At 43.8% G+C, this 72,089-nt stretch overlaps 1 protein-coding gene across 2 annotated transcripts; it reads right to left on the bottom strand.

Annotated features, from left to right (window-relative positions):
* Positions 1–18,514: 18,514 nt before the first annotated feature.
* LOC141476669 (zinc finger protein 131-like) lies at positions 18,515–54,507 on the bottom strand. Of its 2 annotated transcripts, XM_074165470.1 has the most exons (8): positions 54,383–54,507; positions 46,096–46,234; positions 44,444–44,545; positions 40,402–40,546; positions 36,568–36,925; positions 36,243–36,465; positions 26,507–26,637; positions 18,515–20,202 (listed from the first exon to the last, which is right to left on the bottom strand). In XM_074165470.1, the coding sequence occupies exons 2-8, from the start codon at positions 46,217–46,219 to the stop codon at positions 19,534–19,536; spliced, it is 1,752 nt and encodes a 583-aa protein (XP_074021571.1). In that variant the 5' UTR covers positions 46,220–46,234; positions 54,383–54,507; the 3' UTR covers positions 18,515–19,533. The 2 variants fall into 2 exon arrangements, with proteins under 2 accessions (XP_074021571.1, XP_074021570.1); XM_074165469.1 differs by having other exon boundaries at positions 36,243–36,925.
* Positions 54,508–72,089: the final 17,582 nt, after the last annotated feature.

The following is a 72,089-nucleotide window of genomic DNA, read 5'->3' as shown; positions in this document are numbered from 1 at the left end:
CAAGAGGAAATGGCCTCACGCTGCACCAGGGGAGGTTCAGATTGGATATTAGGAAAAATTTTTTCACTGAAAGGGTTACTAAGCATTGGAATGGTCTGCCCAGGGAAGTGGTTGAGGCACCATCCCTGGAGGTATTCAGAAGACGGGTTGACATAGCGCTTAGTGACATGGTTTAGTGATGTGGGTTTTTTTGGGGTTTTTTTGTTTTGGTTTGGTTTGGTTTTTTTTATCAGAGTTAGGTTGATGGTTGGACTAGATGATCTTAAAGGTCCCTTCCAACCTAGACAATTCTATGATTCTATGATTCTGTGAACTCAGGGAAATTAATTTAATTTATTACCAATCAAATCAGAGTAGCGTAATGAGAAATAAGAACAAACGTTAAAACACCTTCCCCCCACCCCTCTCTTCTTCCCGGGCTCAACTTCACTCCCGATTTCTCTACCTCCTCCCCCTGAGTGACGCAGGGGGACAGGGAATGGGGGTTGCGGTCAGTTCATCACACGTTGTCTCTGCCGCTCCTTCTTCCTCACGCTCTTCCCCTGCTCCAGCATGGGGTCTCACCCACAGGAGACAGTTCTCCACAAAATTCTCCAGCATGGGTCCTTTCCACGGGGTACAGTCCTTCAGGAACAGACTTCTCCAGTGTGGGTCCCCCACAGGGTCACAGGTCCTGCCAGGAGCCTGCTCCAGCACAGGCTCTCCACGGGTTCACAGTCTCCTTCACGCACATCCACCTGCTCCAGTGTGGTCCTCCATGGGCTGCAGGGTGGATATTTGCTCCACCATGCATCTTCATGGGCTGCAGGGGGGCAGCCTGCCTCACCACAATCTTCACCATGGGCTGCAGGGGAATCTCTGCTCTGGCACCTGGAGCACCTCCTCCCCCTCCTTCTTCACTGACCTTGGTGTCTGCAGAGTTGTTTCTCTCACATATATCTCACTCCTCTCTTCTGGCTGCTGTTGTGCAGCAGTTTTTTCCCCCTTCTTAAATATGTTATCACAGAGATGCTACCACTGTCGCTGACTGGCTCAGCTTTGGCCAGCGGCAGGTCTGTCTTGGAGCTGGCTGGAACTGGCTGTGTCCAACACGGGGGCAGCTTCTGGCATCTTCTCATAGAAGCCACCCCTGTAGCCCCCCTGCTACCAAAACCTTGCCACGCAAACCCAATACAGTGGTCGTCTCATCATGTAGAGCACCTGCTCCTCACACCTCTGACCCTGTATTCAGATACCATGTACTGAGAAATCTCTGCACTGGGCAGTGCCCTGCTACCAGGTCTGCCATCTGTATGTCCTCCCCAGCCTCTGCAGGCACAGAGCCATGCAGGGGAATAATCACAGGCTCACTGGAATCATTGAAGCTTCAACTAACCTCTGGAAACTGCTTAATGCATAGTAAGTCTTCAAGACTTGGCAAGAAGCTTAGCAGGACGCGATCTGATCTTATTTGACATCCTACAGGTCGTAAATTACTAATCTCTGAATATCAAAGAAATGTTGCCCATTAAAGACTCCCCTTGCACTGTAGTCAAAACAGAAGTGAAATTAGGATGGGTATTTTTGAAACTGGGATCTAGAGAAACAGTCTAATTGCAGAGAGCAACATTCAAGACAGCCTACTGCAAATTGAACTGTTCTCTCAGCTTCATCTGCTGTGGCGCACATCGAGGATCCTAAGAGAGGGATATTAACCCAAACAAGATGGAACACAACTCCAGATTTTATTTTTCTTTCACAACTTTGGTTTCAGTATTGCAGCTAAAAGCTTTGACATGCATCTTACTAAAATAAGTGCTTTTTTTTTTTTTTTCCCCTCCCCCTCTTAAGCTTGTCTTGTTTTGGAGCCCTGAAAAGTTCATAATATTGTCTCTCAACCCAAATATCCAAATACAGCAGCATGTGCTGAGGAGCCTGTACCCCAACATGTCTAGGCAACTGCCCTGTCCTGCTGCAAGGATCAGCGGGGAAGTCAGGGTTTGAGGGCAGGCACAGACCAATACCCCTCTGGCCGGGAAAGTGCAGAAGAGGAACACCTCAGAGGCCCAAGCAATACATAGCTCACCACTGATTCACTGAAAGTCAGGGTCATGCTAAAAAGTTGCTACATCCCAAATCCCTAAAACTATCCTGCTTGTCATATCATGTTTAAGCAGCAAAAGCTTTCCTGATTTGAATGAGACAATATTAATGTTAATAAATTGTGCTAATATTTAATTTAATTAGCTAATCTTATTGAGATTAGTTGAATATCTGCCTTGGAACACAGATGATTTTTTTTTTTTGTCAAACTGAAGACTTACATAAACTGAGTTCCATAAGAAAGAGTAGCACAAATCTGAGTAACCAGCAGCATTAGGAAACCAGTCAGTATTCTTTCAATTTAATTTTTCTAATAAAATCCACTAGAAAAGGAACTGTTGTTCCAAAGATTTTTTGAACTGCTAAATATATATCATGTGGCATTTGAACCGCCATACAAAAGATCATAAAATTTACCACACAGAAGACTATAAAACATCTCAAAAGCTAAGACAGATGATACTAATTAACCTTTTAACAAAATAACACATTCAATGTTCAAGTTTGAGGACCAGATTTTGACAAGCTTGCAAAAATGGAAATTAAGAATAAATTCCACTCTACGGTATTACACAGATACGAATTACATTCCACGGTTTCAGGAAGCATAGGTTCACTGATGAAGCAAAGTCAAGATATGCAAAAGTAGAGCATAAAACCATTTTAGAATATCTTTAAACCATACTCTTCCCTGCAAACATCCATTTCCCCTGACGCAGACGCTTATGTGGCGTCTATACTTTCAGAACCACTGTTTACATAACACAATCCAAAATCTCAAATTTATGCAAAAGTCTATAGGTAAGATACTCAAATTCATTACCTTCCCTCAATTTCTTCCCCGAAGAAATCCACAGGAAAATTGCAGGTTAGAATCCAGAAATGCATCTGAGAATAGAGGCACAACCACATACACACAGAAGAGTTTATAAGCTATTCCTATTTGACAAAAGTTCCGAAATAGCAATCTATTTTTAAATAGATGACAATATAATGATTCTAGAATTTCATTCACTGACTAATCTATCAGAGATCTGCTTAATGCTCTACCCCTTACTAGCAGCCTTCTATCAACACAAGAAAAGGCAGCTGCCCGAGTGCAGCAGAACTCAATGGAAGGGAAAAGCCCTCTAGTTTCATTTTACCTTGTAAAGCAGGAGAAAACCAACAGCAGGAAAACAAACAGTGGAACTAGCTTGTAATTAGTGTTAAAAAAACAGAAAGAAAGAAAAGAGAAAGAAAATGTACAAAATATTATAAGTCTGTACTACTTTAATGGTGATAATTGCTTGAGCATAACAGATTTTTTTCCATTTATCATTATAATTAAAGTAGAAAATACATGAAAGCTATTGGGTGGGATTTTTGTCAAGAGACATAAATGAAACTGCTGTTTAAGTGGTATGCACGTGAAATTATATGCTTGCAGGAAAACATAGAAAAAACAAAGAAAAGCTGACTTGAAATCCATAATGATACTTTTCTGTAATACTAAAGGCAACACTCATCACAGTGTCACTTGCAGTTCAAATGATTGCACATTAAAAAATATAAAGTTATAAGATCTGCTAAGGTTTCTAGGATAGCTTTTATAAATAGAGGAAAATGGAAACGAGATACAAAAGAGCTGCCTGTTTAGATTTCTGAAACTGAACAGTCTAACACCACAAGGACAGAAAGACGAAATGAGATGAGAAATGCTTAACATTGCCCTGAAGTCTTAGCTATATTTACAGCTAAGAGGGGACTTTGACTTGTTTGATCTCCTGTACCCCTCAATCTAGAAACCATGTTCCATTAAGAGTCTGAAACCCCTCAGGAAGCAGAAACTTTAAAAGATGGATCAACTCCTGAAGAGGTGTATTGGAAGCAATTCTCCAGCAAGCAGCTCAGAGTAGACATGACACCATCTTTAATTTTGCCTGATGATGTACCACATGTGAACAGTCAACACTGCCTTGAGCTAGAACTGCCTGCTCTGCTGGCACTAAGCTTTTCAGCCTCTAATGTAAAGATTAATAGATTCTTCTGGTTCCTCCAAAGCTTGGTCTCTGACTGAACCTCAAGAAGGGTTTCAGATGCAGTCTTTCACAGCATGGGAGAATGCTGTCACTCCTCAGCTATCCTACAGACATGCCTTGGAAACCATAAGCACCATTAAAGCAAGTTTCTAGAGGGGTGTGGGGTAGATGACACACAGTTCACTGACTGCGATGTAGTCCCATATAGTAATTCCTTGATATAATTTATGTACCAGACTATTGCCCTCTCGTGAAGAAATGTTAAAAGAAAGTTTCTCAGCATCAGGGTCATGGGAATAGCTCTATGCAAGATACCCAGATGAGACAACGTGATGCTTAGTAAGAATTAAGCCTCAGTTAAAATGTGTTTCTTTTGCTGAGCATAGAAGTTTTGGCAACTCCAATTTATATTCCCATGTATATTCAATATATTTTGCTTGATGATTATATTTTCATGTGAAGTATAAGGCTAGTTTCTGGGTATCTCTTAACTTCAGAGCTTTCGTTTTTCTGCCAAACGCATCCTTGGGAGGTAATAAAATCCTGGTCACCAAAGACCAAGAGCACCAAAGAGGATGATATCTGCATCTGGGAAAAAGGCCAAACTCAGCTCTTACTGATGCTCCAGCTCCTTGATTCTGAAGGGAAATTTGCATCTTTTTTTTCCACTTAGCAAGATATCAGCTGTTTCAAATGGCATCAAGCAGCAAAAAGGGATCTGGGACAGAAAAGAGCATGAGGGATTAAAAGAAAAAATGAGAGGAAGGCTAAGCAAGAAGGCCTAAAAATAAAATAATTTGAAAAATCTTCATTACTGATGCAAGAAGTTATCAGTGTTAATTACAACTAAACTGCTGTCAAGAGAAATCCCCTCCACAAAATGGAGCTGATTACACTTCAAATTAAGATAAAAATCAGTCATCGATATGCTGCAGAAGAGCCAACACTTTGCATTAGCACTACTTCTGAAATGCTTTCCTTTGCTGTTTTTTTAACATTTTTTCCTGATAGAATCTGAGCATTTTTCAAGATGTCATGAATGTCCCCAGCTCCGGGGAGCTCTCCATGTGAACCTCTGTTCTGGGTTGAGCAACACAGGACTAACTTCTCTTCTAATGCTGGGGAAAACTGCACTTTTAGAAGACTCTGGTGTCTGAATTCATGAAAATATTTACTTTATAGCCAGCCAGGCTATGTGGGATTCAAGGTCTCGGTGTTTTCGAGCCTTGCCAGGTGCAGGGATGAGAAAAAGCGAGGCCTGGGCACTTGTCCCGAGCTGGACAACAGGATTATTTCATACCATGAACATCACATTCAATATAAATTAGAAAGCTTGCTGCGTAGTTGTCATGGTTTGGCCTCAGACGGCAACAAAGAACCACGTGGCAGCCGCTCGCTCAGACCGGAGCCCCCACCGCCACCACGGCCATGAGGGGAGAATCGGAAGAAAAAGGCGAAACTCGTGGGTTGAGACAAAGGCAATTTAACAGAACAGCAAAGGGAACAAGAAACAACAACAACAATAACACTGAGAGAGGAATATACAATCACGATTACGATACCACCACTTGCCAACCGGACCCGGGACACCCCCCAGCCCCCTCCACTCCCCCCGTGGTGACTTCCTGTCCCTCCCCTTCCCCTTCCCCTTCCCCGGCTAGCTCAGGCTACCCCCTGGGCATGGCTCACATGGGATGGAATACCTGTGTCCCTGCTAGATCCTGGGGAGAATTAACCCTATCCCTGCCAGACCCAGGACAGTAGATCTCTCTCCCTTGATGGCGGCAGTCCAGAGAACTTCTCGCCCTGGTGACGAATCTCTGAGGCCTTCCTTTTCTCCTGAAGCCATTGCACTTGCAGTGTCCAACATTTGCTGTCCACTGCTGGGAGCGCACAGCTTCCTAATGATATAATTGGCTGAGTATAATTCTTGTATATTTTATATTAGGATTGGGATTAATATTAGTTCTTTAGTGTTATTGTTAATTATTTAGTCTTATCCTATTAAATCTATTTATATTTCAACCCTTGTGTTTCCTTGCTTTCCCTGATTCCCCTTTCCGGGTGTGGAGGGGTCATTGGGTGATAGAATAATTGTCTAAATGACAATAAACTGTTATGGGTTTTCTCAAACCATAACAACCTCCATCCTCCACACACATGCAGAAATGCAGTTTCAGTGATAAATATGATTACAAGTCTTTAAGGACGAGAGTGTACCTGCCCTCTCCCCTCGCTGCAGCAGCACAGATAAAGGAAGCCTGTGCTGAATTTGGTTCCTTCCAAGCAGAAGGATACAATAAATGCAGCCGCAAAGGTTTGCAATGTCCGTATTTAGTGTGGTGGTGTAGCTGTGCAATGCAGCCACGCATAAACAAGCTATGGATTACAAGACAAAGGGCAAGATGTCGGTAAATCCTGTACAGCTCTACCACCAATCCAGGCAACTCTTCACAAGAGTGAAAGGCATGACACTCAGAGTCGCTGATCATTCCCGGAAAACTCAAATCCCTGTGCCCCTGTGGCATGCTCTTTGATAGCTCAATCAACCTTGTGCACTGTTGACAGTAAGTACTAATGCTCAAGAGATTTACTGCCTGGCTCATCCTAAGGCTGTGCTTTTCAAGAGGGGATAGAGTTGTACAGTAGAGGCCTAAACAAGAAGCAAGCACGGCAGATTCCATTCGCTCTGAAGCTTTAGCTCTTTATCGAACAACCTGTGCACACTATTAGGGCCTTCAATATTGTACTTTACTGTCTTTATGAAGGTAACACCATCAAGAAGCTACTAAAATTGAAAATATGAAACAGCAGCTGACATTGTGTTCACAAATCAACATTTATACCTTCCAGGCAATTAGAACCTTTTAAATGCTATTTTCACTTTTGCTCCAAAACTACTCTCTAGTAAGATACATTAGAAATTCATGTCAGAGCTACAGGTAGGAGATTAAAACAATTGTTTGAGAAGTGTTTTCTCCTTCCACCCCATTCTTAGAAAGAAAAGCCTAAGATACTGTAAATCTAGAAACCAGAATTTAAGAAAAACCACTACACAGTCTCATTGCTTCCCACCCTCCGCTTCCCTATGCAATATAAGCTGGGGTAGAGGCAATCACTTACACATTGGACATGCCTCAGGATATTTCCAAATGTCATATACCAATTATAAAGAAGAAAAACATGTATGCAAATACAAGTACATAAAGAATACCAACACTTTCAAAATATAAAAATTAACTAAAAAATCATCAATAAATATTGTGCTCCAAAAGAAGCATCACTTTAACTGGGTGATAAATAGTTGCCTAAAGAATAGATATTTTCAAATACGTTACAATAAAGCAAACCTGTAATTATAAATTCAGGTCTCCTGGCTGTGACATTTAGTAGCCTACCAGCATCCAAAAGGAAACAACACTGACACAGAAGCAATAACTTTACATTTTGTGACTTACAAAATAGTAAAATGATGAAACTATAGAGCTAAATCCTATCCTGGACTTGAATACCAGTGCTGGGAGAGCAAACACAGGCCTGGCTGCTGTACACGGCAGCCTCATGTACCATACAGTATTGGCATTATGAAGGTATAAACTATAAGGACAATAAAATCAACAAAACCAAGTTATAGATGAAAACCTGACACTAATGGATGATAGCAGAACGTTTTTTTCCACTCTACAGGTCTAAATGAAATACTTCATCAAGAACATTTTCTATGGTCAACAAAACCTTAATAAAATTAACATGGGTATGAGATCAGTGACATCCATATGCTTTGTGGATGAAGCAAACACAGAGTGGGCAAACACAGTGGAAAGAACTGCCTACAGAGGCAGTCGAGGGAGCCTCGGGGAGATCAGCCCAAGGTCACCAGTACATGCTGCAGCATGACACTCCAGGGAAGGGGGTAGGGGGGAAGAGAGAGGACTTTTAGGGCTCATCATCAGGCTGGAGCAGCAAGCATATAAATGGTTTCCTTATGTTTACTCCTGCTCCTTTGTTTCACTGCATTAGGAAAAGCAAGACTTCCCTATTAAATGCTAATGAAAATGAGCCACTAGGATTTAAACACTAACTACCCATTTTAAATGTTACATTTATTGATGATGGTAAGTGAACAACTCTCCTTTGGTGCAATTATACTGTGCTTGGCCAAAGAGGAACTTTATTTAAAAGTAGAGCCCCAGGCTCAATTCTACAGTGTAATTTTTATACCTTCTGAATACTGGACCAGACTTGGGCTTGATCTGACGGAGACTCTTCAACTTGACTTCTGCAAAACCAAGTTTCTAAATCAGGATTCTGTGGAATCTGTAACCAGTAAGAAAAAAAATTTACACAAGTCCATCATGTATAAAAATGAAACCAAAAATGAGGAGCACTGGTGGATCCTCCCTCTGTAACTAGTAGCGCAGTTTCATGCTGTCCCTCTCTCAGCTCAGAATTGACCCAATTCACAGTGGCCTAGCAGGTCAGAGAAGACAACTGGCAGCACAATCACTTCCTGCAGGACTCGGAAAAGCTCGTTCTTTCATCTGTGCTATATAAAAACCCAACATTATATATGGGACTATTGTGGGGAAGAAGGCTGTAATTTTACACAAATACAGTATCTCAAAGAGACCACCTTGCACACATTAACTGGGCCTGGTTACCTTGACTTCATGAAAACTTTCACAAACACTGAAGTTCATGAGTACATATCAGTAAACGATAGGAAAAACTATGGAAGTAATAACATATCAATTTCAACTTAATAAGAGAGGCATACATAACTGAGGATCAATTCAAACCAGGAGTAGTTCTCCTTAAGTGTTCAGTGCCAAACAGGTCATCAAGCACAATCTAATTGCCTTGCAGGGAATATTCACATTTTCTAACTTCCTTCCAGATTAAATACTTTCTCATTTTGCAACAAAAGCTTTAAAAGCTGAACACCTGCCTGGTGATGGGAAGTGGTGAATGAATTCCTGGTTTTGCTTTGCTTGCGTGCGTGGCTTTTGTTTTACCTATTAAACTGTCTTTATCTCAAACCACGAGTTTTCTCTTTTACTCTTCTGATTCTCTCCCCCATCACACCAGGGGGGAGGAGTGAGGAAGTGGCTGCGTGGTGCTTGGTTGCTGGCAGGAGTTAAACCATGACAATAGGAACAGTCAGAAGCTGAGCTAATTAATATTTGCCAAGTGTCCTAAAAGAGTGCTAGCTACTCACAAAGGACTAGTTTTATCCAAATGCACAGAAGACCTATGCTGGAGATTTTCTCATTGTTAGAGAAGAGTTTCAAAGGATGGTGGTTTTTCCCTATCTCACAGTAAAAATCAGGAAGAAAAGCAAGCACTTCTGACTTATGGGGCTCTGGAATAATGCCAGAGGCCAAGACTGCCTATGCAAAAGTTGTGCGATGTTTCCAGCTGTAAGGAGCTAATCCCATCGCTTGTCAGCATGGTTCAAATTTGTGTGCTCTCATTTGTTATATTCCCCACTCCAATGTAGCTTTGCCTCCAAAAAAAAGCAAAAAACCCAAGTCCCCCCACAAAGAGCACATTTTGAACACAGAATCATAGAATGGTTTGGGTTGGAAGGGACCTTAAAGATTATCTTGTTCCAACCCCCCTGCCATGGCCAGGGACACCTCCCACTAGACCAGGCTGCTCGAAGCCCCATCCAGCCTGGTCTTGAACACTTCCAGGGATGCGGCAGACACAACTTCCCTGGGCAACCTGTTCCAGTGTCTCACCACCCTCACAGTAAAGAATTTCTTCCTAATATCTAATTTAAATCTCCCCTCTTTCAGTTTAAAACCGCTATCCCTCGTCCTATCACTACACTCCCTGATAAAGAGTCCCTCTGCATCTCTCCTGTAGGCCCCCTTTAGGTACTGGAAGGCTGCTATAAGGTCTCCCAGGAGCCTTCTCTCCTCTAGGCTGAACAGCCCCAACTCTCACAACCTGTCTTCATAGGAGAGGTGCTCCAGCCCTCTGATCATCTTCATGGCCATCCTATGGACCTGTTGGAGCGAGTCCAGGTCCTTCTTCTGTTGGGGGTTCAAGAGCTAGACGCTGTATTCCAGGTGGGGTCTCACGAGAGCAGAGTAGAGGGGCAGAATCACCTCCCGCGACCTGCTGGCCACACTTCTCTTGATGCAGCCCAGGATGCAGTTGGCTTTCTGGGCTGCCAGCGCACGTTGCTGACTCATGTTGAGCTTCTCGTCCATGAACACACCCAAGTCCTTCTCCTCAGGGCTACTCTCCAGCCATTCTCCGCCCAGCCTGTATTTGTCCTTGGGATTGCCCTGACCCATGTGCAGGACCCTGCACTTGGCTTAGTTGAACTTCATGAGGTTTGCACGGGCCCACCTCTCGAGCCTGTCCAGGTCCCTCTGGATGGCATCCCTTCCCTCCAGCATGTCAACCATGCCACACAGCTTGGTGTCATCTGCAAACTTGCTGAGGGTGCACTCAATCCCCTGCCCATGTCACAGACAAAGATGTTAAACAGCACTGGTCCCAGTACTGACCCCTGAGGACCACCACTTGTTGCTGGCTTCCACTTGGACATTGAGCTGTTGACTGCAACCCTTTGAGTGCGGCCATCCAGCCAGTTCCTTATTCACCGAGTGGTCCATCCATCAAATCCATGTCTCTCCAGTTTAGAGACCAGGATGTCATGCAAGACAGTGTCAAATGCTTTGCATAAGTCCAGGTAAACGACGTCTGTTGCTCTTCCCTTATCTACCAATGCTGTAACACCATCATAGAAGGCCATCAAATTTGTCAGGCATGACTTGCCCTTGTTGAAGCCGTGTTGGCTGTCACCAGTCACCTCCTTATTTTCCATGTGCCTTAGCAGAGATTCCAGAAGGATCTGCTCCATGATCTTGCCAGGCAGAGAGGTGAGACTGACCAGCCTGTAGGTCCCCGGGTCTTACGTTTTTCCCCTATTGAAAAAGGGTGTTATATATATATATATATATGTGTGTGTGTGTATATATATATATATATCTTACAACCACTTCTGTCATTTGTGCTTCCCCCCAGTCAAATCACTACAATTGCCATGATGTCATATCTGCTTGGGTCAGTGCTCTGTATCTCGTGGAGTGAGATCTTCAAGAAGTGTCTCATTTCCCCAGTGGTGAAGTCCAGAAAATCCTCCCATAAATTTCAACCTACAGGACCCAAAGAAAAACCCTTTTAAGCAAAGGGCTAATTGATCAGTTTATTGTAATTTTGCTACAATATGAGCAACCAATTCTTTTCCAGTGCAACTTGCCTTCAAAACAGAATTACTAGATCAGAATAATAAATAATAAATTATTATAATAAATTATTTATATTTGCAATAGTGCAGGCCCTGTGTTAGTTTACAAAATAATTTTGAGTATTTTCATAGGACAAAGCTAAGGGCTCCTCAACCAGACAACATTTTAAAAAACACCCTAGAAGCTGCAATTTTTAAAACAACAATCTCAAAAGATCCCAAATAAGCAACTGTAAGAATAGTAAAACCAGCATATTCAGGTACCTTTAGTTCCTGATTTCCAAACAGGCAAACTGTCTAGAACTAAGTAAAATTCTTAAGTCCTCACATCTATTTGTGGGATAAGATACTATTTAGAAAAGAAGTATCAGTTGAATTAAAGGCACTAGAAGATGGATAATAATATTTAAGTGGTCAGGAAAAATAAACTCGACCAAATTATTCCCTGTCGTTTAGAGCAATGGGTTTCTCAGCCCCTGGAACTGTTTTAGATCTGAGAAAATATTTAAAAAGAAATTACCTAGTGCAAGAAAAAAATAGTTTAAAAAAGTGGCAAGAAGAAAAAAAATCTTCTTTCTCTCTGGTAATGTTAGTAACAGATGCAATAGGGAATAAAGACAGGGCTATATATATAGTTTAGGGCCCTTTTTGATAGAATGATACTTTTTAAATTCTATTTTTTTACACACGTGCACAAACACCCTTCTCTCCCTGAAAACGAGTACCAGTTTTTAGTTTACTGTATTTTCCTCCTTAACGGTGGAGAGGGACAATCTAAACACACTCTAACATATATGCACCCGTGACTTAAATCTATTTGTTGTGAATCAACTGAAACATCAGTCTACATCCTTAAAGGAGAAAGCCCTGAAACTAGAAATTTCTTGTGACACATGCTGTTCTGTTTATTAATAACTGTGCCAGCCACTCTAAAGCTATGTGAACAGATTACATGATATAAGGAATAATACCCCAATCCAGAAAACACTGAAGCATGTCCTGGTTTCTTCCATAGAATTATTCATATGCTTCTTATGTTAAACACAGTATGGGATTGCTTAGACTGAAAATATTTTGGCTTTAGGCTCCAATTAGCCCTAGCATAAGAAGAGAGTGTCAGATAAAATACACGTATCTTTCAAATAATCTGCATTTAAATAACAATTAAAAACCACCCACATTGGCACTGCCTCTTGTTTACTCAATTTTAACATCAAAAACCCCTCTTCTCCCCTCACCTCAGTGTAATTCATCTGTGAGCCCCCCAGGTGAGTCCACCCACGAAGCACCACTCTTGCAGCATGGCCCCTGAAAGCAGGTGGGTTTCTCTATTCCTTTTTCAGAGCATATAATATAACAGCATTTTCATGAATCAGATTACAGCCCCAGTAAAGGATATCATACACAAGAGTTACACCTCCAGCTGGAGGGAGCAATTGGAAATGCTTTATTTTCTTTAGAATATTTCAAAGAAAAGTCACCATTAGAAAAATGTGGGATCTTATACCAGCAACTTTATCAAGAAAAAGAATTCCTTTTAGCCAGTATACTTTCTCCTGGCAAATTAACATAAAAATTAAAACAGCAGTGACAAAACATTATTGAAATTATTAAAACTCCTCCAGTGGCATAAGCACAGGCTCGAGGCAAAGCTTGTTCACATCAGTGGGAGTCTTCCTACAGCCCTGCCACCAGAGGAATGCAAGATTAGGCTCCTTGTGTATTGGGTTTGCGTGACAAGGTTTTGGTAGCAGGGGGGCTACAGGGGTGGCTTCTATGAGAAGATGCCAGAAGCTGCCCCCGTGTTGGACACAGCCAGTTCCAGCCAGCTCCAAGACAGACCTGCCGCTGGCCAAAGCTGAGCCAGTCAGCGACAGTGGTAGCATCTCTGTGATAACATATTTAAGAAGGGGGAAAAAACTGCTGCACAACAGCAGCCAGAAGAGAGGAGTGAGATATATGTGAGAGAAACAACTCTGCAGACACCAAGGTCAGTGAAGAAGGAGGGGGAGGAGGTGCTCCAGGTGCCAGAGCAGAGATTCCCCTGCAGCCCATGGAGGTGCATGGTGGAGCAGATATCCACCTGCAGCCTGTAGAGAACCCCACACCAGAGCAGGTGGATGCACCTAAAGGAGGCTGTGACCCTGTGGAGAGCCTGTGCTGGAGCAGGCTCCTGGCAGGACCTGTGGCAAGAGGACCCCCATGCTGGAGCAGGTTTGCTGGCAGGACTTGTTACCCCGTGGGGGACCCATGGTGGAGCAGTCTCTTCCTGAATGACTGCGTGGAAAGGACCCACACTGGAGCAGGGGAAGAGTGTGAGTCCTCCCCTTGAGGAGGAAGAAGCAGCAGAGACAATGTGTGATGAACTGACCACAACCCCCATTCCCTATTCCACTGCACTGCTCAGGAGGAGGAGGTAAAGAAATCAGTGGTGAAGTTGAGCCCGGGAAGATGGGAGGGGTGGGGGAAGGTGTTCTAAGATTTAGTTTTTATTTCTCATTACCCTACTCTGATTTGATTAGTAATAAATTATATTCATTTTCCCCAAGTCGAGTCTCTTTTGCCCATGACGGTAACTGGTGAATGATCTCTCACTGTCCTTATCTCGGCCCATGAGCCTTTCGTTATATTTTCTCTCCCCTGTCCAGTTGAGGAGGGGGAGTGATAGAGTGGCTTGGTGAGCACCTGGCATCCAGCCAGGGTCAACCCATTACACCTTGGCAAAGGCTAAAAGACCCAGTTGCGTTGGAAGAGTACCAGAACTATAAAACTCAGCACCCGCGGGTGCGGGGACCCGCTGGCGACACGCAGCGGCTCAGCTTCCGTTTCCTGCAGCGATCGGCCGGCGGAGTCCGGCGAGGACCACCCTGGGGCGCTCGGCTGAGACAGTGGCACCTCCGGGGGCCAGATGTCCGCCCGGTCAGAGAGACACAGCCAGCCACCACTGGAGCCGCGCTCCCACCGTCGTACATGAAAACTGGGGCCCTCCCGCCGCCTCCAGCCCCAGCTCCGCCGGGCGTCGCCGCCCCTTCCTGCGGACCAATCCAGGGCAGAGGCGGCCCGCCCCGGATCTTGGGCCTCAGCGCCGCCGCAGCCCCTGCTAACCGCCCGCCATTTGCCCGCCTCACTCTTCCCCTCACGCAGTAGGGACGGGCCTCCCTGCCTCACCCGGCTCCCGACGTCCCGGCTGAGGGGGCTGGCAGCCCGAGCTGAGGGTCCGCCTCCGCCGCGAATCCTTGAACAGCTCTGTCGGCGACGGGCTGCGATCCCGCGACTGGCTGCCACCTGCCAGGCGCAGCTCCCCGCACCCCACTTACACCCTCCAGGTCCTCATGCCCCCACATTCGAGACCCGCCCCCTAGGAGCTACAGGCTGCACCCCCCTTCCTAGCACTGACGTTTATAGATGTCAAGGCTCCAATTAAGGAAAAAAAAAACAGCAGGCAGACAGTATCAGGGAGCTGTGCGAGCATTTCTCACGCAATGTTGCAATTTCATTTGCAACGATGCAAATAGAGTGAAATTCAGTGAAATAGAGGCACACTCCTAGAGTTGGGTCTAGCCATGGTTGAAGCTGGACTAGATCTGAGTTGGTGAGTCAGGAAAGGGTTCTAGCTTCTGTTGTACCTGCCTGAGTGGCTAAGTGTTTGACAAGCTACAAATTATTTGTATTTTCATTATGAACAGGTTGCTTTAATTTTTAAATTATTTGCTATCAGCAAACACTAAAGTTTAAGAATAAAGTTGTTAGATTTTTTTTTTTATTTCTAACTGCATGTTACATTTTCACAATAGTCCCTATAGAAGAGATACTTCAGTCCTTAACAATAAGCAACCAAATTAAACATCTATTTAAATGTTTTCTCATTCTAAATAATAAGTTACAGAATTTGTGTAAGAGAGTACCCTATTCTGCACCATTAGCTAATTAAAAGTTCCACTGCAGGTGTGAAACAAAGCAGAGGCTGCATGATCCTCCTCTAGTGACCGTTTCACACAGGACTGACATCCGATTTCATCCTCATAAGCCTGCAGATGAAACGTGCTTTGGCAACTGTTTTCGAAAAAAGCAGCTAATCCTTTCTTATATTGTCTGAATAATTCAGCAGCTCTCAAACTATTGATCAGCTGCCTTTCCTCTCCCTGCCCTTCTTTCAGAAATAGCTTGTGGCCTCTCATAAATATTATATATAAATCTACAAGTTTACCCCTAACCTCAGTCTCAATTTAATGCTCACTTTTTATTTGTATCCAGACACACCTCAGGTTTTTGTTCATTTCCACTTTTCAATTTCTCACTGCATAGACCCCACTGCTTTAGCCAATTAATTTGGCATAAATTCAAGCACTCGCCCCACATGTCATGGCCTGCCCCAGGCAAAAAGTGCAGCTGCATGCTGCCCCATTGCAAGCTACAGACCAGTACATGCATAACACAGGGCACTCTGGGGACCAGCAGTATATACTTATTTAGAGGGAAGAACTCCTCCAATGGTGCATAGGTAATATAAAGTTTGGAGAGGTCTGTGTGTCTATACAGACATTTGGGGCAGAAAGAGGATGGCAAGGTGGCTGTTACAGAGAGCAACCTGAACTTCTGACTCTCCAAATCAATCGTCCCTCTCCCAGTATCAGCTGTTGCAGTAAGGAGGCATGGGGGACTCCACTGGTGGAAGTAATTTGAGCTTTAGGCATTTGGGAAGGAAATTCGGGGGAAGAGGGGGTTGCGAGGGGAAACACTTTCCAGTGAAGTTATTACATAAGGAGAGCCTTTCACCTTGTCCCTCAGGGTGAGAAGGGGATTGCTCATGTCCCCACCACACTCCCACCCAGGCTCAGCAGAAGTCTGGATAGGGCAGCACTGGGTGCAACAACAGAGCATCATTTCTCTCCTACCAAATTCACAAACTGTTGTTGAAAAGGGGAGATCAAACAACAATAAAACCAGCCCAACTGTGCTTACCAAACCACAGCCCTGTTACCAATACCATGTACCTTCTCAATTTACACTGGACCTTAAATTACCTAAAAGTTAGTTTCAGTGGTTAGACATGCAGCCAGATTGTTCCTTTAATTCCACAGATACAGACCCTGTGTCTATATGCACAAATACCTAAAAAATTAGGGTTATACAGCTAAGAAAACAGGCCTGTCCCCTGTGTGTTATCAAAAGATGGGCTTCTTATCAGAAGCCAGGTATAAATACAATAGCCAACTTTTACTTTCATGATTAACATTGGGCCACATTCTTCCCTCTGCACAGAATCTCATCACATATTACTTGCATCTCAGAAAACACAAAACATCATAAAAAAAGAATGCAAGTTATGTTAATCAAACTGTTTGAAATTTTAATTGAGATCCATGTTTGTTTTGCAACAATTTCACAGAATCACAGAATCTTCATGGTTGGAAGGGACCTTTGAGATCATCGAGTCCAACCACAAAAAAAAAAAAAAACAAAAAAAAACCCACAAAAAAACCCCACAAAACAAAAAAAAAAAACCCACCACACACCACACCCACCCACAAACAGACACAAACCAACAATCTCGGGCACTAGAGCATGCCCTGAAGTGCCATGTCTACACGTTTCTTAAATACCTCCAGGGATGGCAACTCCACCACCTCCCTGGGCAGGCTGTTCCAGTGCCTGACCACTCTCTCAGTAAAGTAATTCTTCCTAATATCTAATCTAAACCTCCCCTGCCGCAACTTTAGACCATTTCCTCTGGTCCTGTCATTACTCACTGGGGAGAAGAGGCCAACACCCACCTCTCTACAACCTCCTTTCAGGTAGTTGTAGAGGGCAATGAGGTCTCCCCTCAGCCTCCTCTTCTCCAAACTAAACATGCCCAGTTCCCTCAGCCTCTCCTCATATGACTTGTTCTCCAGACCCCTCACCAGCTTGGTGGCTCTCCTCTGGACACACTCCAGCAGCTCAATGTCCTTCCTGTAGTGAGGGGCCCAGAACTGAACACAGCACTCGAGGTGAGGCCTCACCAGGGCCGAGTACAGAGGCACGATCACTTCCCTGGTCCTGCTGGCCACGCTATTCCTGATACAGGCCAGGATGCCCTTGGCCTTCTTGGCCACCTGGGCACACTGCTGGCTCATGTTCAGCCGGCTGTCCACCAACACCCCCAGGTCCTTTTCTGCTGGGCAGCTTTCCAGCCACTCTTCCCCAAGCCTGTAGCATTGCGCCTGGGGTTGTTGTGACCAAAATGCAGGACCCGGCACTTGGCCTTATTAAACCTCATGCCATTGGCCTTGGCCCATTGATCCAACCTGTCCAGGTCCCTCTGTAGAGCCTGCCGACCCTCAAGCAGATCAACACTCCCACCTAGTCTGGTGTCATCTGCAAACTTACTGAGGGTGCACTAAATCCCCTTATCTAGATCATCAATAAAGATATTAAGCAAGACTGGCCCCAAAACTGAGCCCTGAGGGACACCACTGGTGACCGGCCGCCAACTGGATTTCACCCCATTAATTACAACTCTCTGGGCACAGCCATCCAGCCAGTTTTTTACCCAGTGAAGAGTACACTTGTCTATGCCATGATTCGCCAGCTTCTCCAGGAGAATGCTGTGGGGGACGGTGTCAAAGGCCTTACCAAAGTCCAGGTAGACAACGTCCACAGCCTTCCCCGCATTGAGAAGGCGGGTCACATGGTCATAGAAAGAGATCAAGTTGGTTAAGCATTTCTCAAAGGCTATGCTACGATGAAACACAAGAATCATTTTGAATGAGACTAAATAAAAGCACAAGTCTCAGGAAATAATTCTGCATTTGGAGAAGACCAAATAGAAAAGCCTGATTTTAATTAAGGCCTACAGGATTACCAAGTGCATTAGGGAACGGCCTTGTAAAAATTCCTCCCTTTAACTAAAGCTTTGAAAATAAAGTTTTCCAGAAGTATGGAGGTGCCTCTGATCTCAAGGCAATAATTGAGAACTAGAAGTTCTTAGCATTCTTAAACATAGAGCTAGACAAGTATTTTCTAAACAAACTTAACTTTACAGTAATGAGTTATCTTATTAAAATGAAATTGATTCTTGCCACTGGGATCTGGCACTGTAATTGTCAGTCACTCAGTTGTTCCTAATTTATTGGAATAAGCAAATAATGCAATATTTCATGGCTGGTATTGTTTTATTGTCTAATATTGATTAAAATATTTACAGTCCTACTTTTCAATCCACATTTTAGCACTCATACCTATGGCTTTTACTTTTAGCACATAATCTTTGTGTCAAGTGTTAGAATTTCATTTAAAAGACCCAGGACCCTGATACCATATAAACAAGTGTTCTCTATATTTATGTTTAAAAATATTCATTTTCAAAAATGATGATTTATAAGTCTGCTGTAGCTTTCTTTCAGCTCATGTTTACCACAGATTCTACCAAGCTTTTCCTAATTTAAAGCATCCCTTTTAGAGTGCCCTGCTGCTTCCACATGGAATCTGTTTCCTCTCTCACCTTGCCCCTAAATTTAATAAAAAAAATAAAAATCAGTAACTGACAATTTTAAGCAAAAATATAAAGCACTATAACATTAACTATGTTGCCTTTTACTGAACTAGGTTCTTGAACACTCTAGGAGCTTTGTGGAAATTTAACCATTCAGTGTTGAAATGGCACAAAATTTTTGCGCTCTGAGACCTCCAGCAACAATGTTTTTTCCCCAGCCTGAAAGTTAGGGACCACTGTTAGGAAACAGCAAACAGTCTGCCCAGAAAATTCACAGGTACCTGATTGGCCACTTACATAGAACCCACCAGATTTTACTGATTCTTCTGCCGCAGACACCCTGCAAATCTATAACGAGAGTTTTCTTCTATGGCAAGAGGAAAAGAGGTAAAGTTACTCTTACATATACCCAGGGATGGTGTAACAGTGATACAAGCTATTAATTATTAAAATCCTCAAAAAGCTGTCTATCTCTGTGGTAGTTTCTGTTCCGTGGTATTACATGAATGAGAAAGTTATTTTTCGCATATGAGAGAAGTTTAGCTGTACATGAAAAAAGCTAACTTTGGTCCACTTGTCCAGCTTCCTAAGGACAGCATATTGGAAAGATGACCACTGATGATTCAAAAACCAATGTAAAAGCTAACAAAAATACTTGGGTATTTCATTCCTAAACCTGCACAGTGTGGTTATTTGTTCTTGTCATCCACCTTTTCATTCTGCGTGTCCTCTGATTGTTGAGTTTTTAAGTCTTCAGCTTGTTCATGATCTTCCTTATTTACATCATCTACTTGACTAGTTTCATTTTCTTCTACTTCTCCTTGATCAACACTGTCATATTCTACTTGTTCCAGGTCTGTTCCATCTATAAGTTCTGCCTGTACTTCTTCCATCTGTATTTGATTTACATGCTCAACATGTAACTGCTCCACATGAACTTCAGCACCTTGTTCAGTCTGAATGTGTTCAACTTCCAAGTAACTAATTTGCACCTGTTCTTGCAGTTCCTCCATCTGTGTGCCTTTCATTTGACTTTCCTGTATGAGATCATGGTGCATCTGTTCCACAGTTACCTGTGCAGGATCCACTTGTACCTGAATTACTGGTAGGACATGGACTTGCTCCACTTGTTTTATTATAGTCATTGATGTTACTGGTTCAGCTTCCACAGCTTCCGCTGGAAGAACTTCTGTCACTATTCGTTCTGAAATATTGTGCATGTCTTTGAGATGCCTTCTCAGCTCACTGCCCTGCATAAACCACAAATCACATAAGGTACAGTGGTTGGGTTTGTCACCGGTGTGTATTACCAAGTGATCTTTAAATTGATCCCAGCTGTTAAACACACTGTTACAAACCTGAAACAAAAGATACAGTATGTTAAACAGTGCCAACAGAAACATGACAAAGTATAGTGCCTATTTCAGATCATAGCTTCACATAGTGTAGCTTCTTGCTACTTGGATTAAAAAAACCCCGTGTACATTAGAGGTAAAAGCTGAGAAGTCAGCTTCAGATGAACAGAAGACCTGATATTTATTTATTTTTAAGAAACTGTGCTATTTTGAGTTGTGCATACACAGAATACCTACAAAATTTATGAGTCAGTACAGCATTTGAAAGTTTTCTTATTTAAACTTTATGTGAAATTCACATTCAGATTCATGCCCTAATAAATGTCTGGTGCTAGAATTTTACGTGGAAAGCTATTTATGAAATAATACCATATGATGAAAGTGTAATACTAACTGTCCTTTTACTGAAGTTCTAGATACAGTACTACTAGCCAACTTTTCCTTATCAGCTTTCATTTGTTCATAGCATTGTAAGATTTACCTGGCTAGACTACACTCCCATTTTGCCATTTCAAAAAAATACTTGAGTTATTTCAGCAATAAAAATCTCTTTAAACTCCATCCCTTTAAGTCTCTTCCAGCTTAAAGTACTGCTTTGACTGCAGACATACTATTTTCATAAAGCACTTGAGCACACTTCCTTCCCTTCAGCTGGCACTGAGGTAAGTAGCCTGAAAACAACACACAAAGACTGCAGAAATGAATGAGGTGCCAGGGTAGAAGAGAGAGAAAAGTGGGGTAGAGTCAGGCTTGGAGTAAAGAAAACAGGCTCAGGAGTCTTTGTCCATGCAAGTGTTCTTGGCTGCAGAAAGAAGCAAAGAACACGTGTTTCACTGTTGGCACCCCTTCACTTTTTGAAACAGAATGTTCCAACTCCTCGGTTCTCAGCAACAGCACAGAAGGATGATGGAGAATCTGACAGGGATTAACTCAAGGAACAGATCTGTGTAATGGAGCTGAATATCCCCATTTTGCTGTTGAGGTCTTAAAATCACACCTCTATGAAAATGCACGTAGCATGGGGAATAAACAAGAGGAGTTAGAGACGTGCACGCCTGCAGGGCTATGATCTTACTGGCATCACAGAGACACATGGTGGGATGGCTCTTATGATTGGACTGTTGGAATGGAGGGATACGGGCTCTTCAGGAAGGACAAGCAAGGGAGACGAGAAGGGGATGTTGCTCTCTGTGTCAATGACCAGCTGAAGTCCATGGAGATCCACCTGGGGATGTATGAGGAGCTGACCAATCGAAAGCTTATGGGTCAGGATTAAAGGGAGGGCAGGGACAGGTGATGGGGGTCTGCTACAGGCCACCTGACCAGGAAGACCGAGCAGATGAGGCACTGTATAGACAGATAGGAGCAGTCTCACATTCACAGGCCCTGGTCCTCATGGGGGAGTTCAACCACCCTGGTATCTACTGGAGGGACAACACAGCAGGGCACAAGAAATCCAGGAGGTTCCTGGAATACGTTGATGATAACTTCCTTCTCCAAGTGGTAGAGGTGCCAATGAGGAGAGGTGCCATGCTGGACCTTGTTCTCACCAACAAGGAGGGGCTGGTGGGGAACACGAAGCTCAAGGGCAGCCTTGGCAGCGACCATGAGATGGTGGAGTTCAAGATCCTTAGGGTGGCAAGGAGAGCACACAGCAAGCTCATTACCCTGGACTTCAGGAGAGCAGACTTTGGCCTCTTCAGGGATCTGCTTGGCAGAGTACTGGGACATAAAGCCCTGGAGGGAAGAGGGGCCCAAGAAAGCTGGCTAATATTCAACGATCACCTCCTCTAAGATCAGGAGCGATGCATCCCAACAAAGAAGTCATCAGGCAAAAACACCAGGAAGCCTGCATGCATGAAGAAGGAGCTCCTGGACAAGGTCAAACTCAAAAAGGAAGCCTACAGAGGGTGGAAGCAAGGACAGGTAGCCTGGGAGGACTACAGAGAAATTGTCCGAGCAGCCAGGGAACAGGTTAGGAAAGCTAAAGCCCTGATCGAGTTAAATCTGGCCAGGGAAATCAAGGGCAACAAGAAAAACTTCTATAGATATGTCAGGGATAAAGGCAAGACTAGGGAAGATGTGGGTCCTCTCCGGAAGGAAATGGGAGACCCAGTCACCCAGGATATGGAGAAGGGTGAGGTACTCAACAACATTTTGCCTCAGTCTTCACTGGCAAGGGCTCTAGCCACACCGTCCAAGTCACAGAAGGCAAAGGCAGGGACTGGGAGAATGAGGTACCCCCCACAGTAGAAGACCAGGTTTGAGACCATCTAAGGAACCTGAAGGTGCATAAGTCCATGGGACCTGATGAAATCCATCCACAGGTCCTGAGGGAACTGACGGATGAAGTTGCTAAGCCACTATCCATTATATTTGAGAAGTCCTGGCAGTCTGGTGAAGTTCCCGCTGACTGGAAAAGGGGAAACATAACCCCCATTTTCAAAAAGGGAAAAAAAGGAAGACCCAGGGAACTACAGGCCGGTCAGTCTCACCTCTCTGCCTGGCAAGATCATGGAGCAGATCCTCCTGGAATCTCTGCTAAGGCACATGGAAAATAAGGAGGTGACTGGTGACAGCCAACATGGCTTCACCAAGGGCAAATCATGCCTGACAAATTTGGTGGCCTTCTACAATGGCATTACAGCATTGGTGGATAAGGGAAGAGCAAATAATGTCATCTACCTGGACTTATGCAAAGCATTTGACACTGTCCCGCATGACATCCTGGTCTCTAAACTGGAGAGACATGGATTTGATGGATGGACCACTCAGTGGATAAGGAACAGGCTGGATGGCCGCACTCACAGAATCGTCAGAATTGGAAGAGACCGCTAGAGATCATCTAGTCCAACTCCCCTTATAAAGCAGGATTGCCTAGAGCACATTACTCGGGACTGCATCAAGGCGGGTCTTGAAAATCTCCAGAGAAGGGGACTCCACAACCTCCCTGGGCAGCCTGTTCCCGGGCTCTGTCACCCTCACCGTAAAGTTGTTTTTCCTCATATTTGAATGGAACTTCCTATGTTCCAGCTTGTGCCCGTTGCCCCTCGTCCTCTCACTGGGAACCACTGAAAAGAGTCCAGCTCCATCCTCCTTCAACCCACCGTTTAGATACTTGTAAGCATTAATAAGGTCTCCCCTCAGCCTTCTCTTCTCCAGGCTAAAGAGTCCCAGCTCTCCCAGCCTTTCCTCATAAGGGAGATGCTCCAATCCCTTAATCATCTTAGTTGCCCTACGCTGGACTCTCTCCAGTAGTTCCCTGTCTCTCTTGAACTGGGGAGCCCAGAACTGGACGCAGTATTCCAGTTGTGGCCTCACCAGTGCAGAGCAGAGGGGGAGAATGACCTCCCTCGACCTACTGGCCACACTCTTCCCTATGCAGCCCAGGATTCCATTGGCCCTCTTGGCAACAAGGGCACATTGCTGGCTCATGGATAGTTTACTATCTACCAGGACCCCCAGATCCTTCTCCTCAGAAGTGCTTTCCAGCAGGTCCACCCCTAACCTATATTGCTGCCTGGCACTCCCCAGGTGCAGGACCCTACACTTGCCTTTGTTGAACCTCATTAGGTTCTTCTCTGCCCAGCTCTCCAGCCTGTCCAGGTCACGCTGGATGGCGGCATAGCCCTCTGGAGTGTCAGCCAGCCCTCCCAGCTTGGTATCATAAGTGAACTTGCTGAGGATACACTCTGTCCCCTCCTCCAGGTCATTGATGAATATGTTGAACAAGACTGGGCCGAGTATTGACCCTTGGGGGACACCACTGGTTACAGGCCTCCAACTCGACCCTGCTCCATTAATTACAACCCTCTGAGTCCTGTCACACAGCAAACTCTCAATCCACCTCGCTGCCCCCCTCATCTAGCCCACACTTCCTTAATTTCCTAATGAGGATGTTATGGGAGACAGCATCAAAAGCCTTGCTGAAGTCAAGGGAGATGACATCTGCTGCTCTCCCCTCATCCAGCCATCCAGTTATAACGTCATAGAAGGCTATCAGATTAGTCAAGCATGATTTACACTTGATAAATCCATGTTGACCACTTCCAATAACTTCCCGTTCTTTAAAATGTTTGGAGATGACATCCAGAACGAGTCGCTCCACTCGGACCACTCGGTGGATAAGGAACTGGCTGGATGGCCGCACTCAAAGGGTTGCAGTCAACAGCTCAATGTCCAAGTGGAATCCAGCAACAAGTGGTGGTCCTCAGGGGTCAGTACTGGGACCAGTGCTGTTTAACATCTTTGTCTGTGACATGGGCAGGGGATTGAGTGCACCCTCAGCAAGTTTGCAGATGACACCAAGCTGTGTGGCATGGTTGACATGCTGGAGGGAAGGGATGCCATCCAGAGGGACCTGGACAGGCTCGAGAGGTGGGCCCGTGCAAACCTCATGAAGTTCAACTAAGCCAAGTGCAGGGTCCGGCACCTGGGACACGGCAATCCCAGGCACAAATACAGGTTGGATGGAGAATGGCTGGAGAGCAGCCCTGAGGAGAAGGACTTGGGGGTGCTCATGGATGAGAAGCTTGACATGAGCTGGCAGTGCGCGCTGGCAGCCCAGAAAGCCAACCACATTCTGGGTTGTATCAAAAGAAGCGTGGCCAGCAGGTCGAGGGAGGTGATTCTGCCCCTCTACTTCACTCTCATGAGACCCCACCTGGAGGTACAGCATCTAGCTCTTGAGCCTCCAACAGAAGAAGGATCTGGACTCGCTCCAACAGGTCCATAGGATGGCCATGAAGATGATCAGAGGGCTGGAGCAGCTCTCCTATGAAGACAGGCCGAGAGAGTTGGGGCTGTTCAGCCTGGAGGAGAGAAGGCTCCTGGGAGACCTTATAGCAGCCTTCCAGTCCCTAAAGGGGGCCTACATGAAAGATGAGGAGGGACTCCTTATCAGGGAGTGTAGTGATAGGACAAGGGGCTTTAAACTGAAAGAGGGGAGATTTAAATTAGATATTAGGAAGAAATTCTTTACTGTGAGGGTGGTGAGACACTGGAACAGGTTGCCCAGGGAAGTTGTGGGTGCTCCATCCCTGGAAATGTTCAAGGACAGGTTGGATGGGGCTTTGAGCAGCCTGGTCTAATGGGAGGTGTCCCTGGCCGTGGCAGGGGGGTTGGAACTAGATGACCTTTAAGGTCCCTTCCAACCCAAACCATTCTATGATTCTATGAACACTAACCTACATTCACAATATCTGTAACAGAGAAAACTATGAGGTGAAGCAATTAAACCAAAGGGTCATAAAGACAAAACACTCTTCATTGAAGCTACTAGGTACAATTTTGTGCTATACAATAGTTCTCATGTTCAAAACAAACTTATCTTTAAGACAAAGGTGTGCTCCCAAGAATTAACTTCAGACTAGCATAACAACTAAATGATGCAACAGCATTGGTGTAACTTCCAATTAAATTATTTGATTAGCAACACACAGAGTTCATTCATCTCCTTCAGTATTCACTGCTTTCTGTGAATAAGATCTCTCTGGTTTTTTTGAGCAAATAATGCTGATATCCAGCAGTTTTCTTTACTTCACAGCCCATTTTAACCTCAAACCACAGCCATTCTGTGAACTAAGGTGAGAACCTTAAGGGGGAAGGGGGGGGGGGGGGAGAGGGGGAAGTGTGTTCTTATTTGAGACTGTCACAGCAGTGGAGCAGCAAAATGGCAAATAAAAATGCTACAACCAACCTCAGCTCTCATATTTTCTAGCTTTTCAGAATCAACTTTTAAAAGCTAAGTAACATTCTTCTGAACAGCTTTTCAAATGTCAGCTATGTATAGTGACCAAGTACCCTAGCTATCCATCTACAGCATTTATATTTGCTTAAAAGACATTACAGATTGTCATCATAAGTTGGAATGACTTTCCAGATAAAGTCAATATATTGCTATTAAACAGACAAATAATAAAATAGGAATAAAATAGTACTTTGTATTTTGGACTTTAGTGAAGCATGTTCAGAAGCAGGAAAGACCTAGGTCAGTGCATCAAGAACCTTGAAAAGGAAGCAGAAAGATCAGTAAGATGCAGATGAGCACTTACCCACAAGAATCTCTCTGATTAACAAAGTATTATGAAACTCCATATCAATAATTCCATATTTTAAATGGAACTACTTAGATATAAGAATTTTCTCTCATGTTGTGGTTGAACATAATCTTTATAATATATTTTACTAAAAGTAGTTCTTGGAAACATAAGCCCACTCTCGTTGCCTTTCCTGCTCAGTACTCCCACATTCCCTCAGCATGGGAAGGAGGCATCTAGCCTCAGACTCTACTACTTCCATTACCCACCTGACATTCATACAGCTTCTTTCTTCCCTTTTTAGCTCCAGCTCCAGACTGACAGGCCGTCAGGTGACATTTGAGTGTGCTATTCCTAGCGAAACGTTCATGGCAGTTTGGACATTCAAATGGTTTTTCACCTGTTAAGACAGACACAGGGATTTGTAAGTGTATAAAACCAGCCAGTTTTCAGTCAGCTCTCCCTTCTTCCCCTTTCCCTTTTGTGTAGGTTGATAAATATACTGTAAAGACATGGCCAACTGGATTATTCTACAGAAGAAAAGAAAGACATTCTATGTAAACTTTATTTATGTAACTAAAAGGGCAAAAACCTAATGTGGAGTCATAACTCATTTATAAAAAAAACAAACCAAACAACAATGTAACATAATTACCAATGCCATTTAAGGTACGTTTAGGTTTTTATGGAAGTTAGATTACTATACTGACAAAATATCTTAAAGAAATAGAAGCTATTTCCCTCTTTTCCCCTGATAATTTAACAGTTAAAGATTCAACATTAGTATATACAAAATGACACATTAAAGGAAGTATTTAAATAATACAAAGTTTTATTTTCAAGAACAATAACAGCTTATGCTTAAGAGCTGAAGCCGAGCTCCAGAAAAAGAAGTTGGCACAGAATGACCATGAAGTAACAATGCATCAGTATTAAAACAAAAGAAACAAAACAAAACCCAACACTTTCATCCAAAGTAATATATTGTTATTACTGTCACCAAATAGTAACAAAGAACAACTGGTGTCTCTGTTTACTAATTCATCATGCACAAACGCAAAAAAATTCAAGGAAATTCAAGTATAAAAAATTAGGAACAGTGTGTTTCTTCTGAAAGTCTGATAATTAATCTGTGAAGATACCAATACCAACATAACCACTGAAACAAACTACTTAATGAACTCCAAAAGAGGCTGAGACATTTCAGTGAGTAACATAAGAATCTATTCTAGCTAGATTAAGTTTAAAAGCCTATATTTTCAGGAATGCAGTAGTTATTGACTACTGAGATGGAAAGCAAATAAACCTGTATTTTCAGAAATAAAGATATTCAGAAGTACCTAAATAGCTTTTCAAAATAAATTCACAAGTAGCCTATAATTCCCACATACACCTAAAGGCCACAGAAAAATGGTAAATGGTGGGAATATTCCCCTTAATGGTTATAAAAGGCTATGTTTTTGGAGACTGTTGTACAGGTAATGCAGAGGATGCTGAACTGCCATCAGTCTTGTAGATCAAAAATCACAGACTTTGCATGAGCAACCAAATACATTGGTCAGCCAAGAGGATACTGCAGAACAAGACTCCCACCACAGACCTTCACCTGCCCTGTGATCTGGTCACATTTAAAGAGTTACTTGGAGCAAGGCACCGCCCAGTCAAGGACAGATTTATTCTATTCTTACTCAAATTCTTCAATAATCTTCAACGTATTCTGCCAAAAGTATCTGAAAGTGACAATACAAAGACAACAGTGGAGATATCCAAAGGCAAAAAGACGTGTGACTTCTTGCATAGTGCAAACCAACACTGTGACCTCGGCAGCACTGGTTACAGCAGTGATGGAAAACACAGAGAGTGTGTCAGCCTGCATCTAGCTTGAGAAACGCACTGGCAAGCTGGGGTATAAACTCCTCTGCTAAAGGTGACAACTTGCTTTTCTTGCCCCGATTGTAATCCAACTACGAGTTTAGTCTCATCTAAGTGAGATTTTATAAAGAGGGAGAGTTCTGGCCTGATCTAACAATTATCTTTTTTCCATTTATGAGAACGGGTGAGATTTCACTTGCCAATCGTAACTCACTCACAGGACAGAAATTCTGACCTAAGATAGTCCAATATTGTGCTGGTCCTTTATAATCCTACAGCCACATGAAGGAGATTGCCCAAAATAATTATTTTTTAACCCAAAGACATTCATAACACCACAGTGACTTATTTGCCTAATATGCAAGAAATACCAGGGAATTCAACCATAACCATAAAGCTGCCATATCATTACTTACATTGGGTTTAGAGAGAAATAGTAAGCCTAGTTGGGCTTACTCCCCCCAACCCAACGGCAGGCATTTACCAAATGAACTTATTGGGATCATTTATTCAAGGTATGCAAATAGAGTCCATTTATTCATTCCTACGGAAGATGCTATTTGCAATTCAAATTACACTTCCTGTAAAATATATTGTAGTTTTATGAAGAATGGCAAAGACATTGATTAATTTTTCCTCTGAAGTTTGTATAATAGGCATACAAATTACTTCAGTTACAGAGTTTTTAGACGAGGACTGATTAATTTGGCTGCTTGGAGCACATCACAACTCCTTCACTTCCACCTTTGTTTATGTGAGCACACACACACTCTCCGTAAAAGGAAAATAAATCAAGAAGGCCTAATTTTGAGAAATATTCAGCAGTCAAAATTCCCAGTAAAATCAGAGGGAATCAAAGCTGTTCAGTGTCTCTTTTTGCTAGGGGTTATAAACTTTGCAAAATACCAGGATTAGAAAAGCATATTGAGAGCAGTAGCTTCATTCTAAGATTAATTTCTGTAGGAGGAAATTGCTCTTCTTGTGTAAGACAAATTAGAGCTATTGAACTCAACAGATATATATTATTTAAGTGCAGCCTTGCAGAATTTCTGTCCTATGAGTTACTTAGGATTGGCAAGTGAAATCTCATTCATTCTCATAAAGGGAAAAAAAAAAAGAGAATCATTAGATCAGGCCAAAAAACTTTCCTCTTGATAAGTTATGGAGATTTCTTTGTTAGTACATTCAGTTACATGACATATAAGACAATTTTGATTTTTTTTTCCCCAGAGATTCAGAAGCTGCTTAAGGCACTGTATGCATGTGTGAGAAAAACTCCATAGTTTCCCTTCCTTTCTTTTATTGAGACAAAGATAATAGCTATTGGTAATGTCAAATTCCTATATCAAAAAGAATTACCAACCCTGATAAGGTGACTATTTCTGCTCCAATTGCTACTTTCGTGTTATTGCTGGTGTTGTGAATAAGCAGCAAGAGGATAAAATACTTTTTGGGACATTTTCTCCCTGGCCTTTGAATTTCATTTTCATATTCAACCAGTGCTATACAGAAGAACTTGGAAAGCCTTTAGCTCACTGGAAGTTTTTCCACTGACCTTAGGAGACCACAGTTAAATGGTAGTATCTGGTTTAATTTTAAGCTAAAGGCTTTCAAAATGCTGAACTGGAAGTAATTAGATTCCATGTGTTATACCTGTATCAACAAATACTTAGAAAGCACTTTGCATCTCCTGTGATATTCTAAGTTGCTTCATCCCCAAATTCCTTTGTCACAACAGCAACCAACATACTGTGATATTTGGGTTATTCTCTTAATCTGCCACAAACTTTTCTCTGAAAATACTTTTGTTAAGTAACTTGTATTTGGCTTGGTCATAATGGAGAAATATTCCCTACTTCATAGGGAATAAGGATTTTGCATTTTTATAAATGCAATTTTTAAGGGGCTATTGGGAGTAGACTGGATACAGCGTCATACATCAGTACTCAGCAGTCCCATACACAGATGCAAAGAAGTTCCAATTAAAAGACTTTAGCAACAACAACAAGCCGGAAAAGAAATCGGACTGCTACCCTCCATTAAATTCTTACTGATGACTCATGACTGACACATTAAACAAAAACATCTGAAAGATCAGGACAACATATATTTTACATTCAGAGAGCTATCAATATAATACTCAGTACCTATTCAGATACTGTAGACTTTTCAGTGAGATGCCAGCTAAAGCCCTGATCGAGTTAAATCTGGCCAGGGAAATCAAGGGCAACAAGAAAAACTTCTATAGATATGTCAGGGATAAAGGCAAGACTAGGGAAGATGTGGGTCCTCTCCGGAAGGAAACGGGAGACCCAGTCACCCAGGATATGGAGAAGGGTGAGGTACTCAACAACATTTTGCCTCAGTCTTCACTGGCAAGGGCTCTAGCCACACCGTCCAAGTCACAGAAGGCAAAGGCAGGGACTGGGAGAATGAGGTACCCCCCACAGTAGAAGACCAGGTTTGAGACCATCTAAGGAACCTGAAGGTGCATAAGTCCATGGGACCTGATGAAATCCATCCACAGGTCCTGAGGGAACTGACGGATGAAGTTGCTAAGCCACTATCCATTATATTTGAGAAGTCCTGGCAGTCTGGTGAAGTTCCCGCTGACTGGAAAAGGGGAAACATAACCCCCATTTTCAAAAAGGGAAAAAAAGGAAGACCCAGGGAACTACAGGCCGGTCAGTCTCACCTCTCTGCCTGGCAAGATCATGGAGCAGATCCTCCTGGAATCTCTGCTAAGGCACATGGAAAATAAGGAGGTGACTGGTGACAGCCAACATGGCTTCACCAAGGGCAAATCATGCCTGACAAATTTGGTGGCCTTCTACAATGGCATTACAGCATTGGTGGATAAGGGAAGAGCAAATAATGTCATCTACCTGGACTTATGCAAAGCATTTGACACTGTCCCGCATGACATCCTGGTCTCTAAACTGGAGAGACATGGATTTGATGGATGGACCACTCAGTGGATAAGGAACAGGCTGGATGGCCGCACTCACAGAATCGTCAGAATTGGAAGAGACCGCTAGAGATCATCTAGTCCAACTCCCCTTATAAAGCAGGATTGCCTAGAGCACATTACTCGGGACTGCATCAAGGCGGGTCTTGAAAATCTCCAGAGAAGGGGACTCCACAACCTCCCTGGGCAGCCTGTTCCCGGGCTCTGTCACCCTCACCGTAAAGTTGTTTTTCCTCATATTTGAATGGAACTTCCTATGTTCCAGCTTGTGCCCGTTGCCCCTCGTCCTCTCACTGGGAACCACTGAAAAGAGTCCAGCTCCATCCTCCTTCAACCCACCGTTTAGATACTTGTAAGCATTAATAAGGTCTCCCCTCAGCCTTCTCTTCTCCAGGCTAAAGAGTCCCAGCTCTCCCAGCCTTTCCTCATAAGGGAGATGCTCCAATCCCTTAATCATCTTAGTTGCCCTACGCTGGACTCTCTCCAGTAGTTCCCTGTCTCTCTTGAACTGGGGAGCCCAGAACTGGACGCAGTATTCCAGTTGTGGCCTCACCAGTGCAGAGCAGAGGGGGAGAATGACCTCCCTCGACCTACTGGCCACACTCTTCCCTATGCAGCCCAGGATTCCATTGGCCCTCTTGGCAACAAGGGCACATTGCTGGCTCATGGATAGTTTACTATCTACCAGGACCCCCAGATCCTTCTCCTCAGAAGTGCTTTCCAGCAGGTCCACCCCTAACCTATATTGCTGCCTGGCACTCCCCAGGTGCAGGACCCTACACTTGCCTTTGTTGAACCTCATTAGGTTCTTCTCTGCCCAGCTCTCCAGCCTGTCCAGGTCACGCTGGATGGCGGCATAGCCCTCTGGAGTGTCAGCCAGCCCTCCCAGCTTGGTATCATAAGTGAACTTGCTGAGGATACACTCTGTCCCCTCCTCCAGGTCATTGATGAATATGTTGAACAAGACTGGGCCGAGTATTGACCCTTGGGGGACACCACTGGTTACAGGCCTCCAACTCGACCCTGCTCCATTAATTACAACCCTCTGAGTCCTGTCACACAGCAAACTCTCAATCCACCTCGCTGCCCCCCTCATCTAGCCCACACTTCCTTAATTTCCTAATGAGGATGTTATGGGAGACAGCATCAAAAGCCTTGCTGAAGTCAAGGGAGATGACATCTGCTGCTCTCCCCTCATCCAGCCATCCAGTTATAACGTCATAGAAGGCTATCAGATTAGTCAAGCATGATTTACACTTGATAAATCCATGTTGACCACTTCCAATAACTTCCCGTTCTTTAAAATGTTTGGAGATGACATCCAGAACGAGTCGCTCCACTCGGACCACTCGGTGGATAAGGAACTGGCTGGATGGCCGCACTCAAAGGGTTGCAGTCAACAGCTCAATGTCCAAGTGGAATCCAGCAACAAGTGGTGGTCCTCAGGGGTCAGTACTGGGACCAGTGCTGTTTAACATCTTTGTCTGTGACATGGGCAGGGGATTGAGTGCACCCTCAGCAAGTTTGCAGATGACACCAAGCTGTGTGGCATGGTTGACATGCTGGAGGGAAGGGATGCCATCCAGAGGGACCTGGACAGGCTCGAGAGGTGGGCCCGTGCAAACCTCATGAAGTTCAACTAAGCCAAGTGCAGGGTCCGGCACCTGGGACACGGCAATCCCAGGCACAAATACAGGTTGGATGGAGAATGGCTGGAGAGCAGCCCTGAGGAGAAGGACTTGGGGGTGCTCATGGATGAGAAGCTTGACATGAGCTGGCAGTGCGCGCTGGCAGCCCAGAAAGCCAACCACATTCTGGGTTGTATCAAAAGAAGCGTGGCCAGCAGGTCGAGGGAGGTGATTCTGCCCCTCTACTTCACTCTCATGAGACCCCACCTGGAGGTACAGCATCTAGCTCTTGAGCCTCCAACAGAAGAAGGATCTGGACTCGCTCCAACAGGTCCATAGGATGGCCATGAAGATGATCAGAGGGCTGGAGCAGCTCTCCTATGAAGACAGGCCGAGAGAGTTGGGGCTGTTCAGCCTGGAGGAGAGAAGGCTCCTGGGAGACCTTATAGCAGCCTTCCAGTCCCTAAAGGGGGCCTACATGAAAGATGAGGAGGGACTCCTTATCAGGGAGTGTAGTGATAGGACAAGGGGCTTTAAACTGAAAGAGGGGAGATTTAAATTAGATATTAGGAAGAAATTCTTTACTGTGAGGGTGGTGAGACACTGGAACAGGTTGCCCAGGGAAGTTGTGGGTGCTCCATCCCTGGAAATGTTCAAGGACAGGTTGGATGGGGCTTTGAGCAGCCTGGTCTAATGGGAGGTGTCCCTGGCCGTGGCAGGGGGGTTGGAACTAGATGACCTTTAAGGTCCCTTCCAACCCAAACCATTCTATGATTCTATGAACACTAACCTACATTCACAATATCTGTAACAGAGAAAACTATGAGGTGAAGCAATTAAACCAAAGGGTCATAAAGACAAAACACTCTTCATTGAAGCTACTAGGTACAATTTTGTGCTATACAATAGTTCTCATGTTCAAAACAAACTTATCTTTAAGACAAAGGTGTGCTCCCAAGAATTAACTTCAGACTAGCATAACAACTAAATGATGCAACAGCATTGGTGTAACTTCCAATTAAATTATTTGATTAGCAACACACAGAGTTCATTCATCTCCTTCAGTATTCACTGCTTTCTGTGAATAAGATCTCTCTGGTTTTTTTGAGCAAATAATGCTGATATCCAGCAGTTTTCTTTACTTCACAGCCCATTTTAACCTCAAACCACAGCCATTCTGTGAACTAAGGTGAGAACCTTAAGGGGGAAGGGGGGGGGGGGGGGAGAGGGGGAAGTGTGTTCTTATTTGAGACTGTCACAGCAGTGGAGCAGCAAAATGGCAAATAAAAATGCTACAACCAACCTCAGCTCTCATATTTTCTAGCTTTTCAGAATCAACTTTTAAAAGCTAAGTAACATTCTTCTGAACAGCTTTTCAAATGTCAGCTATGTATAGTGACCAAGTACCCTAGCTATCCATCTACAGCATTTATATTTGCTTAAAAGACATTACAGATTGTCATCATAAGTTGGAATGACTTTCCAGATAATTAACTACTCAGGGACAGAGGTGAGACTAACTGGCCTGTAGTTCCCAGGGTCCTCCTTCTTGCCCTTTTTGAAGACTGGAGTGATATTAGCCTTCCTCCAGTCCTCAGGCACCTCTCCTGTTCTCCATGACCTTTCAAAGATGATGGAGTGTGGCCCAGCAATAACATCTGCCAGTTCTCTCAGCACTCGCGGGTGCATCCCATCAGAGCCCATGGATGTCCAGTTTGGCCAAGTGGTCTCTAACCCAGTCCTCCTCTACAGAGGAAAAAGGGTTGCGGTCAATGGCTCAATGTCCAAGTGGAAACCAGTGACGAGTGGTGGTCCTCAGGGGTCAGTACTGGGACCGGTGCTGTTTAACATCTTTGTCGGAGACATGGAAAGTGAGATTGAGTGCATCCTCAGCAAGTTTGCAGATGACACCAAGCTCGGTGGCACAGTTGACACACTGGAGGGAAGGGATGCCATCCAGAGGGACCTGGACAGGCTTGAGAGATGGGCCTGTGCAAACCTCATGAAATTCAACTGAGCCAAGTGCAGGGTCCGGCACCTGGGACATGGCAATCCCAGGCACAAATACAGGTTGGGCAGAGAATGGCTAGAAAGCAGCCCTGAGGAGGACTTGGGGGTGCTGGTGGATGAGAAGCTCAACATGAGCCAGCAATGTGCGCTGGCAGCCCAGAAAGCCAACCGCATTCTGGGCTGCATCAAAAGAAGTGTCGCCAGCAGGTCCAGGGAGGTGATTCTGCCCCTCTACTTCGCTCTGGTGGGACCCTACCTGGAGTACCATGTCCAGCTCTGTAGTCCTCAACATAGAAAGGACATGGACCTGTTGGAACGGGTCCAGCGGAGGGCCACAAAGATGATCAGAGGGCTGGAGCACCTCTCCTATGAAGACAGGCTGAGAGAGTTGGGGCTGTTCAGCCTGGAGGTGAGAAGGCTCTGGGGAGACCTTATAGCAGCCTTCCAGTACCTGAAGGGGGCCCTACAGGAAAGATGGGGAGGGACTCTTTATCAGGGAGTGGAGCGATAGGACGAGGAGTAATGGTTTTAAATTGAAAGACGGGAGATTTAGATTAGATACTGGAATGAAATTCTTTCCTGTGAGGGTGGTGAGACACTGGAACAGGTTGCCCAGGGAAGTTGTGGGTGCCCCATCTCTGTAAGTGTTCAAGGACAGGTTGGATGGGGCTTTGAGCAACCTGGTCTAGTGGGAGGTGTCCCTGCCCATGGCAGGGGGTTTGGAACTCGATGATCTTTAAGGTCCCTTCCAACTCTAACCATTCTATGATTCTATGAAGAAATAGCATCTTAGCTTCCCATATTATATAGAAGGAGGAGCACAAGTCATTTTGTACTCAAAAGATGCTATCCAAATTTCAGAGGCAGATTTTACAGTAACAAAAAAAAGTCTACTATAGTCACTAGAAATGTTTTGCTGTGTTAATTAACAAAGAAAATGAAATCATAGATGAGATGTCAAGAGCAAGGATGAAGCTTTCAAACAAGATGGTACAAGAGAGAGTTGTTAGGGGGGTATTTTATGCCTAATGCATTAAAAGGCATTTGCTCAGAAGTTCTCTTAGTTAAAGAAACGCTTTAAACTATATTCCACTGAGAAGATCACAATTCAGATCACATTTAAACAGAAACATTTACTAGTAGAACTGTGGAAAAAATAAGAGTAGCTCCTCAGTTTGGTGCTTTTGAAGAAGAAAACATATTTCAAGAAATTATTTTGAAAATATCTTTAAGATTTAGTAGACTTAAGAGAGAAGCTTCATTAGCACTTTCTGGTTTTAGTTGCCTGTTTTTAATTGCCTCAATCCCTCTAAGTTTATATCAATGGAAAACAAAAAAATAAAATAAAAAAATAAAATAAAAAAATAAAAAAATAAAATAGCATTGTAGTTGTAACTAGAAGCCAAGTATTTCTATCAATCAGGACTCACAGGTTCTCTTCAGCATATTCTCTATTCCCCAAAACATGCAAACCCTCCAAATGCTAGAGCCAAAGCCCTAAGTATAGGACCATAGCAGTGCTCTTACCTGTGTGCTTCCGGAGGTGCTCTTTAAAATGTCCAAAGTGGTCAAACTGCTTATCACAGTACTGGCATATGTGTATTTTTTTGCCAGGTCTTTGCTTCTTGCTAGCACCACCTTCATCAAGGTGGTAACAGGTGAGGTGCTGCTTCAAAGCACTCTCTCGTAGGTACCTTTTATTACATATGTCACACTTGTAACTCTCTGTAGAGTGTGTTTTCATGTGTTCCTTAAAATGGTAAAACAATTTAAACGAACGGTTACATTTCTCACAGTGGAATAAATTCTTCACGTGTGACAGCTGAAATTCCACAATTTCAATACCTTCTACCTGTTTGCACGAGGGATCAGTTGCACTATCACCTTCTTGGATCTGGCATTTTTTCTCTCCCTGACGATACTTACTGGTAATATCTGCCAAAAGAGCCAAAGCAGATTCATCTGATGTACCCGTTGTCTGTATGTACTTTATAGATTGCTCTGCAGAAGCTACTTCAAGTGTTTTGATGCTGTCATCTTCCACTTCAATTGTCCCCTCAGCAATCTCAACCTCAATTTCAACAGGCTCCGATTCTGCAGAAGGCAGTGTTTCTGTGATAACATTAGAGGTTTCAGCTATCTTCCTCTTTTTCAGTTTATTTTTACCTTGCGTTTGATCTGATTCTAAGGGTGATGAATTTTCTTTGTTCCTGCAAAGCATTTGCATAAACATAGTTAAGATCCATAAGCACTTACATAAAAATTTCTGCCCTGATACTGAGCTTCTGCATTAAACGCTAGCTGTTTCTCAAAAAAGCTGAATGATGAATGACCACATAACTGCTCTGGTGAGACCCCACCTGGCGTACTGCATCCAGCTCTGGAGTCCTCAGCACAGGAAAGGCATAGACCTGTTGAAGCTGGTCCAGAGGAGGGCCACAAAAATGATCAGAGGGATGGAACACCTCTCCTTATGAGGAAAGGCTGAGAGAGTTGGGGTCATTCAGCCTGGAGAAGAGAAGGCTCCAGGGAGACCTCATTGTGGTCTTTCAGTACTTAAAGGCAGCCTATAGGAAAGATGGAGACAAACTTTTTTGCAGGGCCTATTGCGATAGGACAAGGAGTAATGGTTTTAAACTAAAAGAGGGTAGATTCAGAGTAGATATAAGGAAGAAATTTTTTTACAATGACGGTGGTGAAACACTGGAACAGGCTGCCCAGAGAAGTTGTGGAGGCCCCATCCCTGGAAACATTCAAGGTCAGGTTGGACAGGGCTCTGAGAAACCTTTTCTAGTGAAAGATGTCCCTGCTCATTACAGGGAGGGTTGAACTAGGTGACCTTTAAAGGTCCCTTCCAACCCAAACTATTCTATGATTCTATGAACCTGCATGCATTTCAGAACCTAATTTGTCCTTAATCTATACTCCTTAGAGCTGTAGAATGGCATGGTTAAAGCTGTGGAGCCTTTGATAAAAGGTTACTAAAGTGTTTTTAATAGCTCTGCTTGAATGATAAACACGACCTATCAAGAAGAAAGGCCAGTTAGCCTAATGACATTGGTTTATCTAAGTTGTGAAATTCTGTACTTGGAAGGAAAACTTCCCTGAAGGAAGGAGTTCTTTGGCCTGCCTACTCAGAAATAAGACTCAAGTCCTTCCTACACTGTTCGCCTCTTAAGCTCTGGAGTGCATGCAATTGCCTGCAGCACTTACAGCTTATTAAAAAACACTACAGCTGTGACTTCACACAATGATTATCATATCATCTTGTACTTCAGGAAAGCACACAACTAACAGCTGAGGTAAAAAAAAATAAAATAAAAAAGCAAGCCATTGGGTTGTGGAGTTTTCTAGTTTAATTTTCTGGGCTTAAACACAATCCCCAGCTCTGTTCCAGTTCTCCTTGCAGCATAAACACACAACCCTCTTCCTCCAAGATGTCAGGGATAGCATCCCATCTCAAACACAGAGAAAGCTGAGTGGGCCAATGCTTTCAAGTCACACCCTCACAATTATCCACAGCACTTACATGCTGGAGGTTTTACTACTGATTATCAGTTTCAAAAATGAGTGGCTATCTTCCCCTCAAATCAGACTGACAAGTAATTTGTACTTTTACCTTCCTTTGCAGTCTGATGAATCTTTTTATGTAACCTACTCCCTATCGCTTTCAGGTTTTCTAGTAATAGGAAAGAGAAGGGTTTTCTCCAGTATCTGTATGTCATATGGCAGAGATGTGTGGATAATGACCTAATGCAGGATACAGCTTATTAAATTGCACCTTATTATATTCAGATACAGGAAGACAGAGCAGCTAACTTATAGTTTCATCTAGCCTGGATTTCTGATGTCTAGAAGGTGACAGTTACTTTGAACATTACTGCAAAGAGCTCCAGGATCACGTACCAAAATAATAATCTACTCAGCAAAGAGGAGACTACCATCCTTGAGCACACTGTGTGGCTCAGGTGTGAAACTTACACACATACAACACACTGTACTTCACAGAATCACAGCTGGTTGTTTTCTTTCTAGTCTAAATTATGCAATGTGCAACTCTGATGCATTACACAAATTGTTAGTTCTATAATAATCTCTACTTTAGCTGAACTTTCTGAAGCCTACCCCTTTCAGTCAAAGCTCAGATAGAGGCACTGTATTGCAATTCTTCCCCCTCCTACTGTGAAGGAGAAAACCAGGACTGAGTGGTACTCAAGTTTGTTTTTCTAACCAAAAAAACCCCACCAAAAATCAAAAATGAACAATGGAAATAACTAAGAATAGACTGGCTTGCACATGTGTTTGTTAAGCAAAACATTGGTTTCCTTGTAACAGGAATTACAGCATTTACTAGTGATGCATAATCAACAAACTGCATAAAATCATACAACAGTGGGAAATAATTGCATGCCGGACAGTTTAGCTTGACGGACTGATCTGAACCCTGGTTCAACAGCTCTACCGGTGTACAGACTCAAAAGTGATATCGATTAGAACATACTTTTTCAGTTTCAAGTGTCTTTTAAATTTCTCAAGCAGCAAAGGTCTGCCTTTTTCCTGAATGAAAAAAAAAATTTATATATTTTGGTAATACCACGTCTAATCTTAATGTTAAAAAAAGAGTGTTGAAGGGTAGGACTAAAAATGCACAATCCCATTTTTCCTATTAAAAAACCCCACATACTTATTCAGCTCTGCCACCAATCCATAAAATAAGCACAGAATAAGTTGAATCAAAAAAGTCAACACTGATGTTGAAAACCAAGTTTCCAGTGTATCACATCATTCATGTCATGGAAGTTTTGTTTGTTGTTGTTTTTTTAAAAAGAAAAAAAAGCCCAACAAAACAAAAGTTAGCTGGCTACTAGAGGAACTTGGGGTCAATGCCACTCTCCTGAACACAAAGACCTTTCAGCAGGTCTAGAAGAGAAAGCAAGGATAACTGTAATGCTGAGAGGCATTTATTACCCCTCCCCTCTGCTTCATGACAGAAGAACAGTGTAGCATACAGAAGGAATGAGAATATGACAGCACTTTGTGAAAGGGAAGGAAGGGGAAGAAAAACAGCATGATGGGAATGGCACCTACTTTTCTCAGGTTGGAGTTTAGTAATGGAGTACAGTTCCTCATACCAGATAAAAGGTGCCACAGTAACATTTGATTAAGTATTGATCCCATATAAAACCGATTATAACAATTACATTTGTTCAAGAAGTTTGAGAGATTAATTTTGCACCAAGAAGTTTTAAAATCACTGCCTATTCTCTTGAAATCAGAAAGCTGCATGAAATCAAGCTGCATGAAATCACCAGCACAAACTTCTTAATGTGGTCTAACTACCTGAGAAACATCATCACTGTACACCCAGCTCTCAATCAGGCATGGGCAATCAGATAGTACAGAGACCTGGTATTAGCTACCACAAAGTCACAGCCCTATGATGTCTGCAGCATTTACCAGCTGTGTCACTTGTCATCAAGTTACAGCCCAAAGAATGTGACTTCATTTTTTAGCCTTTATAATTCTGACCCACGTCTTATTGTAGAAGAGTATACAGTCCCACAAAAGTTTAGGAGGTTCCAGGATAAAGAACAGCACTGCAAAATACTGGCAGCCAGCTCTCATAAAAGGATTCTTAAGACTTAACATTTCAGTGTTGGGAAGAAAAAAAGGCTTATTTGTTTACCTGATTTCAAGTGCTTTGATCGCTTCTAACATCTGTAGATACTCAGCGGCTTTCCAAACATCATTTGCTTCTTCCTCACCTTGGACCATTAGTTTTGCTGTATAGGTGAACTCAATTAGGTGACGAAATGCCATGTTACTTACACCTGTTTACAAGCAAGAAAAACAGCCTCTTTTAGCAATTCCTCAATCTCATCTATCTGATGAATCTTGCACACTTGCCTGCTTACCATTCTGCTCACAGTACTTTGACAGCCAGTTTTGTGAAATGCCACCCTTGAAAGGCTCATGTTGGAATAAAAAGTCTATTATAGAAACATGTGAATCTGGAACAACTACAGAGTCATGCCATGACAAAGATAAAACGAAGGACAAGAAGGACAAATGTGGGACAGGATTCAGCTGGTCTCAGCAAAACCCCCAGCACTGCTCAGTTGATAAAAGAAAATGTGCTGGAACTTGTGGGCCACAGGCCCTGGGAAAGATAAGATAAGATCTTTCAGAATAGGGAGTACTGACATCCTACAGGGACAGCTGGTGAGACTGTAAAACAATTATCCTGTTGTCCTTGCTCAAGACAGATTTATAGGTGTTTAGAAAAATACCTTTTGCATTAGCATCAGCATTAGCCAATCTGTGAGTGCCTAATGTGGAATGTGAACCAATTAGCTTAGAACACGCTACCTTAGGACTAGTATAAATGTATGTAAAGAATTATAATAAAATCGACATCTTGCTTGCATCAAGCTGCGTCCCGTCTCTCCATCGCGGCAGACAAAAAGCTGTCTGTATAGAATAATAAAAAGTATAAATTTAAACATAAAAATATCATATCTCTCAAGAAACCTCTGAGCAGCAAGTTACCAGAAGCTGAAGTATTGCTCCAGGAAACTGCTCCTTGCCCATCAGGCAAGTATTGCACCCCAGCCAAGGCATCTTTTTCTATTTAATTTTTCTTCAGGGGAAGTTTTTTCCAGCGGTGATAGCTACCTGTACTGGTTTTGGCAGGGACAGAATTAAATTTCTTCATAGTAGCTTGTATGGGGCTATGTTTGGAATTTATGCTGAAAATAGTGTTGATAACACACTGATGTTTTAGTTACTGCTGAGCAGCGCTTACAGAGTCAAGGCCTTTTCTACTCACACTGCCCTATCAGCAAGTAGAATCATAGAATCTTCTAGGTTGGAAGGGACCTTCAAGATCATCTAGTCCAACCATCAACCTAACTCTGATAAAAAAAAAAAAACAACCAAAACCAGACCATCACTAAACCATGTCCCCCCGCACCATGTCAACCTGTCTTTTGAATACCTCCAGGGATGGTGCCTCAACCACTTCCCTGGGCAGACCATTCCAATGCTTGATAACCCTTTCAGTGTAAAAATTCTTCCTAATATCCAACCTGAATCTCCCCTGGTGCAACTTGAGGCCATTTCCTCTTGTCCTATCACCTGTGACTTGGGAGAAGAGACCAATCCCCCATAGAGAGCGATAAGGTCTCCCCTCAGCCTCCTTTTCTCCAGGCTGAACAACCCCAGCTCCCTCGGCCTCTCCTCATAAGACTTGTGCTCCAGACCCCTCACCAGCTTCGTTGCCCTTCTCTGGACCCGCTCCAGCACCTCAATGTCTTTTTTGTGGTAAGGGGCCCAAAACTGGACACAGTACTTGAGGTGGGGCCTCACCAGTGCCAAGTACAGGGGGACAATCACCTCGCGAGTCCTACTCACCACACTGTTCCTGATACAGGCCAAGGTGCTGTTGGCCTTCTTGGCCACCTGGGCACACTGCTGGCTCATGTTCAGCCAACAGTTGACCAACACCCCCAGGTCCTTTTCTGCTGGGCAGCTCTCCAGCCACTGTGCCCCAAGCCTGTAGCGCTGCATGGGGTTGTTGTGACCCAAGTGCAGGACCTGGCACTTGGCCTTGTTGAACCTCATCCCATTGGCCTTGGCTCATCGATCCAGCCTGTCCGGATCCCTGTGCAAAGCCTTTCTACCCTCCAGCAGGTCAACACTCCCACCTAACTTGGTGTCATCTGCAAACTTACTGAGGGTGCACTCGATCCCCTCATCCCCCTTCATTGATGAAGATGTTAAAGAGAACCGGCCCCAATACCGAGCACTGGGGGACACCACTCGTGACTGGCTGCCAACTGCATTTAACTCCATTCACCACCACTCTCTGGGCCCGGCCCTCCAGCCAGTTTTTAACCCAGTGGAGAGTACTCCCATCCAAGCCATGGGCAGCCAGTTTCTCCAGGAGGATACTGTGGGAGACTGTATCAAAGGCCTTACTAAAGTCCAGGTAAACAACATCCACAGCCTTTCCCTCATCCACCAAGCGGGTCACTTTGTCGTAGAAGGAGATCAAGTTTGTCAAGCAGGACCTGCCCCTCATGAACCCGTGCTGGCTGTGCCTGATCACCTGGGCGTCCTTCATGCTCTGCATAATGGCACTCCGGATGATCTGTTCCATGACCTTCCCAGGCACCGAGGTCAGACTGACAGGCCTGTAGTTCCCTGGATCATCCTTCCGACCCTTCTTGTGGATGGGAATCACATTTGCTAGATGCCAGTCAGCTGGGACCTCCCCAGTTTGCCAGGACTGCTGGTAAATGATGGAAAGTGGCTCTGCAAGCATTTCTGCCAGCTCCCTCAGTACCCTCGGGTGGATCTCATCTGGTCCCATAGACTTGTTTGTATCTAGGTGTTGGAGCAGGTCCCTCACCACCTCCCTTTGGATTACAGGGGCTTCATTCTGCTCCCCGCCCCTGTCTGCTAGCTCAGGGGTCTGGGTACTTAGGGAACCCCCTACTCTACTACTAAAGACTGAGGCAAAGAAGGCATTAAGTACCTCAGCCTTCTCCTCATCCTTTCTCACTACGTTACCTCCAATATCCAATAGAGGATGGAGGTTCTCCCAAGTCCTCTTCTTGCTACTAATCTATTTATAGAAATTCTTTTTATTGTTTTTAACATCCAAGGCCAGGTTAAGTTCTAGTTGGGCTTTGGCCTTTCTAATCTTTTCCCTACATAACTTTACTATACCTTTGTAATCTTCCTGAGTGGCCTGCCCCTTTTTCCAAAGGCCATAAACTCTCCTTTTCTCCCCGAGTTGTGACAATATCTCTTTGTTCAGCCAGGCCAGTCTTTTCCCCCAACAGCTTGCTTTACAGTGCACAGGGACGGCCTGCTCCTGCGCTTTTAAGACTTCCTCCTTGAAAAACACCCAGCCTTCCTGGACTCCTTTGCCCTTCAGGGCTGCCTCCCATGGGACTTTCCCGACCAGTGATCTGAACAGGCTAAAGTCCACCCTCCAGAAGTCCAAGGTGGAAGTTCTGCTAACCCCCTTCCTTAACTCTCTAATAATTGAAAACTTGACCATTTCATGGTCACTAAGCCCTAGACGGTCTCCGACCACCACATCTCCCACTAGTCCCTCTCTGTTTTTGAGCAGTAGGTCTAGCGAGGTGCAAGTAGGTTGGAGGTGCACAAAAAGTTGGGAGGAGACAGTTGGGACAGCTGACCCCAACTGACCAAATGGATATTCTATACTATATGATGCCATGCTCAGCAATAAAACTGGGGGGGAGGCGGGCAGAGGGGCCACTGCTCAGGGACTGGCTGGCCATCGGTCAGTTGGTGGCAAGCAATTGTTTTCATTTGCATCACTTGCCTTTCTTGGGTTTTATTTTCCTCTCTTTGTTATTTTTTTCCTCTTTTTTTTACTATTTTTAAAAAATTATGATTTCTTTTTAATTATTAAACTGTTTTTATATCAACCCATGAGGTTTTTTTCTCACTTTTACCCTTCCGATTCTCCCACCCCAGTGGGGGGGGATGACAAGCGAGCCTGGCTGTATGGTGCTTAGTTGCCAGCCAGGGTTAAACCATGACACTACCTCAGAACAACTCAAGAGCTGAGATCTAGGAAGGTAATCGATATGACCAAGCATGCATTTAAGCCCATACCAAGGATACTACATTCATTTTGAGCTTGGACACACAACTCTGAAGGTTTTTATTTGTATGAATCAGACTACCTTCAATCTCCACCAAGGGCTCCTGAGTGAAATCTTGGAAGAATTTGTAGAAGAACTGGCTACAGGCAGCAAGAACAGCCTTATGAGCTTTGAAATGGTGACCTACAAAGAGACAAAAATTTTGGATTAGGATAACACCTTCTTACTCAGAGTGCAGAATAAGTGCAGATGCAGAGAAGGGAACAGCTGCAGAACCACCCAGTCTACAAATCTATTCCAGCAGCATATAGTTGCTTTGTGTGTCTCCTTGTAACATGGGATACCACTGCAGCTAGCCCGTCTCATCTCATGCAGACCCTTGCTGACATCACTGACCTTGTTGAAGCTCTGCAACTCAATTAGCTGGAGGACTTACTCATTTCAGAGTGTTTATCTTTTCAGATATTTAAAGTTGTGGGAAAATCCCGTGCAAACTTTTTCCTGTATGTCTTGGGCTCAACTCTCAGGTTTTATCCAGGCTCTCCTTGGGTTTTGGTGCTCTTACATATCAATGTATTTTATTGTGACTTCTGCCAGCATAAAGAAGTAGTTCTGCTCTGTTCTTCCTGTTTTCAAGACTCTGTATTCCCCATCACTGTATTGCCTTCTCCCTTGTACAGGCATGAACATTCATAAGGCTCCATGGGACAGAGGTAAGAGAAGCAACATGGATTAGAACTACACAGCTGCACAAGAAAACAGTTTTGAGCTCAGAATCACAGAATCACAGAGGTTGGAAGGGACCTTTTAAGATCATCTAACACAACACATCTAACACTCAACACGTGGATTTGGTAATACCAGAGCAGGAACAAACATTCAGGATTAGTTTTGTGCAAGCACTGTCAGTGAAGCTACAGTGATTCCAGAAGAGCAATTTTTTTCTTCATTTGCTTACTTTTTTCTAATCCAGGCTCTGTAGGACCCTTTTCCTTCAAGTGAGTTCTTGCTATGGTACTCCTTTAACTAGGTCTGTCCTAGTGGATACTGCCTATCTTCCTTGAAGTGCTCATCCATTCTAAGATGTGTTTGGGATAAGAAACAATCTTAGGTGATCTATCAGACACCACCTTTCCTAATATGATAATAAACACTTATATCTTCATCTTCCTTTTAAACTAATACTTATGTCTTTAGAACACATAGAAAAAGAAAAGGGAGTTGTTCTACCCTATTTTAACTATATATTGAAATAGTAGGCAGATACCAGAGAAGCAAGAAGGCAATCTGGCAATCTTCTTTCAAGTGGTTTGGGTTTTTTTGGTTGTTGTGTTTGGTTTTTTGTGTTGGTTTTTTTTAAACAATCAACCAGTATTTGAATAAATACTCTGCATGCAAACAGTCAGCTCAAGTTAGGGAAAGATATTTTTACAGTGTTTTGGAAATCCTTAGACAACACATTAAATATAGTACAGCAGTTTCAAAGTGGGTTTCTATCTGAAAATATTTAGCCCCTCATTTAGAAAAGCAGAAGCAAAATTATTAATCACTGCTGGAGACTCTGTTCAGCCCAAGATTTTAAATGAAACTCTGCAAGCAACTTGCACACCAATACAGAACCAAGAATTTGTTAGCAACCCAGTTTGACAGTTGACCTGTGACAAACCCAACAGCTTCCCAGCACAGCTTTCAGAATTCTCTGTATATCAACTGGTTCTCAGGCCTGTACATACCATCGACAATCAGAGTGATATCCGTAAACTGGTCCTGCTCACGCTGTTCATTCAGTCTATCCAAAATAACTTTATAGTGTTCAGGGAATTCCTGGAAACATTTCATCATTTCTTTGGCTTCCATGGCAAAATGACTACTCTGCAAAAGATGTGGTAGGACAGTAAGAATACTGCACCACTCCGTAAATACTATGCAGTCAGATTAGTATACAAACATGAACTAACTAGCACTTCTCAGGGACTACAAAACCAATAAAGAAAAAAAACCCAAAAAAACTGGCTTGGTTTACCTGATTTTAGCTGCGTTGTGGTTTAGCCCCAGCTGGCAACAAAGAACCATGCGGTCTTTTGCTCACTCCCCCCCACAGCAGCAGTATGGGAGGAGAATTGGAAGAAAAAGGCAGAACTCGGTTGAGATAAGGGCAGTTAAACAGAACAGCGAAGGAAAGAGGAAAACAACAACAATAATACTGACAGAAGAACATACAAAACACAATTAACGTACAGCTGCGATTCCTGTCTCCACCCCCAGCCAGCTCTCCCAGGTATACCGAGCATGGCAACACATGGTATTGACACCTCTTCGGCTAGTTTGGGGCAGCCCTCCTGGCTGTGTCCCGTCCCAGCTCCTTGTGAAAATTAACCCTAACCCTGCCAGAACCAGGACATTATCCATCCTTTGTTATATACCATCTAGATCATGCCCAGATCTTACACTTTCCAATTAATCACCACCACTTTTCCCATTTTTTGATATATATATATATACACACACATACAGATATCATTCCCTTAGCCTACGGGCCATTCCTATAAAACGTCCGTTAAGTTCATTTAATCCATGACTTTGGGCTCCATCTGTTAGAACAGTCTCTCAGGGCAGGAGAGATCATGTATGGTGCTGGACTGTTGCATGCTGTATTCGGAGCTTGTGGCTGGTGTATCTGGTGCGGCCCATGCCCACAGTCTGCGGGTTGAAGATGTTGATCTCAAGGAAGTTGCTGGGCGCCAGTTCTAGTTCCATCACTTTACTCAGCTTCATCAAAGTCCATCCGTCATTAGTTTGGGTGATTCTTACTGTAGTACCACTGATATGGCATATAGCAATTGCAGTAGTGATGAAATACAGTGGCAGGGTTATTTAGCAATTAACATCATACAATTTGATTCACTGGCTATTCTCACCCAAAATCAGATCCCCATGAGATACACATCGGACCACCCCATCCTTCCACATTACCCACCAAGGGCACCCAGGTCCTTGAGCAAAAGCAATCCCACAGATGGGTTTGCCTTTGCCTAAGGCAGGACTGTCTGCCTTAACATATTCTTCACACGCACTACAGGGACTTTATCCCCTTCTACAATATGTAAAAGTTTTGATTGGGCAGGGCCAGCTTGACTGGTAGATCCCCTGGTGTTTACTAACCAGGTGGCTTTTGCTAAATGTGTATCCCAATGTTTTAAGGTCCCACCACCCATTGCTCTCAGTGTAGTTTTTAACAGTCCATTGTACCGTTCTATCTTCCCAGAGGCTAGTGTTTGATAGGGAACGTGATAGACCCTCTTTGGCCCAGGTGTCTATGAGGCTGTTTCAGAAATTACTGACATTGTCTGACTCAGTTCTCTCTGGGGTGCCATGTCGCCACAGGACTTGCTTTTCAAGGCCCAGGATGGTGTTCCAGGCAGTGGCATAGGGCACAGGATATGCTTCCAGCCATCTGGTTCTTGCTTCTACCATTGTGAGCATATGGCGCTTGCCTTGACGGGTTTGTGGGAGTGTGATATAATTGATCTGCCAGGCCTCCCCATATTGATATTTCAGCCATTGTCTGCCACACCAGAGAGACTTTAAACACTTGGCTTGCTTGATTGCAGCACATCTCACATTCATGGATGACCTGTGCAACAGTATCCATGGTCAAGTCCACCCCTCGGTCACGAGCCCATCAACATGTTGCATCTTTTCCTTGATGGCCTGAGGAGTCATGGCCCCATCGAGCCATGAATAATTCACCCTTATGTTGCCAGTCCAGATCCCCCTGTATCACTTCAATCTTCGCAGCCTGATCCACCTGCTGGTTGTTCTGATGTTCCTCAGTGGCCCGGCTCTTGGGTACATGGGCATCTACATAATGTACATTTACAACCAGATTCTCTATCTGGGCAGCAATATCTTGCCACAGTTCGGCAGCCCAGATGGGTTTGCCTCTGCGCTGCCAATTGCTCTGCTTCCACTGCCGTAACCACCCCCACAGAGCATTTGCCACCATCCATGAATTGGTATAGAGATAAAATACATGCTATTTTTCTCATTTGGCTATGTCTAAGGCCAGCTGGATGGCTTTCACCTCTGCAAACTGGCTCAATTCACCTTGTCCTGCAGCGGCTTCATCGTGTATGACTCCACAGAGCAGCCTTCCACTTTCAATGCTTTCCCACAATCCATCAGGACCAGGATCAGTTCACAGGGCATATTTCTTCTCATTTTCTGGTAGTTCATTATACAGTGAGGCCTCTTCCGCACGTGTCACCTCCTCCTCTGGTGACAAGATTCCTAGGCAACTAGGACCTCCTCTGATACTCCAAGATTCCTAGGCAACTGGGTGTCGTGGTTTGGGCCAGACTGGCCAATGAGATGAATAATAGATGCCCTCCCTCACCTCTCAAAAACTCCAAGAGGAGGAGAGAGAGAGAGAGAGAGAGAGAAGGAGATTTATGAGTTTAGAAAGAACTGCTTCAATGAAAAAATTAATAAAATAATAAAAAGAAAATAATGAAATAGATACAATATATACAAAACCCTATCAAGCTCCCAGGATGATGATCACATCACTGGCAGGCACTGGGGAAGTCCCAGACTGGACTCAGTGATGGATGGGAACTGGATTCCAGCTCCGGAGTCAAGAACGCACGGATCAGGATCAAAGGCAGACAAATAGACAGAGTCCTCCTCGGATGCTGGCCATTGAAGAAAGAGGGCTGATCCTTTGATCCCTCAGCTTTTACACTGAGCATGGGGCAGATGGGAAGGAATACCCCAGTTGATCAGTTTTGGGTCACCTGTCCTGTCCGCTCCTCCCCACAGGTACGACCCCTCTATGCTTTTCCACTTCCAATGCTCCAATGGGGCAAATAACAAAGTGAACTGACCTTGGTTGTTATAGCAATAAGTATAAGCAAGAGCCTCTCTGCATACAGTTCCTTGGTATTCACTATAAACATAGGTCTTATCACTCTGAGAGCGAACAGTTTCTCCACAATATGCTGTTAATTTCAGAGAATTAGAAGAGGCTTCGCTAAGAAGTAAAATTACTGAACAGAAAATTGGTTCTGTTTTACCTCAAACCAGGACACCGGGGTTTCCCATTCAAGCGTGATCAGTACAATCCACTTACTCCACTGTCCTGGTTTGAGCGACACAGAACTAACTTCTAATGCTTGGGAAAACTGCACTTTTAGAAGACTGGTGTCTGAATTCATGAAAAATATTTACTTTAGAGCCAGCCAGGCTCTGTAGGATTCAAGGTCTCAGTGTTTTCAAGCCATACCAGGTGCAGGGACAAGGAGGAGCGAGACCTGGGCACTTAACTCAGGCTGGCCAACAGGATTATTTCATACCATGAACATCACATTCAATATAAATTAGAAAGTTTACTGAGGAGTTGTCTCTCTCCCTTGATGGCGGCGGTCCAGAGAACTTCTTGCCCCAGTGCCGGACCCCTGAGGCCTTCCCTTCCTCCCAAAGCCATTGCACCTGCAGTGTCCGACATTTGCTGTCCACTGCTGGGAGTGCACAGCTTCCTACTGATAGAATTGGCTGAGTATAATTCTTGTATATCTTATATTAGTACTGGGATCAATACTGGTTCTTCAGTATTATTGTTAATTATTTAGTCTTATCTTATTTAAATCTATTTATATTTCAACCCTCATGTTTCCTTGAGTTCCCCAATTCCCTTTCCCAGGTGGGGAGGGGTCATCAGGTGATAGAATAATTGTCCAAACAACAAAAAATTGTTATGGGTTTCTCAAACCATAAGATACAGTATGATTTATATAGTTATATATAATGATTTTACTTTATGGCTACGGCTATGGTGTAGAGCACACTTAACATCTTGCCCTGCGCAGAATATGCCCAGGGCTACTGCACGGACTATTTCCTGTTTAATTTGTTCAAACACTTGTCGTTGCTCAGGGCCCCTCTTAAAATCATTTTTCTTCCAGGTCAATTGATATAGCGGGCTTACAATCAGACTGTCATCTGAGATACGCATCCTCTAAAAACCCACTACACCTAAGAAAGCTTGTGTTTCCTTCTTGCTATGGGATCTGACGGCATCCAACTTGCCATTTTACTCCTAAAAAACAGATCTCCTGTGTAGGCCCCTTGACCTTACTTGTTTCATGGCAAAACCAGCTTTCAGAAGGATTCGAACTATTTTATTCCCCTTCTCAAAAACTTCTTCTGCTGTGTTGCCCCATACGATGATGTCATCAATGTACTGCAGATGTTTCGGAGCTTCACCCTCTTCCAGTGCAGTCTGGATCAGTCCATGGCAAATGGTGGGGCTGTGTTTCCACCCCTAGGGCAGTTGATTCCAGTCGTGTACTGGACACCCCTCCAAGTAAAAGCAAACTGGAGCCTGCACTCTGCTGCCAGAGGGATTGAGAAAAATGCATTAGCGATATCAATTGTGGCATACCACTTGGCTGCCTTGGACTCCAGTTTGTACTGAAGTTCTAGCATGTCTGGCACAGCAGCACTCAGTGGTGGTGTGACTTCATTCAGGCCACGATAGTCCACTGTTAGCCTCCACTCTCCATTAGACTTTCACACTGGCCATATAGGACTGTTAAAGGGTGGGCGAGTCTTGCTGATCTCTCCTTGGGTGATGTGCCAGGCCATCGAATCCACACCGTCCAATAAACCCAGTTGTCCCTTTCCCCCACCCGGCTAGAGGCAGGGCCCCTCTAATCCTGGTCATAGCATCCATTACTCATTTCTTGCAGAAAAAACTGGGAAGTTCCTTCAAGAGGATCAGAAGTAAGATCAGGCCTCCTACTGTGTCTGAGAAACTGCCCACTGGAAACTGGGGCAGCACTTTTCCTGGAGGGATCCCCTTTTGTGGTTGTTCTTCCTTGCAACTCCTGTACCAGTGCCCGTGTTACCAAAGACTGGCCTCTGCTTTGTTTATAACCATATGCTAACTAAAATATTGTTTGCTTCCTAACCTTCTTACTGTGTGTGAAAATAGTTAATTACAGAGCTTCTTACTCTGTAAGAAAATAGATAGTTACCGAGCTGATAGTGATAATGAGGAGACAGCTTGAAGCAGTTAATCACTTCAAGGTTCTCTCATATGTATTCCTATATCAATTAGGACAGAGCAGTGGCTACCTCAAGGAACGTCCTTTTCATCCTCAAGAAGCTGGCAAACTTACAGTAAACTTTCACTGTCGTGAGATGACTCAATACCTTAAAAGGATAATGTGAGGAAGGGTATCCCTACCCAAAAGACCACTGAGGAACTCACACCTGCACAGTGAGTTCTTCCGATGCTGCAAAATTTAATACGCAAGTGCAAAAAGGGCTATTCGGTCATCCTAAAGAATATGTAAGCTTAGGTAGAGTTATGTATTAGGTAGGCAGAATAATGAGAATCTTTTGTGTATAACAGGGATATTCACCCATTATTTAAGGTGTGCTAGATTCGTGGATTTCCACCTAGCACCCGACATCGAATAAAGCAATATCTCCTCTCTGAACTACTTCTAGTTTCAAGAGTTTTTGTTTCAGGTAACACCCATAGGATCAAAGCAGGTTGTCCATCCCACTTCCTCATGTCCTCTCTGTGGTCACATAGATAGAACCATGGGGTGCCTCATGGTGCATACCCTCTGCATTCTCTAGAGTGGAAAAATGCCTGCTCCTAATAGCTGAGATACTGGCCCATACAGGTGGGGAGAAGGACATATTCTCTTCAAGTTGCTGGACCTTCCGGGACAGTTTCTCCACAGCCAAGACAAGAGGGGAAGAGAGACTTTCTTCATATCACTGAGTTCTCCAGCCACCACATCCACTGTTGGTACTTCTTCGCCTTTCCATTCCGTTACTGCCAGTGAGTTGGCATATGACGATGGGGCGCTCCGTACAAACTTCCACCACATGGACCTTGTGCATTGGACCTCACCGGGATCTGTGGGTAACTGTGCATTGTCCAGGTCATGATAAATCATCTCCCGCACAGCTAATTCTCTCACATACTAGGTACCTCTCTCCATGGTGGTCCACTTGCTTGGATGACATAAAACATCTTCACTGAAGGGGTACCTTTCCCTCACGCCTGACAGGAGTCGCCTCCAGAGGCTGAGGGCTTGTGTCTTTCTCCCAATTGCCTTGTCAATGCCCCCTTCCCTAGACAGAGATCCCAGCTGCCTGGCTTCCCTACCCTCCAGTTCCAAGCTACAGGCCCCATTATCCCAGCAGTGGAACAGCCAGGTGACAGCATGCTCACCTGGAAGTCAGCTGAAATCTTTTCACATATCCCACAGCTCACTCAGGGATAGGGATCAAGTGATTATCTCTGGTTCTGCCTCTTCCTCTTGTTCTCCTGATGGCCCTGGTACATCGTCATCCCTTACTAAGCGAACTGATTTCTTGGTGTATTTCTTCTTCTGGATAGGGGCGACTAATAGCAGAACAGGTTGGTTTTCTGGTTCAGCTGCAGGGCCTGTTGGTCTGGTTTCCATCTCTGTCCCCTGAGGATGCTGCATAATATCAAGCAATGTTTGATAGATACTGGCCAGGGTCCAGCACAGTGCAGTAAGTTGTGCCTCTCTGGAATAGCCACTGCATTTTTCCTTTCAAATATTCTATCACTTTTTCAGGGTCCTGTAGTTGTTCAGGGATGAAGTCCCAGACCACTGGAGGTGAAAAGCTCTCTAGATACCTGCCCATATGCCATGCCACCCATGACTACCCAGCCTCAGGGCAGATCTCTGGGTGGTAGTCTTAAATAGTTGTTTGACCCTAAACAAGAACTGCAACATATTCCGGAGACCTAGCAATAGGCCCAGGCTGGTTTGAACGTCCCAAGAGTATTCCCCTCCCCGTTTCCCCCATAGATTAGGTGCGATTATTAATACATTCCGAGAGACAGCGCCCAAGGTACAGGCAGGACAACAATGCTGCATAAATGCCCCAACATAACCACCTGAACAGTGATGTTATCATAAACTGATATTACAGGACAGCAAAATGATAATCCCGATCCCTCTCCCAGAGATGGTAAACAGCGTCGTGAGGAGTCCATACAGAATATTAGAATTTACTTAACAGAGCCATGAGAACAAACCAAGCAACATGGTGACCAGCGACTATTTAACTAATATAATAAATGCATATAACAAATTCATTTTAACACGCTCTGGTCAAATCTGTTGTTATTTCAACCCTTCGAGCCCCATGTTGGGTGCCAAAAAGGACTTGTGGTTTCACCCCAGCCGGCCACGTGGTCTTTCACTCACTTCCCCCCCCAGTGGGCCAGATTGGGAGGAGATTCGGAAGAAAAAGGCAAAACTTGTGGGTTGAGATAAAGGCAGTTTAACAGAACAGCAAGTAAAGAGGAAAACAACAACAATAATACTGATAGAGGAATGTACAAAACATGATTAATATGCTGCTGCTCACCAACCAGAACCAAAGCCCAGCCCACTCCCGAGCAGCGGTTCCTGCTTTCTTGGCCAGCTCCCCCAGCTATATACTGAGCATGGCCTCACATGGTATTGAATAACCTTTTGGCTGGTTTGGGTCAGCCGACCCAGCACCTTGTGAAAATTAACCCTATCCCTGCCGGAACCAGGACAAGCTGACAGGTAGGAAACGTTAGGGTTAATTAAGTGGAGCATGGCCTTATTTATACACATGAAAAAACAGTCGAAGCGGGTAAGAGCATTTCTTTATTCTACAGATTCATCAGGGAACCACCTCCCTCAAAGCAAATACTGCAGAGATATAACATCTCCACAGCAAACTGTTCTACATCATCTCACCAGAATAATGTCAGAATCTTTATAAAGTTACTTCTTGCAATTCTACCAATCTACTTGGTGGAAGAACGGTTCTGAAAATTTTCATACTTAAGTCACATTTTGTATCTAGTGAACACAAGATGTTTACTTCCTTTAAGTAAGACGTAATAAAGCAGCACTTTTCAGCTTCTGATTATATAGGAGTTGCCAAGGATTTAACGTGCTGCAAGGTGAAATATTCTTTACCAACCTTTTGAAAGAGACGTGTAGGCTTGTAACCTGATGGCTCTTCCTCCCTTACTTATACAACAAACATAGCTGGGATAAGAGTTGCAGAGGGTCTCAAACCTGAAGAGGTTTAGCAGAACTCTGTGCCTGTGGATGAGATACAGATGTTAGTGTGCTGCTAATGCAAAAGAATCTCTGGAGAGAGTTCAAGTGCTTCAATGAAAGCATTTCACAAATTAACTCCAGGCAAAATGACTCATCTTCAACTCCCACATTCACATGGCTCTCACACTGAAAATGCCACAGAAAAAGCAAAGACATTTCAAAGTCACATTAATGCAGAAACTTTGGTTTGTTGTTTTTGTTTGTTTGTTTTTTTTACAGTCTAACTCACTTTGAAGAACATATGGTTTCTGAGAGAAAACAGTGATTAGGCTTGAATGAGTCTTACCCTTCACTATATTGTTATACTTGATATGGACAAAAGGAAAAAAAGTCAGGAGAGTAGCTAATATCAAACCAAACACTGGATATAGAGATGGAAAATTCTGGCCTGGCAAAGAAGCAGTTATCTTTAGAGTGCTAGAAGAAACTAGATAGCAGGTGCTCCCTAACTTCTAGTACAGATATTTTTATGTGTGATTGGAATTGGAAAATCCTGAGCACAAACTTGTTCCTTACACATACTAACCACATCTGAGCTGACACCACTATGCTTGCTAATTCCCCTGTGCAGCTGTGTAAATTCTACCTCGCTTCCCACAAAAACACATACTGGTATATGGAGTTCAGTGGAAGTAGAGTGTGAAAGAATTACCTGGTTATTTCACTGAATTTCACTGAATTTTTTTTTTTTTAGAGTTGGAAGGGACCATATAGATCATCTAGTCCAACTCCCCTGCTGAAGCAGGATTGCTTAGAGAATGTTATGATAAAAGCAAAGTTATTTTCTTATGACTAACAGACATCAAGTAAAGGAAATTGTAGAATTCCTATTTTTACCATAAAACACGCTCTTTCTTGCATCTCAGAAAAACTGTCCCATGGAGAAGTGATTTTGCCAAGAGCATTAAAAAAAGAGCAGAAGCAACTGCTTATGGAAGTCTAGTTCTAGCTGCTATCACTGCTTTGCCAAGCAGATGCTGAAATACATATCAGGATCTTGTGAGGGCAAGGGGGAAGGTGAGGTTGAAGGGAGAGAATGCTGCTGCTGCCTTCATTTCACCTCGTGTAATTACAGGTCTAAGACAGATTCCAGCAGTTCCTGCCTTTCTTCTGTCATCTGGTATTCCACATAAAGTACCATGTGGGAAGCTGTCAGCCATTTACTTCACTGTTAACAACTTCTTGCCCATTTTTGACACAAACGGACAAGGATAGATGACTTGCAGTTAAAAGCATAATTCCCTAAAAGTTAAACCAAATAAAATTTCGACCCCCCAAATCTCATTATTTCCACCTAACCAAAACTTACTTCCAAAGTCCATGTTTGGAAGAAGATCTTACAAAAAAACTCCTAAAAATAACAGAGCAAGCCCCCCAATCTAAGAAATTTTAAAAAGTTTCAGTCTTTCTCAGAACACTGAAAATCATGAATAAGAAAACAAACTTATGATAGATAATTTATTGTCCTGAATTAACACAAAACTAGTTAAAAAAAAAAGATGAATTTATCACATATCTAAATACAATTGCAGCATTCATTGAGTATTCTCATTTTAAACTCGGTGATATTGCAGAAGAAAGCCCAACAGAACAGCGTATGTTCAACGAGAGCATGACTACTTTGGAGCAAGAAGTGAAAGACACAGTCCTCAGAGAAAAACCAAAAAGCCAAGGAAGGCAGACAGAAGTGATCCAAGTTGACGCTTACATGCAGGCTCATAAATGAGGGACAAAAACTGAACTAATTCAGTTATTTACCTGGATTTTCTTGGAAGACCCAGTTACTACTGACTTAACCGTATCAACTTCTGACACTGGATGCATCTCTTGTGATATGCATGGAATTTGCAGATCTGTTCTTAAAGTCTACCTCAATGAAGCCATCTTATTATTTCCATACTCCTACACTTCAACAGGAAGTCCTCTTATTCTATATGGATCATACACAAAAGCAGGCAGGCAGAGCAAGGTTATGGCAATTCAGACAACACAGATCAGCAGACTGAGCACTGGCCAAACCACTGCCATCTCATTGTAGCCAACTCAGGAAAGGAGAATAAGGGGTGTTTGGCAGGTAACAGCAGTAGTTGCTTCAAGATAACACAGACACGAGAACTTCTTGTGCACTTTGCTATATGTTTTTCTTCAAAAATAACAACCACAGAGCAAGGATACAAGCCAGCCCTTCAGTCTCCTCTTAGCTACAGCCAAAGCCTCGCTCCCACTGAGGCAGAGGCGACCCAGGCACCCACGCCCGACCGAGGAGGGCACACGCCGGGTGCCGCACCGCTAAGGGGCGGGAGAGGCTTATCACTGCCCATAGTGGCTGCGAGGCAGCACCACGACCCAGTACCCCTTGCAGTCCCCGCCGACCTCAGGAGCTCTCGGAGGAGAGGAGAGGCCCCACCAGAGCCTCTCACGGCCGCGCGCGCCACCTCCGAGCTTCAGCCCACGCACCCCAGTCACGGCCCCATTGGCGGGCGCTGATGGCAGTCAGCGCGATCCTCGCCAATCATAAGACGGCAGCAGAGCCCGCCCCAGGCAGAAAAGCCAATAAGCGCCCACCGAGTCCCAGGAGAGGGAGAACGCGGAAGGCCTAGCCAGCACTGAGTGTCTGCCGGGCACGGGCGACTGCGAGAGCGGCACGGGCGACTGCGAGAGCGGCACGGGCGACTGCGAGAGCGGCACGGGCGACTGCGAGAGCGGCACGGGCGACTGCGAGAGCGGCACGGGCGACTGCGAGAGCGGCACGGGCGACTGCGAGAGCGGCACGGGCGCGAGTATCCCACGGGGGCACCCACGAAGAGGGGACCCGACCGGTGCCGGTCCGAGCAGTGCGTTTAGCAACACCACTGCCCTATTAGTCATTATTACGTCATCAAAGCGCGCATTAAATCGATTCCTTTTCAAATCCCGGTCGGGTCGCGCCCTGGCGGCGCGGCACTCTGCGGAGTGGGAAGGCGGTTCCCCTAGGTACTCACCACGAGGAGCTCCTCACCCTGCCGCGCCTGCTCCGCCGTTACCGCTTCCTGCCGCCCAGCTCGTTGAAAAGCGGGGCAGGCGTCGGCCAATCGCTACTCGCATTCCCGGCTTGCACCATGCGGCGGAAGTGACGGTAGAGTCATCTTTCACATGACGGGATACGCAGATGGCGGGGGACGCGGTTCGACTTCTCGGTGCATTCTGGGAATTGTTGTCGGGGGGGTGGTGTCAGCGCCGCACGGCTGTGGGTGGGGAGCGGGCGTGGGTGGTGCTGCCGTGAGGAGCAACAGCCTGGGCGGGGCTGGGAGCGAGGCAGGCAGGCAGCCTGCCTGCCTACCCACCCACCCACCTTCCCCCGGGCTGGCGCACATCTGTGCTGCCGGCGCTCCCTGCAGAGGAGCAGGTAGTGCCCGCGCGGGGTGGGGCTGCTGTGAGAAGCTGCGGCTTCGGCGGTCGCTTCGTGTAGTTCCGGCCCAGAGCTGCGCTTCCCCCGCCCAACCCGCCTGCCGGCGGCCACCTGGTGCCCCGCCAGAGGGAGGCGTGGCGGCGGGGAGGTGGCCTTGGCTGTCCCGCCCCCGAAAGAAAAATGCAATTAAATTCACCATTAAGATAAGGTTAAACACCGTCGTTTTTCCCAGACCTCAAGTCTGTGCATTCACTAGTTTCATAAATGAACTAACAAGTCTGTGCAAATTACTGTTATAAACAAAGTGCTGGTGATATTTGACTGCCCCTACTGTATTATGGAAATTACACATGCCAGCTGCCATAACAGGGTTTGACTCTAGGTTTTCCACTGAGTTGATAAGCTGAAAGGAGATTCTTCTATGAAGTCCTTTTTATTAATAGCACTACAACTCGAGCTGGGTGCCTCCAAAGAGGGACCTCAAACAAAGAAATCCCTGGGCAATTATACCCTCACAACCTAAATTCCCCACCCCTCATGTGACAGTTTGGATCAGTAGTAATATTAGGGTCTGGGATCTTCCTGTTCTTCATTGGGTCCTTTCATTGTCTCTAGGCAGGACATTTATCTCTAAGGTTGCAGCTTCTGTTAATGAATGTAGCTTCCTTATCTTCTGGCTTGAACCGGCTCTGGGGCCTTCTTTTACTTGACTAGGTAAAAGTTCACAGCTTAGAGCCTAAGGCTTCAGCAAACTTAGCCACTGATGCCAAGCAAGTTATGTTAAGTAAGTTCTATATAAGTAGTATACCAAATTGCACAACAACTGTGAGATCAAAACAAATAAATACATGGGTGTGTTCTGACTGCTGAAGGAAAATGCATGTTTCCTCTTCTAGGTGTGCTTTGGAAAGTTATATTGCTGTATTTTGTGCAAGTGACTATGTTACTTAATGCGATCTGTCAAAATATTCTGGAAGCCTGACTGGTGGGGGGCCTGGGAGTGCTTATACCCCCAGCCCTTATCAGCATGAATTGATACACATGATTCTCTTCAGCTCCCCTCATTGAACTAACCTCCCTCCATTACATAACCATTCTTATATGCAGGGCACATACACCGTGTTGTTTTTCTTTCATAATTTAAATTGAATGGTACTTGAAATGAGTATTGTTAAGTGGCATCAAAAACTGCACTGAAATACTACTCAGCAAGTCTAAGCATTCCTGCCCAGCTCTGCTCCAAGTCCCCATAGCTGAAGAAAACAGCTGAGCAACACCTAACAGCTCCAACAGAGCTGCTGGTTTATTTAGCTGAGGTGCCTTAGGAAAAAATAACAAGTGAGCAGCACTGGCTGTAACCAGCCCCTCTGCTATCCTGTCTGAATGTTGGCAACATGAAATGTGAATTTCTCTTTTAGGCCACAGTCTTCAGGGGTGTCCGTAGTCAGCCAGACTTCATGTGTTGTCATATTCATCCAAATAAACAAATATAATAATTTAATTTGTCAAAATGGACACAATGATCATCCCTTTGACAGCCTTTACGTCATGACAACAGAAGAGCTGCTGCATGTGATGACTGTATGTTCTTATGAGCTTGCCCACGTAATTCCTGTGAATGAACTTGTTTTATTAACTTCTCCAGTGCTTTTCCCTAGCGCCAAATCTACCTGATTACCTTTACCGTGTTTGTCCTCCACTAAAAGTATAAATGTCTGTGAAGTTAATGCAGCCATTCAGCATAGAAATCCTACAACATCAAACAAAACATAAACAATAGACATTCAGTCAAGTTCAAATTCATTTTTATGTAGTCTTTAATACAGAAACTCCTAAGAGTCTGTGCAGTGTTTTATAATACAGTAATACAGAAAGATTGCCAGTTTTATGAATATTGATGGTTTGTAATGTAATATAAAAATTTTGAAGTCAAATTTATGTCCCTTTTATTTCCTCGTGTTATTGCTTAATGGCCTTGCTAATGTAATAATCTTAATTTTCCTGTTAGTAGGTCTGTTCAGACAATTGCTTTCAGTCTAGGAGTTGTCTGCCACACCCATTCTTGTTTTCTGGTACATGGGAGTACATGAGGAATGTTGATGCCTCCTGCATTTAAAAGATATAAAGGTTCGCTTTTAATCATTATAGATCTAATTTTTAGTTGAAGAGCTAGATCTTCAATAGATTGTAATTCAAATCGAAATATTGCTAAAGTTACCACTATAGGAACAAAACACAGCACAATGATTAAAAATAATTTAGTTTTTTTTTCACTACAGCACCTTCTACCTATCCAGACAAGGTTGGTGGTTTGCTTATTTTTTCATTAATTTATGTCTTTTTCTGACCATTTGCTTTTTTTTTCCCCATGGCATTTTCCATGGTGTTTCTTTACTTTTTTCCTATGGCTTCACCCTTCCATTTTTTCAAATTAGATGGGAGCTTTTAAATGAATGGTTCATAATTTGTCCTAATAGCTTTTTAAATATAAAATTAGACTGATTGAGCTATAACTTTTCAGGTTCTCCTTTTTCTCTCTTAGAGATGGGTGTGGTGTTTCCCAGCGCTACCTCTAGGATTTCTGAGAGTTATGTTACAAAACAATACAATTTAGTTGTAAGTCTCAAAATAACCTGGTTTATAGTGCATTTTATTTACATGAGGAAAAATACAAGCAAACATCCAAATTACTTTTATCCATATCTCTAGTTTAATCTGTATTAGCCAGTTCTATGGCTAAAAATTCCCCATGTTTTTTTCCTTTTCCAGAATCATCTCAATTACACTCTGGAGAAATCTGTATTCATTAAAATAACCTGATAAGCCTTTCGAACACAACATTCAGCTGAGTTTGGGAATAATACTAAAGCATAGATGTTCTCCTCCAGCTCTGAGCTTCTTATGGCAGCATTGAAGAAGGTAGAGAACATTCAGCCAGACTGAGTGTTGGTTGCCTCTCCCAGGGAGAACTGTGAAGTAGCAAACAGACAAAAATGAATACTAAACTAATCATAGAAGTATGAATCATACATTTCCCTTCTTTAATAAAAATAACCCCTTTTGTCTGAAGAAATGAAGGAATTAATAAACTGCAGGTGTGAAACCAAGAATTCAGAAGGTGTGCTTGTGTGCAGGATTGAGTAGATAACTATTTTCCAAAAGCAGTTGATCCAGATCATAAATGAAGCCCAAAAGGGACCATTAGTTTATCTAGTGCAAAGCTATCCACTTAGCAGCGTCTGACCTACACCCAGCTTGCTGGAGAGTTCTTTCTGGCTCACCAAATAGTTTTGGAAGCTGCTTAGTGCACTCATACACACCCAGACCTCCCACCACAGTGTCCTGCATTACGACCAAATGATTCACCCAGGGAGGTGCAGAATTCAGATAGCTACAATGTGGCCTTTTCTGGTCTCTTCTATTAAAAAAAGTCTTATGAAATCAACTGCTCATTCCTGTAGTGATATCAATCGTTTGCAAGAAATCTCTGTATTGGAAGATTCAACATGTCTCTGTTCCATAATGACTTGTTCTGTGCATGAAAGGACTTTACTGTCATGCCTAAAGCAAGCCAGATGTGTGCTGTTACGCAAGAGAAAAACATTTCTATAGAGCCCCTTCGATAGGTATGCCTAGTGAAACAATACCAGTGACTGTTTTTAAAGGAAAATAAATATGGGTTGTGCCTCAGACAGCATGATAGAGAGCTGTTCTGTTAATTCTCATTACTATTTTAAGAGGGAAGGGAAGATTTAAAGAGTCAATGAAAGTCAAAACAATAGTGATAACTGTAAAATGCAATTCTTGAAAACTGTAACATGCTGAATTGTGAATTGATGTTAAAAATCCTTAAACCTTACATCTGTGACACAAAGATGTCAGCTTGTTCCTTTGTTATCTTTATATTTTCAGAGGAAATGCACAGCTAGTACAGGTTGTGCGTTTATATCTACTCAGTATTGTCTGCTGCCCTACAAGCTCCACGCCAAATCTGATCTACTGTGTTTCATATTTTTGTAATGCCACAAAAATCAGCTGAATAGTGAAATTAGGGAGATCAGTATCTCATGAACACTGCAAGAGAGGGTGGTTGAATTCTAGCATTCTTATCCAAATATCTTCTTTTATATTATTTTAAATATCTGGAAGAAGAAGCAAGTCTAAGAACTTTGTGTTTATCAGTTTCATACACCATTGTGCTTTGGATTCTGCATAATTATGAGAAGCATGCCTAAAAGAACTGTATAGTGGCTTAGTGCTTAAATAACAGTAGGTGTTAAGTACTTTTTGCTATTTTTTCCTTTTATCCTAGAATATAGAATCATAGAATGGTTTGGGTTGGAAGGGACCTGTTATGGTTTGAGAAAACCCATAACAATTTATTGTCATTTAGACAATTATTCTATCACCCGATGACCCCTCCCCACCCGGAAAAGGGAATCGGGGAACACAAAGAAACACAAGGGTTGAAATATAAATAGATTTAATAGAATAAGACTAAATAATTAACAATAATACTAAAGAACCAATATTAATCCTGATACTGATATAAGATATACAAGAATTATGCTCAGCCAATTCTATCAGTAGGAAGCTGTGCACTCCCAGCAGTGCACAACAAATGTTGGACGCTGCAAGCGCAACGGCTTCGGGGGGAAAGGAAGGCCTCAGGGGTCCGGCACTGAGGCAAGGAGTTGTCTGGACCGCCACCATCAAGGGAGACAGAACTACGCAGCAAACATTTCTAATTTATATTGAATGTGATGTTCATGGTATGAAATAATCCTGTTGGCCAGCCTGGGTCAAATGCCCAGGCCTCGCTCCTTCTCGTCCCAGCAGCTGGCAAGGCTCGAAAACACTGTGACCTTGAATCCCACAGAGCCTGGCTGGCTATAAAGTAAATATTTTCACAAATTCAGACACTAGAGTCTTCTAAAAGTGCAGTCCTCAACCCAGGACAGGACCTTTAGAGATCATCCAGTCCAACTCACAATATAAATTCAGCAGGCCTTGGCTAGGTCAGTATTTGTCTGGGGATCCTCTTAAGGAAAACCTGTGTTAAAATGTTACCTGTGTTTACTGTTCAAATAAATATATACCACGCCATTTTTGTATGGGTATGCATTGTGCATCATGAGTAGAAATAACATGCATACGCATTATTTATAAAGATTTTGTATATGTAGATATTACCTCTTCAGAGGTAGCCCCCCAGAGGTAACAAGGAAATCCTCTGTAACCTGATTTGCAAAAATGGTGGTTTTTTCTGTTTTTTTTTTTTTTTATAAGCAACAGGTAATACAGCACATTAGGACATGAAATGTGGTGATTCTTCTAGTTCTCCTTAATAATCCATGGAAATCTACAAGGTCTGGAAAGGATTAAAGCTAAACTGGCAGAAAAGGTTTTGACCTAGCCCACTATCAGTGCTGCAGTTCTGTGTAATATACATGCAGAAACATCATCAGATAATTTTAGATTGCTCCCTCTTTTAGGCCATGTAATCTCCTAGAAATCTGTAGACCTATGGATTATGTTATTTCTGAGAGAAATAATGTCTGACTGATACATTCATAAAATGTTCAGTATAGATTAAGGTTTACTTCAGAATCTAGAGACAATCAGGGAAACATTCCACATGCAATTAACTGGGAAAGTCGACAATCTGGAAATAAATCTTTTCAATATCTAGGGGAAGATTTTTTCCTTTAAGAACTTTTTGCTTTCTAGCACAATACACTAGCACAGCCTTCCATCCATCCATGCAATACCATAGAATCATTTAGGTTGGAAAAGACCCTTGAGTCCAACTGTTAACCTAATGCTACCAAGTCCACCACTAAACCATGTCCCTAAGCACCATATCTACATGACTTTTAAATACTTCCAGGGATGGTGACTCAACCACTTCCCTGGGCAGCCTGTTCCAGTGCTTGACAACCCTTTTGGTGAAGAAATTTGTCCTAATATCCATCCTAAACCTCCCCTAGTGCAACTTGAGGCCATTTCCTCTTGTTCTATCACTTGTTACTTGGGAAAAGAGACCAACACCCACCTCTCTCCAACCTTCTTTCAGGTAGTTGTAGAGAGCGATAAGGTCTCCCCTCAGCCTCCTTTTCTCCAGACTAAACAACCCCAGTTCCCTCAGCCGCGCCTCATAAGACATGCTCTAGGCCCTTTACCAGCTTCATTGTTCTTTGGACACACTCCAGCACCTCAATGTCTTTCTTGTAGTGAGGGGCCCAAAACTGGACACAGTATTCGAGGTGTGGCCTCACCAGTGCTGAGTACAGGGCAATGATCACTTCCCTAGTCCTGCTGTCCACAGTATTTCTAATACAAGCCAGGACACTGTTGGCCTTCTAGGCCACTGTCATGGTTTCAGCTGGGATGGAGTTAACTTCTTACTAGCAGCTGATATAGTGCTGTTTTGGATTTGGAATGGGAACAGTGTGACAGTGCACTGGTGTTTTTAGTTGTTGCTAAGCAATCAAGGCCTTTTCTGTGCCTCACACTGCACTGCCAGCAAGTACACTGGGGGGCACAAGAAGTTGGGAGGAGACACAGCTGGGACAGCTGACCCCAACTGACCAAAGGGATATTCCATACCATACGATGTTATGCTCAGTATATAAAGCTGGGGGAAGAAGTAAGGGGGCAACATTTGGAGTTATAGCATTTGTCTTCTAAACTGTTACGCGTGATGGAGCCCTGTTTTCCTGGAGATGGAAATCCCCAGGATGCCAACGGGAAGTGGTGAATGAATTCCTTGTTTTGCTTTGCTTGTGCGTGCAGCTTTTTCTTTACCTATTAAACTGTCTTTATCCCAAACCACAAGTTTTTCCTCACTTTTACTCTTATGATTCTCTCCCCCATCTGTCATAGTTCTAGCTGCCGGCTGGGGTTAAACCTCAACTGCCACCTGGGCACACTGCTGGCTCATATTGAGCCGGATGTCAACCAGCACCCCCAGGTCCTTTTCTGCCAGGCAGCTTTGGGGCTATGTGGCACATTCACTGTAACTGCTGGTTATAACAGCAACTTAAGTACTCACAGAATCACAGAATTGTAGGGGTTGGAAGGGACCTCTGGAGATCATCTAGTCCAACTCCCCTGCCAAAGCAGGTTCACCTAGAGCAGGCTGGACAGGAACGCATCCAGGCGGGTCTTGAAAATCTCCAGAGACAGAGACTCCACAACCTCTCTGGGCAGCCTGTTCCAGTGCTCTGCCACCCTCAAAGTAAAGAAGTTTTTCCTACTACAGCAAAAAAAAAAAAGAAAAAAGAAGAAAAACCTAAATGCATAAGTGATCCCATGACTGCAATAATAGTAATAATTAACAATAAATGCTTTTTAATTATATTCATCTACAAGCAAGACATCGTGAAGTCTATGCAATGAAAAGGGGAATATAATTAAAAAGCATTTATTGTTAATTATTACTATTATTGCAGTCATGGGATCACTTATGCATTTAGGTTTTTGGTCTGTCTCTCCTGAATGCCTGCTAGCTGCATTGGAGAGAATGTTCTGCAGCTTTATTGCTATGATTTTTAAAGTGCTACACATTTTTTTTCACTTCACCGTATTTTTATTTCACATTCATATTCTGTTTCCTCTTCTTGAGTTCTTACAGGAAATCTGTCAAAGGTTGTGATGCAGGATCAGCACAAATCCCAGTTTTGTTTTTCTTCTTTTTTCTTTTTTTTTTTTCTGACAAGCAAAAGTTCAGAAAATTCAGCTTGCAGTTTAGAGGGCTGGTTAAAACTCTGATAGTCAAAGACGGGTATGGGAGCTGCTCAGCTGTTCCACCATGAGACACTGACTAGGCTCTACTGGGGATACTACCACCTCCTTAAATTCAGTTCTTAAGACTGTTATATGTCTGATATGTAAATAATATAAGGCATATGTGAGTAATATTCTGAACATGTCTTCCTGCCAAGAGACAGACAGAAAAAAAATGAAAATGCAGGTCAGCTAGAGATGAGGACTTACCAAAGTAAAATGCCAATCTGAAACCTCTCTCTCCTATAGGGCTACAAGAGTCCTTACAAATGACCAGCCATGCAAACCTCTACTGACTGGAGAAATTTTGAGGCATGGTGTGATGATGACAATTTCTTCTAAGGACCAGAACTCAGTCACTTTTCAAGTTCCTCAAGTTGAGCCAATGCTTTTGGAACTGGATGGTGAGGAGATTCAAAAGTGATTATTTCTGTTATTGCCTGTAATTATTGAACATGATATGAAGCCTGTTCAGTGTGAATTCTCAGACAAGCCAAGAGGTCCATCCAAGCACATGTGAACATATGAAATAAAAGCAATTTCACAGAAGCAACCAATAATGGCTGCTAGTGAATTTTGCAAGACAGATTTTTTCATCTTTGCTATTTGGAGTGATATGGAGTAGTGTCATGGCTTGTGCAGCTGACATCCAAAGGTGTCCTCAGGTAAGATGTTATCATATCTTCTTCTCTACTTTCACTTCTCCTCTTTCTTTCAAACACTGTTTTATTTGCTCTGTGTTGCATACCATGGCCTTTATTCTGGAATGCTATTACAGTTCTACTGCTATTATTTTGAATTTTCCCCTAACCATCCAAAACTGAGGAGGCCAAAGCCATAGGAAAAATAGGAAAACTGTCAGTGTCAAGGTAGGGATAATATGTTTGTCAGATATAATGTTCCCCAATCTTTGCTGGCCCATTGCCAATGTACTACAGAAATAATATTCTGTAGTCAAAATTTTACTTTGCCTTCATTGTTACCTTCAAGTATTGCATCTGTGGAAAATAAAATATAGGACTGTAATATCAGAAGATTGGAGACTTTTGTTATACTTATTTCATCCAAAACACACACAAGGAAACGTTAATAATTATCATTTTCAGAAAAAATGTGAACTCTTCAGGAGAATAGGAAATTCTTGGAAATCTGAAGCTAGTGATGGTCTTTCTATCTTTTTTTTTTTTTCACCAGTTAGTATGAATTTACAAAAGATATATTATATAGTCTAGTATTAAAGGTATTCCAGTCTATTCAATCAGTAAGCATTTAACACTTCTAGAAGGTGTGAAGTTATCCAGCCAACTATAGACATACCCATTACATTCTGAGTGTGGATTGCAGATACCAAGTAGCTATATATCAATAACTGGTACTGTAGCTGCTGAATGTTTTTCAGAGTACTGTCTGCTGAAGGCACAACTTGTAAACCAGTATAGCTTTGTTAACAGAAATCAAATCTAGGCAGGGGCTGAATGCTAATCACTATTGCCGACTCTTTAAATAATGGCACTGACAACAACAGGAAAGGTGTTACTATAAGATAGCTGCTATAAGTCCTCCTCATTTCAAATGATGTTTACTGATATAAATCAGACAAAGATCTGACTCTTCCAGACTTCCATCAGCTTTCAAAAAACAGGAAGAGGCAGTTAGTCTGTTCAGGATTTGATTGTTGCAAGCATATGTATCAGCACAGCTCTCCCTCTGCTTTTATATAGAACACATTTAATACACAGTTCAGTTCTTCCACCAGTCCTCAGAAGGTCAGTATTGCTTTACAGTATTTCTTTATCTACAGAGACCACTTGAGGTACTTACATTTGAAGTTCATTATGGTACTAGGAGGCCCCTTTTTTGTGAAAATAGTTTTTACTTGTGGTGGGAGTACATGGCTATCAATCTCAGCTTCCTGTGTGCTGCAGCAAAGTATATTTTGTTAAGTGAAAACTGCCACTTAGACCAATCTGATCTATTGTTGTATTTAATTTGCAAATTGTTTCAGCAGTTCACAAACAATTTTCTACTGTGAGTGCTTTGATGCTTGTCCTGGGTTGAGCGAGACAGAACTAACTTCTCTTCTACTGCTGGGGAAAACTGCACTTTTAGAAGACTCTAGTGTCTGAATTTGTGAAAATATTTACTTTATAGCCAGCTAGGCTCTGTGGGATTCAAGGTCTCAGTGTTTTCAAGTCTTGCCAGGTGCAAGGATGAGGAGGAGCAAGGCCTGGGCATTTGACCCAAGCTGGCCAACAGGAGTATTTCATACCATGAATGTCACATTCAATATAAATTGTTATGGATTCTCTCAAACCATAACAAATTTGGGAGTGGTGCAAGAATTTGTTGCTGTTTCTCATTGGTTTAGGGCAGCTTATCATTTCTAAATGTGGAGTTAAAAACATTGCCTTGTTATCTTGTGTGGCGGTATTTTGCTATGTTATCGGGTCTTTTGTAATCGTTCCATTTTTTGTCACTTATGTAATTGCATCTCGAGAATTGCCGTGGTCAGACTCACCTCGGGATGGGGGGAGCCCCTTCTTGGGCATTGCACATAATTACACCTTGGGTTATATTACGGGCCATTTACCGAGGGGGAGGCATATCTCTTGAGGATTTGTATGTTCCTATAGCATCAATAGTAACAGTCTTTGAGAGTTTGGAATATCCTTGGAATGTTTTGGTCATCGTGCTTATGTTGTTAATTTTTGCGGGCTTGTTCTTTTTTATGGGCTGGAGCTGCGGTAGAGGGAGGTGTCTGGTAGAGACCCCACCAGCCCCCCCGACAGACATTGCTCCTGTAGGGACCCTGCCAGCCCCCCGCCACAGTCATTGCTCCCATGCAGACCCTGCCAGTCCCTGAGACCCCGCTGCCCCCCACCGACAGACATCACACCCATGCAGACACCGCTGGCCCCTGCAACAGACATCATGCCCATGCAGACACCATCAGTCCCCGTGACAACCACTGTGCCCATACAGACCCTGCCAACCCCCGCAATAGACATCGCACCTGTGCAGATCTCGCCAACCCTCCCAACAGACCCTGATTTTATCCAGACCATGCTGGCTCTCATGACAAGACCTGCAGCTGCACCAAGTACTGAATCTACTTTGACCTTGGTGATGGATGGTGCAGCTGATCTACAGACTCAATCAGTGCCAGTGTCAGTCAACCCTGTACATAAGAGGAAATGTGCTGTAGCATCAGATGACAATGGTCAACCAGGGACATCAGGCAATACAGTAACAGAGGAAACTACTCGATCATTAACCCTAAGTGAACTGCAAGACATACATAAGGATTACAGCCGTCAGGAAGGAGAGCAAGTGATTCCTTGGCTGCTCCGATGCTGGGATACTGGAGCTGATAGTTTGAACTTAGATGGTAGAGAAGCCAAGTGGCTAGAACCATTGGCTAGAGAATGGGGTATTGACAGAGCTCTTGGAAGACCACCCTCTGGAGGCATCTCCTGTTAAGCATGAGGAGCAGGTATCCCTTTAGGGATGATATCATGTACTGCCCACATCCAAGTGGACAACTATTGAGAGAAGTGTTAAGAATCTGAGGGAAATAGCTGTGCGGGAGATGATTTTCAGCAATTTGGACGACCTGCAGACATCATTAGATCCAGATGCACTCCAAATTACTGGACCCGTTTGGCACAAATGGGTACTGAGTGCACCAGCGGCATATGCTAATGTATTGGCATTATTTTGCTGGAGAGACAATGAGGCACCAACGGTGGGTGATATGGATGCTCGAATACAGAATCATGCAAATAATCTGCCCCACAGGCCAGTGTCTCAGTGCTGAAGAAATCATTTGGCAAGGCCAATGTCTCAGTTGAGGACAAACACTTCCCTACTAAACCCGTTTGAGAGAAACAAAGCACACTATGACACATCCTGTGGTCTACCCTGCGTAGTCAGGGAGAAAACATGAGGAATTGGGATGGAAAGCCTACTTAGGCTTTACAGACACATGTACGTGAGTTGTGGAGTAAGACACCCCCCGGGCAGGGGTTCTTCCAGGAAAAGTGTTGCTCCAGTTTCCAGAGAAAAGTTCCCTAGAAGGCAGAGATGGACCTTGGAGCCTGATTTACAACATGCAATTGTCATGGATGGAAGTGGTGGGCCCTCTTGTCAAAACTAGGGTTGCCCTGCCTCCAGCCAGGGGGAGGAGAGGGACAATCGAGTTTATTGGACTGTGTGGATTCGATGGCCTGGCACATCAGAACCACAAAAGTATAGGGCCCTGGTGGACACTGGTGCACAGTGCACCGTAATGCCATCAAATCACATAGGGGAAGAACCTGTCACTATTGCTGGAGTGACAGGAGGATCTCAAGAGCTGACTGTACTGGAGGCTGAAGTGAGCCTAACTGGGAATAAATGGGAACAGTTCCCCATTGTGACTGGCCCGGATGCTCCCTGCATTCTTGGCATAGATTACCTCAGGAAAGGGTATTTTAAGGACCTGAGGGGGTACCGGTGGGCATTTGGCGTAGCGGCAGTGGAGACGGAGAAAGTTGTGCATCTGTGTACTTTGCCTGGCCTGTCAGAGGACCCTTCTATTGTAGGGCTGCTGAGGGTCAAGGAACAAAATGTGTCCATTGCTACTACAACGGTGCATAGGCGACAATATCGCACTAAGCGAGATTCTTTGCTCCCTATTCAGAAGTTGATCCATCAGCTGGAAAGCCAAGGGATGATCAGTAAGACTCACTCACCCTTTAATAGTCCCATATGGCCAGTGCAAAAGCCTAATGGGGAATGGAGATTGACAATAGACTATCGTGGCTTGAATGAAGTCACACCAGCATTGAGTGCTGCCATCCCAGATATGTTAGAACTTCACTATGAACTGGAGTCAAAAGAGGCTAAATGGTATGCTACAATTGACATTGCTAATGCTTTTTTTCTCTATTCCTTTAGCAGCAGAGTGCAGGCCACAGTTTGCTTTCACCTGGAGGGGCATCCAGTACACCTGGAATCGATTGCCCCAGGGGTGGAAACACAGTCCTACTATTTGCCATGGACTGATCCAGACTGCCCTGGAGAAGGGTGGAGCTCCAGAACACCTGCAGTACATTGATGACATCATTGTGTGGGGTAACACAGCAGAAGTAGTTTTTGAGAAGGGAGAGAAGGTAATTCGAATCCTTCTGGAAGCCAGTTTTGCCATCAAACGAGGTGAGGTCAAGGGACCCACACAGGAGATCCAGTTTCTAGGAATTAAGTGGCAAGATGGGCATCGCCAGATCCCAATGGATGTGATTAACAAACAGCTATGTCCCCACCTACTAACAAAAAGGAAACACAAGCCTTCTTAGGCGTTGTGGGTTTCTGGAGAATGCATATTCCTGGTTACAGTCAGATTGTGAGCCCTCTCTATGAAGAAGAATGATTTTAAATGGAGCCCTGAGCAGCAATCATCCTTTGAGCAGATTAAACGGGAGATTGTTCATGCAGTAGCCCTTGGGCCAGTGTGAACAGGACAAGATGTAAAAAATTTGCTGTACACTGCAGCCGGGGAGAATGGCCCTACCTGGAGTCATCTGGCAAAGAGCACCTGGAGAGACTTGAGGCCGACCCCTAAGGTTTTGGAGCTGAGCATATAGAGGATCAGAGGCTCATTATACTACCACTGAGAAAGAGATATTGGCAGCTTATGAGGGAGTTTGAGCTGCTTCAGAGGTAATTGGTACTGAATCACAGCTTTTCCTGGCACCTCGGTTGCCAGTGTTGAACTGGATGTTTAAAGGGAAGACTCCTTCCACACATCATGCAACCGATGCGACATGGAGTAAGTGGGTTGCACTAATTACTCAGCAAGCTCAAATGGGGAACCCCAATCGTCCAGGAATTCTGGAGGTAATCATGGATTGGCCTCAAGGCACAGATTTTGGAAGGTTCCCCAGAGGAGAGAGCAGTGTGGGCTGAGGAGGCCTATTATTGGAAAATGAGAGGTGATACGCACTGGTCACTGATGGATCTTGTCATATTCTAGGAAACCAGCGAAGGTGGAAAGCTGCTGTGTGGAGTCCTACTCGACGAGTCACAGAAGCGACTGAGGGAGTGGGTGAGTTGAGTCAGTTTGCAGAAGCGAAGGCCATCCAGTTGGCTTTAGATATTGCCAAGATAGATAAAAGTGTCCGGTGCTTTATCTTTATACTGACTCATGGATGGTGGCAAATGCTCTGTGGGGATGGTTAAAGCAATGGAAGAAGAGCAACTGGCAGCACAGAGGTAAACCCATCTGGGCTGCTGACTTGTGGCAAGATATTGCTGTCCGATTTGAAAAGCTGTCTGTGAAGGTTCAGCATGTAGATTCCCATATACCTAAGAGTCGGGCCACTGAGGAACAACAAAACAACCAGCAAGT

This window comes from Numenius arquata, chromosome W (assembly GCF_964106895.1).
Source record: "Numenius arquata chromosome W, bNumArq3.hap1.1, whole genome shotgun sequence".
Lineage (NCBI taxonomy): Eukaryota > Metazoa > Chordata > Aves > Charadriiformes > Scolopacidae > Numenius > Numenius arquata.
Note: the sequence above shows the minus strand (reverse complement) of the source record. Positions and strands in the feature narration are given on the sequence as shown.

Coding starts and splice junctions, on each gene's coding strand:
- LOC141476669 (XM_074165469.1), bottom strand. CDS start 46,219: ATGGAAGCCAAAGAAATGATGAAATGTTTCCAGGAATTCCCTGAACAC. Junction 36,926..40,401: donor ATCAAAGCACTTGAAATCAG/GTAAACAAATAA, acceptor AATGCTTTGCAG/GAACAAAGAAAATTCATCAC. Junction 20,203..26,506: donor AGAAGCTGTATGAATGTCAG/GTGGGTAATGGA, acceptor CTTTTGTTTCAG/GTTTGTAACAGTGTGTTTAA.